This window comes from Chenopodium album, chromosome 11 (assembly GCF_948465745.1).
Source record: "Chenopodium album chromosome 11, dcCheAlbu1.1, whole genome shotgun sequence".
Lineage (NCBI taxonomy): Eukaryota > Viridiplantae > Streptophyta > Magnoliopsida > Caryophyllales > Amaranthaceae > Chenopodium > Chenopodium album.
In genome coordinates this window covers 24,915,731-24,987,819 of record NC_137844.1, presented here as the reverse complement: position 1 = coordinate 24,987,819, position 72,089 = coordinate 24,915,731, and the positions used below count along the sequence as shown (strand labels likewise).

Sequence of the window (72,089 nt, the reverse complement as noted above, 5' to 3'; positions counted from 1 at the left end):
TGTCGTAGCTCCAACCGACCACCATACTCTATCTTCTTCTTGCCGCAGCCACAACGGAACCCAACCGCATCCACAGCCAGCAGCGCAGCTTGGTGGACTGCCCAACCGCACAAACTAACTAAGAAGGAGAGAGTGTGTGGTGGTAGGTGGGGAATGTGGTAGTCCCAATTTCAAATCATTGCCCGCCAGCCACCACCTCTAAACTAACACTATCGCATGCCTGTAGCCAACCACATCCAAATTCACACCACCACAACCAACCACCTGCAAATCACACAAATTCAACCTATTGTTCAACAAATTGCAAACCAGAAATCGCAAATCCTCTGCCGTCATTGCCGCGTTCTCCTCCACTTTCAAACAGTGTTAATCATCCATTTTGATTAATTTATGATTGTTTTATGCAATATAATTGACGTGAATTCTGATTTTAATTTCAATTTTGATCTGAAAGAAGGAGGAGCAGAGGAAAGAGAAAGGAAGAGAAGAAGGAAAGAGAAAGAGAAAGGAGGAGAGCTGCTGAACAAACCGTTGGGTGCGGGTGGACGCACCCAATAGTTTGTTTTTTTAGATTGTTTAAAGTACTACGGAGTATTTGAATAGTACCTTCTATAGAGTGTTTAAAGTACTATATATATATATGAGAACACTCCTAATATATGAGAACAAATCTAAGCGTTAGGATCAAATGATATATATATATATATATATATATGTATCAATGGCTTTAATAAAACAAAAATTTTCATCCATATATTTGCTGCTAATAAAAAAACGGAGTGAACAAACTACGAGCTTCAATTTTAATGAGATTCAAGGATTTTAAACACAATTCCGTTCGATTTTTGTCAAATTTCAGCAACAACAAGAATCAACAAGCTTCATAGATTATACAGGTAAATAATAAACAATGTTCTGTTAGTTTTTTCCGAATAATTTTCTTAATTTTTGTCAATAATTTTAAAATTTTTGAATGTAGGATTTTCATTAAATTTTTAGCAATGAATGATCTTAATTTAGTATTTTTTATAAAATTTAGAAATTTAATGTTCAAATTTTCGATTTTAGTGTTCTACAAATTTTTGAATTTAAATGCTCTTTATTTGATTAAAAGGTTAGTTGACTTTTGATTCTTCAGTTTGTCAAGCATTTTATTTGCTACTTAGATTTGTATCCTGTTATCTGCTGCAATTCTTTTAGCTCTACAATCTTAGTTTTTGGTCCAACCAGACCTATTTTAGGCGTTTTTGTCCCTTGAGAGAGTTACGTCACCAAGACTGGTCCGGCGCGATCTATACTTGCAAAACACGAAGACTCCGGTTGGTAGGAGCTCTGCCTCCAACGATCAAGTTAGAACGTGTAGGGGAATGTAAAGAGTGCGGAAAATTAAAGTGAGATCCTCTCGGATTCCGAGATCAAGTGTTTTCTCTAATGAGAGAGAATGTAGGGTAATGTAATAAATGAACGTGTCCCCAAAATAGGGGAAATCTCCCTATTTATAGGGTCATGGGGATACGTGCTCATTAGGTCATTCGACCTAATAGGTTGCGCCGTTTTGCGGCTTTCTCGGGAATTAGACCTTGAGGGCCGCAATTCTAGCTGATATCTGAGGCTAACACGTGTCAGCTGGTGAGTGACCCATGTTAGACCTGCCCAGGCTTGACACGTGTCCCTCTTTGATTGGGCCACATGTCTAGGGTATTTTTACCCTCAACATTTGCCCCTCACAGGGGTGACGTGGTAGGCCACGTTGCACCTGTGACATCCTGTGAATGGTGAACAGTAAAAAACTATTCACCTTCTGAGGTATGATGGGGATGCCCCGTTTTACCTCTCTCTATAAATAGGTTTTACCCCCCTTCTCTCCCCATCTTCGACCTTTTTCAAGTCTAGAGAGAGAAAGAGAGAGCGTTTCTAGAGAGAGAGACTCTAATACTGCCTGCAGTGATTTCTCAACTGTCCGCCTGCTTTTCTTGCACACTCAACCGGTCACCGTCTAAGGCTGTTTTCAAAGATTCCAAAGCTAAGCAAAAAGGTAACCGCCTCTCCTCTCTTCTAGCTTTTTACATTTTTTCCGTTTGTATACATACATTTTCAAATAAAATGGACTCTCCATCGACACACACGACACTGCCTAGGTCATTCAGCCGGTCTCCTGGTACGGTTGAGTCTAGAGCCGGGGGTGCCTTTTCTGGACATTTGGAACTGCCTTGCTCATCTCCAAATCCCTCCGACACGATGGCTAGAGTAAAACAAACGGCTACCAAGCCAAAGAGACGGCGCGCTCTAGAAGTGCCCACCGATGAAGTTATTCCGGATAGGGAGGGGTCAACTGAGCAAGAAGGATCCTCTATAGGTGGCACCCCTACTACTTCCAGTGATGGGATCTGAGGGAGGCAGAAGGCGAAGAATCCGCTTTTATTCATAATACAAACGAGGAGTCAGGCGGCGAAGAGGCCGCTGAAAGATCTGGATCAAAGGCTTCCAGCTGTAGCCAAGAGGATGTTGCGGCTAACTATCAGCAGCCGGCCAGGGGGCCGTTTGCTTCCAACCCTACACAGGCGGGTATGTCCCTTAGGGACAATACTACCTTGGAGGGTAGTTTTCAATCTTTCACAAATAAACACCCAATAGAGGCCAGCTGCGACATAATAGTGTCGTCTGCGGAGGCAACGGTGGCCTAGGAGGATGACATTGCCAACGCCGATAACTATTTCGGCTGCTATGAGGCTGTGATTAGAGCCGGCCTCCGCTTCCCCCTATATAGGGGAATAAAAAGAATTTTGAAGGGGTGTGAGTTAGATGTCTGGCAACTCACTCCTAATTCGTGGATTAACATTTTATGCTACATAGCCGCCTGTTAGTTTCAAGACCTTGAGCGTAGATTTTAGGCCTTTGCTCACATGCACTACATGAGCCGGGCCCCAAGCGGATTTGGGGCATGGTACACTTAAACAACGCATCCGCAGTATATGGTGACGTTGGATAAACCTTCGAAATGGACCGGCTGGAAGGAGAAGTTTTACTTAATCTCCTCTCCCTCTTTAGGCCACAACCAATTTCTTCGCTGGTATAATAAGGACCCGACTTTGCTGGGTAAAAAGTGTGCCCTTCCTCGCATTCTTTCCAGGGCCTGGGAGCAAATAATAGAGCTGAGATTTTTTGAGACCACCGCCGAACCTTTGGATGATGGGACTCATTTAATTGTGCCCAAAAATTGGATACCCCATCCGGACTTCCTGAAAGATGAGGCGTTTCTCTCCGCCTGTGGTCTTAGCACGATGTTTGAGAGACGTATGTGATTTGTTCCGGCTGCCATTTTGCTTAATGTTTATTTTCTAACTAACTTGTTGTAAAGTAACTAAACAGCCGGTTTTCCTCTGTAGAGGAGGCTTTGAAAATGGTTGATGCTGACAAAACACCTGCCAAGTCGGCTGCTCAATTGAGGAAAGAGAAGTTTCAATGAAAGAAGGCGGCTTTGGGCGCTAAGAAAGACGAGGTGAGGCCCGCCTGCCATGCTTTCTTGTAATTTTTCATTTTATTCTAATATGCCATCTGTAACCCCTTTGCCTGGTTTTACAGAGTGGCAGCAAACTCATTCCCCGCTTCATCAGCAAAATGTTCAAGCGGCCTGGGACGAGTTAAAGAAGACCCCGGCTAACGTGGGGAGACAAAACCATCCCCGATCAACTACTTCTTCTCAGCCTAACCCTACATGCCCCACAACCGGTGGAAAGGACCCGGCTGAACTCAAGGACTTGAGCGAAAGCTCAGGGCTGTCTGCTAAACTACTAGACACCTCTATGGCGTCGAAGAGTGACGAGGCACTCGATGCTGCAACCGATAATGCAGCGGTTGGGGAAGGGGAATCTTCCCAACCTAAAGGCCAAGGTAAGAATAAATGCTTTGAACCCCCATGGCCGCTTGACTTCATGAGAGTCAAGACTCGAGTGAGCCCGTCTGGAGATTCACTTAGCAGCCGGCACAACTTAGGTTTCGTCTATGCTGCCTTCTCACCAAGTACTTCTTGTGGTGCAGATGCGTCCAACAGTATGCCAAACAGATGCTTAGGACCCTCACAAGGTCGGAGAAGGACAAAGTGCCTAGGTTGCAGGTGGTCAACTTTGAACAGATCTTGGCCTTGCTTGCTGAGGTAACTTAAAATTTATTTTAAGTTTTTTACTCTTCTTGCCTGGATTCTAACTTGCCATTTGTGTTATATGATATGTCTATTTTATATAGTATTTTACCCCCGTCCCTTGGTCATAATTAGTAGTGTTTTTGGCTTGTTAGAGCCACTTTTATTACTAATTGGTGTTTTCTAGTGTTTTCGTAGTTTTGGTTGAGTTTTGTAGGAAATTGCATCTTTGGAGCATTTTCCAGGGATTATTGCGGTACAACTACAACCATTTGAAGGCATGACCGATTGCATTTGGACACCGAGTATTCAAGACCCGAAGTGGAGATCCGAATTGGGCCAAGAATGAAGCCCAATCCAAGTCCAGCATAAAGCCGGGCCCGATCGGGCGGATGCCCAAAACAAGTGGGCGAAGAAAAAGGTGGGGCCCGATCGGGTGCGTGTTTCTGAGGAGAAGTTTAAGCGTCGTTTAAGTTGTTTTAACTTAGGATTTTCGAGCTTAGTTTATATACGCTTTTGTTAAGCGAGTTTAGTATTCTTTTCTCCCTTCCCTTACTCTCTCTCCCTTTCTCTCTCTAACTTTTCTCTCTCTCCTCTTAAACTCTAGTATTATTTTCTCTCTCTACAACTCTTTGTTTAATTCCATCTCTTGTTGCCTTCAACTTTGGTAACGATTTCTTCTCCTTTAATCTCAGTTATTTATTCTCTCTCTTTCATCATGATTTGTTTAATTGCGTTGTTTAGTTTATATTTAATTATGTGTGAGTAATTTTCTTTCTAGGGTTATGGGGATCCATAAATAATATGAAGGGGTAATTTATTATTGTTAATTGTCAATGCTTGATTAATTTCCTATTGATTGATTTAATGCTATGCGGTTAGATTTGGCCAGATGTAATTCGTATGAGTTTAGTAATATTGATTCGAGATTCGAGAGATGAGAATTGATGTTTAGGCTTAGATTCAATAGGAAGACTAATTTATAAATGGTTAGGTCGAGATTCGAGAGATAAGATTTAATACCGGTAAATTAACTCTGTTATTGTAATACGTAGCTGTAAACACCCAAATGTGTCTCCCCAAAACCAAACCCAGTGATGAATACCTTTCACATCATTTGATTATCGAACGAAGTGAAAGTGTGAAAAGTCTAGTGATGAGGATGTTTTTATTAAAATATCTCTTCTTTCTGTTTTTGAAAATATTTCTTTTCTCACCCTGTTTTTATGAAAATGTGCAGTCCAATTTAGTTTGGTCCATGATATGGGTCCAATAATAGTGTATTTGGATGGGGATTGAAAAAACCTTTCTAACGATATATTATAAGTCCAATTCCGATGAATAATGAGGAAGTTATGGCCAAAATACTAAACCGGGCCCAAACCGGATTTTACCTACGACCCAATGATCATGTGGAGGGTCCAAAGGTTTAATCCTATTCCTAAACTAATTAGGATTTAATTAAAAGCTCTTATGAGTTTCTAAAAGATCTTAATTATCCTTTGTGAAAAGATAAGATCATAGAATTTGAAATTGAATAAAAACTTTCCTTTTTTAAAACTTTCCTTTTTTAAGTCCTAATTCTATTCGAATTTAAAGATGTTCAAAGACAGTCAGATATTATTTTCGTGCCTCATAATATTTATCTAAATCTTATATGATTGGATAGATCTTGAAATTATCTTCCATTGATATATTATAATATTAATTCCGAGCTATAACGAAAAAGATATGAATAGAATACGAAACTCTATCCAAAACTGACACCCTTCCACTGTTTCGGCCATATCTTTTTATCTAAAAAAGATTTTAATCAGATTCTAATTGGGTTTGAAATTAGACTTCAAGAGCTTTCCAACAACATATTATATGTCTTATTTGGACTTCTGGATCAAAAGATATGATAAAAACAAAATCTGCAAAAACTGCTGACCGACGAGTTTTATTTCGATTCGAATTCGGATTCTTTTCATATTCTTCGACCCTCTTTTTTCCTATAAATAGAGGTTATATCTCCCCTTTTTTGAATCATCTACAATTAACAATCATCTCTCTCTTTTTTTCTCTCTCTAAAGCTAGAAGCTTTCTCTCTCTCTATTCTTTTTCTAAACCTTCCATCTCAAAAAATTCCTCACACATTAGCTCTAGACACACCTAGCCAAGTTTGAAGTTGCCTTCGCCCTAGACATAAAAGGTTTGATATTTCTGAGGGTTTGGTCCCAAATCTCTATTTCCATTATTTAATTTAATTGTTTGATTTTATTATTTTCCTTGAAGTTACTAACGTGTGTATTTTGTTATTAGAAAGAGATATTAGGCATCCAAGTAAGTAATTTAATTGTTTCATTGATCTTTTGATATAGAAATCATGCTTAGATTGTTATTCCTAGTATCATGTTAGGATGTTTTATTCGTCCTAGTATCATGTTTAGGGTAATGAACAAGTTTCTTATATCAATTATGATTTCTATGATGCTTCCTATTTTCTTCCTAATAGCATGTTAGTATCATGTTAGGGATAAAGCTTTGATTTTTATTGCTTAGTGACATGCTAGGGTTTGTTATTAATCTTGTTAGTATCATGCCTACGATCTTGCTATTATTATTATGCTTTGAGATTGAGAATATTATTATTATGATGATTGTTATCATGTTGCTTGATATTTATTATATTTATTGTTATTGCTTGATCACACCTTTTATGCATGTTTGAAGGGAATTTGTCTTGTAATAAAGCTTAATAAGATAATTAATAATCTTGTTTAGGGTTAATATGATTATAATTCAAGTGATCGCCAATAATAGTTTTATTTGTGCATTAATATTCAACCAACATAGATTAAACAGGTTTAGGGTTAACCTATTGATTGCATGTTAGTTAGAAAGCGCACATGAATACGAGAAGAATAAAGTAGAGGCCCATTTTTAGGGCAGGTTCAATCTCTTTTAGGTTGGATTTGTGCCTTCATCCCCGAACTTCCAGTCTTAGTTCCAAACCTATTGGAGTTGACGATCTCATGGATCGTTAAGGGGTGTAACCTTCACCCTGTGAACGGTTTACAAGTTCCTAAAACTTGTTGGCGACTCTTTTGCTCTAGCTTCCTTCCCTTTGGACGCCACCATGCTTAAGTGTATGATCACAATGGGGTTCAAGTGTGGGATGGCTTGAAATATTCCCTACAATAGCGAAAGCCCTTTATGATCTGATTAATTGATGCATTGATGATTGATTGTTATGTTTTACCCTGAAATATTATTTATTGGTGAACCTATGCCCTAGGTCTTTTATTATTTGATTTCTCCCTATTTTTATTTCTCCCTACTCATATTCTTTGTAGTATAGTTCTTTCAAATAACAACTTTTGGTTACTTAATAATTTAGATTATAATAATTAATTAGGAATAGAAAGACTCGTTTCCCTGTGGATTCGACCCTACTTCCCTATCTATTATTGGTTAGTGGTTTTAGGAATCACTTTTGATTAGGTGATACGACTTTAGCTTGTCAAAATTTGGCGATGTTGCCGGGGAGTAGGTAAATTTTTTATACCTGTTGACTTTGTTGTTCTTGATATGGCTGAGGATTTGCAAACTCCAATCATTTTGGGTAGACCATTGCTTAATACTGCGGGAGCAATTATAGATGTACAAGGTGGCAAATTGACACTATCAGTAGGGGATGAAAATATTGTTTTTAATTTAAATAATGCCCTTAAAATCCCCATGATTGAGGAGAAGTGTTTAAGCATTGATGTGGTTGAAAATAATTGTTCTAATGAGCCCCAAGCTCTTGTTAAAGATCCCTTGGTGGCGGTATCTTGTGTTGCATCTTTTACAGGTAAAACTAAGACATGGAAGGAAGAAGTGGATGCCATAGAACGAACTTTATATTGTGAAGGGCTTGGTTTTGATGATGAGGACGAGGAGCAAGGTGATCAGTTGAGCCCTTAATGAGAGTCCCACCTGATCGAGTAGTAGTGGCTCAGTCGAGTGGGGAACCAAGGCAATTGGAGCCTAAGGAGGTGCCCCTTGCAATTAATGATAAAGAACCCCCAGTACAAGCGCCCAATCGGGCGCGAGAAGAAGAAAGATTGTGGCCTTAATTTCGCCCGATCGGGCGAACCCCTGCCCGATTGGGCGGGAGAAGAGGTCCGTATACGGCAAATTTCGCCCGACCGAGCAAGATGGCGCCTGACCGGGCGCATGAAAGAACTTTATCGAGGACACAAAATCGCCCGATCGGGCGCGAGGTTAACGAGTTTATGTCCTTATTTTCGCTCGACCGGGCGAACTGTCGCCCGATCGGACGCGCCTCCCCCCCTTTCCCGCTTTATTTTTATTTTTCCTTTTCTTTCCTTTTTCTTTTTATCTTTTCCCTCTTTGCCTTGTCTTTTTCTTAAAACCAGATGACGTTTAGCCATCCTAAGCTAATTCCTGAGCCAATGAGGACATTGTCTGATTTTGGCTTGGGGGAGTTTTCGGATTGAGGTATGGTTTCTTTCTTTTATTGCTTTCTAGTATAGTTTTATTGCTTTCCTATATGAAAAATATAAAAAAAAATTGAAAAAAAATTGAAAAAATCCAAAAATACGTTCCAATGAATTGTAAATCATGCTTCCCTATGCCCCATACTTGAAAAAATTTATTTTGATTCTTGGTATATGACGATGAGTGTTGTGGATTTGTTGATCATGATTTGAATTTTGATTGCTTAGATATCTTAACATGCGTCAATTTTGCCCAACTACTTGTGAATATAGTGCTTGACTAGTTGATTTAGTTAGGAATGTGTGTTAGTTCCTGGTATGTCGATGAATTTGAGTATTGACTTGCAACTATGAGTAATGTTTATATGATTCACTATTATGCACAATGTGGAGGACAAAGGCGTTCATTCTTTTAGGTAGCCTTCAGACGATATTAGATACATTTGTTCCCTTCTTGCTACCCGTGTTGTTGCTTGTGCCCTTTTGTTGTTTATTAGCCACATTACAAGCCTTTTTAGCCCCATTGGTTACTAGTCCTAAGCTTGGCTTGGGGGAGCTTTTAGGTAGTGAGGTGAGGGAGTTGTAGTGTGCATATAATTAGCACAATGTGGGAATAAAAGAAGAGTGATTGTTCTTTTGATTTTGTGATTGGAAAAAAAAATAAGAATTTGTGTTTCAAAGTTAAATTCCAATGTGAGATAAAAAGAGAAAAAAAGAGCAAAAAAAAAAATGTTTCAATGATCAAGTGTTCTATGTGAGGGTTACTCAAAAGAAAAGAAAAAAAATCAAGTCAAAGAAAAAAAAAAGTATCAAGAATGAGTTCAAAGTTTGTTTATTCACTCTAGTTCTATATCTTCATATCTTTATGAGAGAAGTTTGTAAGTGTTGGAATTGTTTGATATGTTTGGAGTTATATTTGGTGAACTTTTGTTGGAGTTGAGTATGTTGGAGATGATTGGTCATTATTTATTTTTAACCTTGGTTTTATTAGGATTTGCTCCCTTAAGCATGGTTTTTCTCTCACATTTCCCAAATATTTTCTACCCTTTACCCTAGCCTTACATTACAAGCTTTAAAGACCTTCCGACCTTGTGCATAGAGTTGTGTAGATGTGAAAGTGTTGCCTATCAATGCAAGGAATGATTTGACATATTCCGAGTCGATTCCTAGGTTGAGTGCTTGTCTTTTTAAACACACGAGAGTGTGAGTTGGGAGGGTATTGTTCACATAAAGGGGTTGGGATGGAGAGCGATCAAGTACATCTTTTACTCGCCACATAAATGAAAGTTGAGTGTGTGAGCACTAGTCTTGAATTTTTTATTCTCATGTGGTTTGCTCTACTTGACAATTGTTGGGGAGGATGAGTGATTAGATGAATGAGATTGATTGACGTTGAAGCATATTTATTAGATTTGCCTTGAATTGTTGGTTCTTGATTTTGATTATTTGGGGTAAGGCATGCATTTATTTATTCATTGATGAGATCTTTGCATAGGGACAAGCAAAGGTTCGGCTTGGGGGAGTTTGATATATCTATTTTATATAGTATTTTACCCCCGTCCCTTAGTCATAATTAGTAGTGTTTTTGGCTTGTTAGAGCCACTGTTATTACTAATTAGTGTTTTCTAGTGTTTTCATAGTTTTTGTTGAGTTTTGTAGGAAATTTCATCTTTGGAGCTTTTTTCCGAGATTATTGCGGTACAACTACGAGCATTTGAAGGTATGACCGATTGCATTTGGACACCGAGTATTCAAGACCCGAAGTGGCGATCCGAATTGGGCCAAGAATGAAGCCCAATCCAAGTCCAGCATAAAGTCGGGCCCGATCGGGCGAGATTTAGCCCGATCGGGCGGATGCCCAGAACGAGTGGGCGAAGAAAAAGGCGGGCACGATCGGGCGGTGCCTTGCACGATCGGGCGCCTGTTTCTGAGGAGAAGTTTAAGCGTCGTTTAAGTTGTTTTAACTTAGGATTTTCGAGCTTAGTTTATATACGCTTTTGTTAAACGAGTTTAGTATTCTTTTCTCCCTTCCCTTACTCTCTCTCCCTTTCTCTCTCTAACTTTTCTCTATCTCCTCTTAAACTCTAGTATTATTTTCTCTCTCTACAACTCTTTGTTTAATTCCATCTCTTGTTCCCTTCAACTTTGGTAACAATTTCTTCTCCTTTAATCTCAGTTATTTATTCTCTCTCTTTCATCATGATTTGTTTAATTGCTTTGTTTAGTTTATATTTAATTATGTGTGAGTAATTTTCTTTCTAGGGTTATGGGAATCCATAAATAATATGAAGGGGTAATTTATTATTGTTAATTGTCAATGCTTGATTAATTTCCTATTGATTGATTTAATGCTATGCGGTTAGATTTGGCCAGATTTAATTCGTATGAGTTTAGCAATATTGATTTGAGATTCGAGAGATGAGAATTGATGTTTAGGCTTAGTTTCAATAGGCAGACTAATTTATAAATGGTTAGGTCAAGATTCGAGAGATGAGATTTAATACCGGTAAATTAACTCTGTGATTGTAATACGTAGCGAAAGCCCTTTATGATCTGATTAATTGATGCATTGATGATTGATTGTTATGTTTTACCCTAAAATATTATTTATTGGTGAACCTATGCCCTAGGTCTTTTATTATTTGATTTCTCCCTATTTTTATTTCTCCCTACTTATATTCTTCGTAGTATAGTTCCTTCAAATAACAACTTTTGGTTACTTAATAATTTAGATTATAATAATTAATTAGGAATAGAAAGACTCGTTTCCCTGTGGATTCGACCCTACTTCCCTATCTATTATTGGTTAGTGGTTTCAGGAATTACTTTTGATTAGGTGATACGACTTTAGCTTGTCATTATACAAACGATGTTGAGGGTGGACAGGCTCAAGGTCCCGTTCAGACAGAAGCAAGAAGAGGTAAATGATGCTAAACAAAGGGCCGAAGCAGCTCTCAACTCTACTTAATATCAAAATATAATGAGTGAAATAGAAATTAAAGCTCAAGAGTTGAAATAGGAGGAGCTGCCCAAGTCCCTTGCGGCTGCTGTTGAGGAGGCCAACGCCAAAGTCACCAACTTAGAGTTTGAGCTAAAAAATGCGGTGTATGATGCTGAGGTCTTGAAGGAGCAGGCACCACCTCCATTCAAAGCATTGGCCTTGGAGCAAGGTATTGAGGTTTCTGATGGGGAAGAGGAGAAGGTGGAGGACCAAACTGACCAGGTCCAAACTGATCAAGTTCCCCCTAAGCTAACTGAAGCAAACCTCACTGCCGGCCAAGACCAGCCGGACCAGACTCAGGAGCCTTAAGTTTTTCTGCGGCAATATGCCTGTGAGCCGTGTATGTTTGTATTTTACCGACTGAGGAGTCGGGTAACTCAATAATTTTTTGCCTTTTCTCCGGATGTCTATCCAGTTGACAATATCACCCGGCCTTTTGGTCGGTTTTGAATTAATGAAGTATGCCAATTGAGTCGTTTTGTTCAATTTGTTTCAATTTTTGCACTTAAATTTTTGCATACATATATACTTGAATTTTTGTAATTTTTGCCTAACTCTTTAATAGCATGCGACATTTGACAATCCGGTGGTACTTGCCCCTGGGCGGCTGTGTAATTGGTTTAAAAGCTTGTCGGATGATTGACTTAGGAACTTCTGATACTTTAAAGAGTATGAGATGTTCCTAAGTTAATCAATTACTAGTGATTTCCCCAAACTAAGTATGCAGCCGTCCAAGCATACAAGTGGGTAGCCGTCAGCCTAGGCGGGGAATTGGTTGTACTTAACTTCTTCTCCCCCATCTAGGGTACATTAAGGATCCAATTACGCTCAATGTCCTTTTAACCCATTGGGAGGACTTGCATAATTTCGAAAAATAATCTAAGCTAGAACTTCGACCGGCGACCGGCTGGTGTCTTTTGACATCCGGCTTTGGCGGACTTAGTCGTTCTTTAGATTATCCTGGTCATACCGCTATGAGTTGACCAATTAGGTCGTTCAATTTTTGTCGTCTGTATGTGTTGGTATAGCACTTTGACACCCGGATGGGAGATACTCTCTGCGACGATTCCATCCGGATGGGCGTCGCCGGACGCCATACTCATGTTGGAGCAGACGAATTTATAAAATAAGTATGATCCGACCATTGGCCTTTGTTATTGATTTAGCCACAAAGTTTTTAACTTAGTTTAATTTTGGTATTTTGATGGTTTGACCATCTGTGCATTGCACATGCGATGCTTTAAATATTGCACATGTACAAAAAATTAAATAACAGTATTGAAAACAAAAGGCAACTTTTTCATTGACAGGCTTTTCATTTACTAAAATTTACAAGTCTCAAAAGTAGTACTTTTTCAAGTTGTCTACATTCCAAGTTCTAGGCAGCCGTATGCCGTCTGGAGTTTCCAGGTGGTAGGTTCCGTCTCTTACTTCTTCATAGATCTGGTAGGGGCCTTCCCAATTAGGAGTTATCTTTACATGCTCATTGGCCCTACCGGTTGCCTCCATTTTCCGAAACACAAAGTCCCCAACTTTCAAGAGATGTTTATGTATTCTTTTGTTGTAGGCACAAGTCATTCTCAGACGGTAAATCTCATAATGCAAGGCAGCATTGCCTCTGCGTTCTGGGAGCAAGTCCAATGCTAGTCGCATGGCCTCCCAGTTTGCCTCTTCATCGTATAGCATGACTCATAGAGTTGGCTCATAATGCTCGATGTGCTAGACGGCTTCAGCACCGTATACCATGAGAAATGGGGTTTCACCGGTTGCCCCTTTTTCAGTTGTCCTGATGGCCCATAGGACGTGAATTAGTTCCTAAGCCCATAAACCACCGGCTCTTTCTATTTTCTTTTTGATTCCGTTTGAAATGAGTTTGTTGAAGGCTTCACTTGGCCGTTTGCTTGGGGTCGGCAGACTGATGCAAAACAATGCGAGATCCCTTGATCTCCTAACCAAGTCTTGAGTTGAGGCGTTTCGAACTGAGGGCCATTATCAAACACCATAGACATAGGTACCCTAAACCGGGTGATGATGTTCTTCCAAATGAAATAGATGACATCCTTTGTCTTGATGCTCTTGACCGCCTCTGCCTCCACCCACTTGGTAAAGTAATCCACAGCCACCAGAATGTAACGCTTTCCGTCTGGTGTAGGCGTATAAGGACCCAAAATGTCCATGCCCCATTTAGTAAACGGGACTTAGCTGTGGATTGCTGTCAGGTCAGTTGTCGATTGATGGATTAGCTTGCCAAATCTTTGGCACTTGTCACATTTTTTGACCATTGCGTCTGACTCAAGAGTAGGCCAGAAGTAACCTTGGTCCTGACAACTAGAGATCTGCCGCCTATGTGAGAGGCGCAGTATTCCGTATGTAGCTCTTCGAGAACTTCCTTCCCCTTTTCTGGGGTAAGACACTTCAATAAGGGTTTGAGGAAACCCTCCTTGAAGAGTTCTTCGTTTCTCATCTCGAAGTTTGTTGCTCGCTTCTTCAGGACGGCCGATTCCTATGGTGAATCTAGGTAGAGCTTCGGTCAAGTACTCCAATGGGCTCTTCTTCAATAATACTTCAATTTTCCATAACTTCCCAAAGGACTGACCGAGGCGTATCACAAGAGGTGGAGGATGCCAATTTTGACAGTGCATCCGCCTGATTGTTTTCAGATCTGAGCACTTGACTTAGATTAAACTTTTTAAGTGTCCCAGCTTCAGCTTTGACTGCCTGAAGGTATTTGATCATTGCCGGATGAGTGGCTTCATAGTCACAATGGTATTAGCTAACGACCAACTGAGAGTCAAAGCAGGCGTCAATTTTTGTTGCCCCTACCGCCTTGCACATGCGGATGCCGGCTAGCAGGGCTTCATATTCTACCTCATTATTTGAGGCCTAGAACTTGAACTGTAGTGCATACTTCTATTTATCCCCTTCAGGAGACTAACAGATTATACCTGTACTACAACCGTTCATAGTAGAGCTCCCATCTACATACACTTTCCAAACCTGATAAGGATGGTCTGGAGCAACCGGCCTTGTCATTTCGACAATGAAGTCGGCAAACGCCTGACCCTTCACTATCTTTCTTGGTTTGTAAGTGATTTCAAGACTTTGCATTTCAATAACCCATTTGAGCATCCTACTGGATGAATCCAAGGTTGTCATTGGCCTCTTGAGAGGTTGGTCTGTGTAGACCACAACCGGATGTGCCAAGAAGTAAGTTTTCAACTTCTTAACATCCATGTAAAGGGCGAGGCCAAATTTTTCAACCATAAGGTACCGCAGTTCAGCATTTTTTAGCACATGGCTAATGAAATAGACTGGGAGCTGAATGTCGACTCTCTCAGCAAGGAGTACATCACTGAGGGCATGATCTGAGACGACTAAGTACATGTAAAGCGTCTCTTTGGGAAGAGGGCTAACAAGCCTTGGCAAAGAGTGTAAGTGTTCTTTCAATTTTTAAAAGGCCGCCTCAGTATCATTTCCCCATTCAAACCTTGCCTTTTTCCTAATTGCTTGGAAGAAATGTAGACACTTGTCACCTGACCGGCTAAGAAATCTTCACAATGTCGCCAGACAACCGGTGAGCTTCTGAACTTCCTTGACAGTGCGGGGTGACTTCATGTCAATCATCGCCTATAACTTTTCGGGGTTAGCCTCTATCCCCCTTTGATCAATCAGGAATCCAAGAAACTTCCCAAACTCAACACCAAAAACACATTTCTTGGGATTTAACATGACCCTATGCCGCCTAAGTGTGGTGAAGGTTTCTCGGAGATCAGCAAGGTGATCCGTCTGTAGCTTGGATTTGACTATCATGTCATTAATGTACGCCTCTACATTCCTCCCAATCTGATTAATGAAGAGAGTATTAATCATCCGTTGGAAAGTAACCGGCGCATTCTTCAAGCCAAACGGAATCACCGTATAACAGAATAACCCCTGATCAGTGACGAAGGTTGTCTTCTCTTGATCTTTTTTCCACAGGGGTATCTGGGAGGCGCCCATAAAACTCATCAAGGCATGCTCGGCTGTAGAGTCGACTAGGCTGTCGATCTTTGGAAGTGGGTAACTATCCTTTGGACTTGCCTTGTTCAATTCAAGTTAGTGTAATCTACACACATGCGCCAAGTACCATTCGGCTTCTTTACAAGCACCACGTTCACAACCCAATCAGGGAAGTTACATGGACAAATAAACCCAACGTCTAATAGCTTTTTGACCTTGGCAGTTGCTGCCTGACTTCTCTCCTCGCCATGATTTCTTTCCTTTTGCCGGATAGTCTTCTTTTTTGGATCCACGGCGAGTTTGTGGACAACGAGATTTGGGCTGATGCCTGACATCTCTTCCACTTCAAAGGCAAAAATGTCTTTGAATTCTTTCAGTAGGAGGTGCAAGTCTGCACCCAACCTTTCAAAGGCATCTATCCCCACCTTAATAATTCGCTCTGGACGGCTGTCGTCCAGAGGAATATCAATATGATCACCAGCTGGCTTGGGACGGAGTTCATCGGACCGTTCCCCGATCAGTGATTGTTGTTTCTTCTCTTTCTTCACCTCTACCAACTGATCAGCTTTTCTTTTCTTTTCGGCTGTTGGTGGAGCTGGGTTAAAGTCTTTGACATCGTCAAGGTCTATTGGATCCTTCAGATGGTCAGCTGCAACAACCGTTGGTTTGACGTCTGAGAGGTAACACTCCCTTGTCGTCTTCTGATCCCCCGTTCAGGGAGCCAATAGAGCCATCATCCTTTTCATATTTTAGCAACATGAGAGCTGGGATGATGACGACCTTGCACTCGTTAAGAGTGGGTCGGCCTAGAATGATGTTATAGGCAGTTAGCTCTTCAACCACCAAAAACTGAACGATCGTATGTCGCCCTTTTCCCTTTTGCCACATCCGGATGGGTAAGTTAATTTGTCCGACTGGGTGCACGACCCCTCCTCCAAAGCCAACAAGGGGATGGGAGACGTCGCGCAGATTGTCCAGCTTGGAGTTCAGCTTGGACAGACACTTATACCTGATGAGGTTAGAGGAGCTACCTGTGTCTATAAGGATTCGACCAACCAGCTGGTTGGTAACCTTACATTCAATGACGACCAGGTCATCGTGCGATTGGCAGACTTTGCCTCGATTCTTCTCAATGATGAGGACGTTTGGGAAAGTACCACTGGCAGACGCCTGCCCATCATCAACAGAATGGATCATCTTTTTCAGATGATCCTTGGTGCCCAGGATGGTTGGGCCACCACTCGCGAATCCGCTGCTATGGTGTAGACCGGCTCTTTGTCAGTATCCGAACTACTAGCAGGGTGGACAGTCTTGGACAACTGTCCCGGATTCGTCTTGACAGTCACTTTGGACTTCAAGACATAGGATTTCAGCACCCCCTTGTCAGTCAGACGGTCAAACGTACGCTTGAGATTATAGCAGTCGTTGGTGTCATGGGTGACTTCCTCATGGAAGTGACAGTATTTATTTTTGTTCCGTGACTGGACGGAACTCTTCATCGGATTCGGCTTCTCAATGGTCAACCGGTCCTTTATCTCCATGAGGATGGAGTAGTAGTCTTTATTAAACTCGTACCTCAGGACGTACGGTTTGAATTCTTTCTTTTTCTTTTTGGACGGCTGATCAGGCTTATCAACCGCCCAAACCACTTTTCTCTTTTTGCTCTCTTCAGATTTCTAAGCCGGCTGAGCAGACCGACTCTCTTTTTGTTTGTCAGACTTCGTGGAGTATGACTAGTGGCTAGACAAGCAGAGGTCGATGGCTTGAATAAAGCTCTCCGCCTCTATCAACACCTCTTAAAGGGTGAAGACCCTCTGTCGGACGAGGTCAAACTTAAAGGTTGACCTATCCTTTAGACCCTTGAAGAAGTCTGTATAGGCTACCTCGTCTGACAGCCCTTGTATCTGGATTCTCACCAGATTGAACCGTCTGACGCAGGAGCGGAGTCCTTCTCTCTCTCCCTACTGTATGGTGCTCAAGTCGAGACTTGTTTTCTTGGCACGGATGTTCATCGAGAAGTTGGAGGCAAATAGGAAGGCAAGCCTCCCGAAGCTATCAATACATCCGGCTGGCAGGTTACCAAACCATTGTTGGGCGATGCCCTTCAAGGTAGCCGGGAAGAATCGGCACCACACAACATCCTCCAACCCCTGCATGTGCATGAGGTTGGTGTAGGCCATGAGGTGGTCCTCAGGGTTGGTGGTACCATCATAGGCACCAACCAACACATTCTTAACCTTGGCCGGTTGTGCCGCCTCGGTTATCTCCTTGGTGAACGCAGAATTTTGTACACCAAGTTTAAGCAAACGGAGCTGCCAGTCCAAGGGTTATACATTATATGGCGCCTATCCCCCGAAGAAGGTCGGCTGCATAAAAAGAGGGATGTACTGCCCGTATGGCATATGAGGCACATACAGGGCTAACCCAATCATCTGAGGGCCAGTATGGACGGACTTACCGCCTGTATGGCTCTCATGCAAGGATTGAGAATTCCTTGCAGATGTATTTTTGAAGCTGTCTGGAAAGCTCGATGTAGAGGCTGACTCAGACAGCTGCTGGCTCCGGTTGTGCTCGATGATGTGACAAGCATCAGAGAAGGTTTTCTTGTTGTCATCCGGCTGAACAGCTTGGATGACCTTCCTTTTGCCCGTCTGGGGCAGAAGGATCTTTGTCCAGTCAATGGCAGGCGTAGTCTTCTCCTTTGGATGTGGAGTAGACTGCCTGTCTCTGACTGACTTTCTCCTCTCAGCTTGAGGAGTCTTCTTGGCCGACTAACCCTTCTTAGAGCCAGTCGTCCGCTTGTTGATCAGGTCCTTGATTTCACCCTTGAAACTTGTTATGAATTTCATGAGTTCATCTCGGGTTATTGGAGCCCGACCTCTTGTAGCCAAGGTGTTACCAGGCGGTGGTCCAACAGTCTTGCTGGTACCAGCTTCATTGTTGACTCATTCCAGCTTGTCTTTGGAACGAATGTGTTTAGAGAGGAGTGACCCATCAAGGCCCACTCGGGTTTCGACTTCACAGTCGTTGTCTGTATCATGGTCTGAATAGACCTCACCATCGACTCTAGGCCGGTAGGGTTCAGGTGGCGGTACAGACTCTTGAACCATCTTAGAGGTACTCTCCCCACAGACGACACCAAATGTTTTGGGTGTTTTTGTCCCAAGGGAAAGTTACGCCACTAAGACTGGTCCGGCGCGGTCCTTACCTACAAATCATGGAGACTCCAGTTGGTAGGAATTTCGCCTCCGACGATCAAGTTAGAACGTGTAGGAGAATGTAAAGAGTGCGGAAAAGTAAAGTGAGAGCCTCTTGAATTCCGAGATCAGGTGTTTTCTCTGATGAGAGAGAATGTAGGGTAATGTAATAAATGAACGTGTCCCTAAAATGGGGGAAATCTCCCTATTTATAGGGTCATGGGGATACGTGCTCATTAGGTCATTCTGACCTAATGGGCTGCGTCGTTTTGTGGCTTTCTCGGGGATTGGGCCTTGAGGGCCGCAATTCTAGCTGATATATGAGGTTGACACGTGTCGGCTGGGGAGTGGCCCATGTTGGACCTGCCTAGGCTTGACACGTGTCCCTCTCTGATTGGGCCACGTGTTTAGGGTATTTTTAACCTAAACAAGACCCTTGCTCCTCCTTATTGATTTTTTTTTATTTTAAAAGGAATCCAACAAGGCAACTACAATTTTTGTGTTGTTTTTTTAGATAAGTTTTATTTCTCATTTCTAAAACTAAAGTGTATACGTTGTATGCCTTATTTCTTCGAGTTCTTATTATGTACAATATTACAATATGGAGTAATTTCATAGAATAAACAATCCCTGAATACTACCTAAGTCTTTGTTGCTGACCATATCCAGAGAAGGTATTGCATTAGTCCGAACTGATCAAACGTTTCCTCAGTCCAACGGGTTTTTGATATCTATTAGCTGGATGATATCCTCTATTGGCTAGATGATGTCCTCTACTAATGACATCCTCTACTGGCTGGATGATATCCTCTATTGGTTGGATGATATCCTCTATTGGTTTGATGATATCATGATCATATTGGTAATAGAGGATATCATCCAGCCATGATATCATATAGCCAATAGAGGATACCATCCAGCCACTAAAGAATATCATAGACACAATCATAAATGATATCATATAGCCAATAGAGGATATCATCCAGCCATGATATCATATAGCCAATAAAGGATATCATCCAACCAATAGAGGATATGTATAAATTATTGGAGGAAATAAATTATTTGGAGGATATATTGTTTGAAGATATGTATAATTTGTTTGATGTTATGTATAACAATAGCGGAACCACTATTGAAGAGCTCGTACTAAAGGTCAAGAGTATAACATAACTTGCTCATTTCTCAACCAAATTACATGCATCTGTTATCAAAATGCTCACAATTCAACATACAATCATATGGGACAATCAATTTCAACAATTATACATCACATAAGAATACCCCAATTCAATTTTTTTGGCATTTTTAGAAAATTCCGAGAACCACAAGAAATTATCAAAAAAATCAAGCATAAATCATGGACAAATATAATCAACAATCTTTATTTCTTTTACCCCTCTCCATCCTCCTCAATTCTCTTAACATTCTCTCTCTTCTGCCATGAATGACCTCGCTTCTCTCCTTCGCCGTAAGCACCACCATCTTGTCATCGGATGGAAATTTGTTCTTCATCGCAAGAAGATGATGATGATATTTTGATAATATATTTAGAATTTTTTAGATCGGGAGGAGATAGAATCTGTTGTAGTTATAGCTACCATTGATGGATGATGTTTGGCGGAGACAAAGAAAGATATGATGAAAAAATGGCAGGGAAAGGATTTTGTTTAAGAAGGATAAGGTATTGATTAACGAAACATTGGGTGCAGCTTGCCACACCTAATACTTTGTGTAATATTTTATGGGAATTTGAAGTTTTTTGGTTGACTTGTTTTCTCGTAGCTACCTCAAATTATGCCACGAATTTTGTATTCGAGTGGCATAACTCGTGGCATAAGAGTCAATTTGTTGTAGTGATCACCTCCAAATTCATCTTTTGAAATTCCACACACAACTAGTCTGGCACTACCATTACATTCATTGAATGTTCAGACTTCCTGCACAAAGCACTTGCCACCACATTAGCTTTTCCTTCATGATATTAAATATCCAACTTATAGTAACTTAGAAACTCCAACCATGTTCTCTGCCTTCCATTCAAATGCTTTTGGGTGAAAATGTACTTCAAACTCTTATGATCCGTGATAATCCTACAAGTCATCCCTTACAAATATTGCCTCTAAATCTTAAAAGCAAACACTATTGCAGCTAACTCCAAATCATGGGTTGGATAGTTCCCTTGATGAGGTTTCAACTGCCTTGAAGCGTACTTACCAACTTTGCTATACGTTTTCATTATGCTTTATATTCAATTATAATACACTAAATACTTTAATTTGTACAGGATATTAATTTGAGAACGTTTATTTAATTTCATCAGTTATTATTGTCAACTTATTTTTTTTTTTTTTTGTAATTATATAGTTTATGATTTTATAGTCCAAATAATATATATTGATATTCAAAATAAAATCCGGAGCATCGTCCAAGGCCACACACTAGTTTAAAGATTAAAAAGTATTAAGAAGGAAGAATAAATAAAGGTAGGATACACAGAGGGTAGAAAAATAGGAATACTAGTGTATAGGTATGAATACACTAGTTCACTCAGGATCAATTACTAGTCGCCTAGCTTCAATTATTGCTTGGGTCATTCAATTTCGAGAAATCATTTGGAGTAACACCACGAATCAAGTTTACTCCTATTCCAAAAGGTAACTGTTGACTCAGCAAAATCTGATCACACAAAACAAACAGTGGATTGTACATGGAGGATAAGTGGGTCCAAATCATATCATACTCTCATTAGCAGCCTTACAATTCCCCACAAACTATGTACTCACATTCTAATATCACCCCAAATATCCTCTCAAATTCCTTGAATTTCATAATCATCAATTAACCTTTCTCAAATAAAAAGAAAGCATAGGAAGAATAATATCAATGGCAGCAATAGGACCAACAACAACAGCAGTCAAATTGCGTACCTCAATCTTTAATCCTCATTCATCTAGTCTTTCTCCATCTCAACAATGCATAAATTTTACCAAGTCGCTTCATTCGTTTCCTACTGCGGGCAGTAAGAAACATGTAGCAGCCGGAGTTCGGTGTACAGCTGTAGGAACAGCCACCGAGGCTGCAGAACCAAAGCCTAGGGCTAAGAGTAAATTTGAGATTCAGACACTAACTGGTTGGTTGCTTAAGCAGGAACAAGCAGGGGTTATTGATGCAGAGCTTACTATTGTACTGTCTAGCATCTCCATGGCTTGTAAACAAATTGCTTCGTTGGTTCAACGCGCTGGTATTTCTAACCTTACTGGAATTCAAGGGGCTGTTAATGTCCAAGGAGAGGATCAGAAGAAACTTGATGTTGTCTCCAATGAGGTATGATCATTGATGTTATAGAAGTCAGTTTTAACATTGTTCTTCATCTTTTGCTTGAATGCCTTAATCTCATAAGTGAGGTCAACTACATGAACAAACATAAGGTCACTCATCGTAAAACTACTCTCAGTCATTGTGACTCATCTCAAGCGATGTGACAAATTTTTACATCAGAAGTTGGTTTTAACATTGTGACATGAAAATAGAAATGTAACATAATATAGAGTTGATTTACTGTTGGATTACATTCGAATTATGACGAATGACCCAGATCGATACTCATATTCAATAATACAGAGAAGATAAGAAGAGCATATCTATTACTAATGAAAATTTTAAAGCACAATCATGCTGTATCTGAAAATGTGAAGGCTGTAAATATTAATTTAGAATGATGAGCGTTTATGCAAAAGTCAACTACAAAGATAAATATTCGACAGGTGTTTTCAAACTGCTTGAGATCAAGTGGGAGGACAGGGATAATTGCATCAGAAGAAGAGGATGTACCAGTGGCAGTCGAAGAGAGCTATTCCGGAAACTATATTGTTGTGTTTGATCCACTTGATGGATCATCCAACATCGACGCAGCTGTCTCAACTGGTTCCATCTTCGGAATTTATAGCCCAAATGATGAGTGCATAGTCGACTCTGACAATGAAGATGAGGTAACTCTCATTGTTCTTCATCTCAGTCTCTTATTAGCCAAAATAAAACGAGAGTTCCTAATAACTATGATTTAAGTTGCTGTAGGAAACATTTCTGCAGTCTTATATGCTGATTCCTGAGTAAAAAAATATAACCATATATAAAGAGATGTCTTTGATAGAATTAACTAAAAAAAGTCTAAATTCATGTAAAACATAATTTTATCTCAGTTTTGTAGCATCATCACTTGTAAGCCACTCGAATTTCATCATTGCACTAAAAATTATTGTAGTTACATAGAATGTGATAATAGACCGAAAACATATAGAAGACAGAATTTTGTAGACGTTACGGGAGAACAAAAACTATGTCTAGTATTTGATGCTAAGGTAGAGGCACCAAAATTTTATTTTATGACTAAAACATATAATCTTTTTCTAAAAAAAAAATGGTTAAAACAGGGCAAAGCTAATAAAATGTCAGGTAAAAAATACATTAAAAAGACATTTCTTAAGTATGTTTAATTATAGTTTAAACAATATTTGCAGCTAAGCGCCGAAGAACAGAGGTGTGTGGTGAATGTTTGTCAGCCAGGGGACAACCTATTAGCAGCAGGGTATTGTATGTATTCCAGCTCTGTAATCTTTGTACTTACCATTGGAAAAGGGGTGTATGCATTCACATTAGATCCCATGTACGGCGAATTTGTCCTCACTCAAGAAGACATCAAGATACCAAAAGCAGGGAAAATCTATTCATTCAATGAAGGTAACTACAAAATGTGGGATGACAAATTGAAGAAGTACATGGATGACCTTAAAGACCCTGGACCGTCTGGAAAGCCATACTCGGCTCGTTACATCGGAAGTTTGGTCGGGGACTTTCATCGAACACTTCTATATGGTGGCATTTATGGGTACCCAAGAGATTCCAAGAGCAAAAATGGGAAGTTGAGGCTCTTGTATGAATGTGCACCCATGAGCTTTATAGTAGAACAGGCTGGTGGAAAAGGATCTGATGGCCATAATAGAATTCTCGACATTCAACCAACAGAGGTAAGCTCAATCATCATAATATACTCAATATGATCAAATTTTAGGATGTCCCATATGTTAACATTGTTGATAGAGGGGCAGTGGCAAATCTACCAAAAAAAACGATGGGGGGTACGAAATTAAGACATTAAAAAAAAAAAAAAAAAAAAAACAAAAAAAAATTATTATGAAACTTGAAAAAATAAAATTATACATATTTTTTTTTTTTTTTTTTTTTTGAACGAATAAAATTATACATATTACTAGTTTTGTGCCCGTGCGATTCCCAAGTTGTTTATTAAATTTTAAGATAAATTTTTAATCTATATATCAAATTTTAAAATATATCATTAATACAAAATGAGTTAGGAGTTGATGTAATTTTGTAACGATTTGCTATCTAGTAGGTATATAATGACTAATAATAATGTTAGTGAAAATGTTTGATTTAATACATTAAAAAAAATAAAAAAAAAATTAGAAAAAAAAAATTAAATAAAATAAATGTTCAAAGCCCGTTGGGTTGACCCAAATTCAAAACTTTGGGCAAGGGTTAAACATTTCTTGACTCATAACCTGAGATGACTCATCACTCGACCCTAATTGACATGCCTACATAGTAATAAAGTTCTATTAGATTGTAAAGTATTTTAACCAGTTAGTATATATTATAAATGAATGTTTTACGCTTTGAACTACTTATTTCACTCAAAAAAAAACATTATGATTTGAAAAATAAATTTATATGATAATTTTTTAGAACTATAATCTAAAACTTTTTTTGAATAAAATTATAATTCAATTTGTACATCTAAAATATTGGTGTTTTATCGAAAATAAAACTCTAAAATAACAATTTTATCCTAAAATTCTATTAAAATAGAATCCCAACTAAATTTTTTATCTTATGAATTCTATTTAAATCTATCCAACGTGGCACGACACTTGGCGAAAAGTTAGAATGCCGAGTGTCGCTGTCTCGTGACCCGTCTAAAAGTTTAGCTTTATATATTAGTTATATGATTTATTGATCTTAACCATCTATTAGCCATTTAAGGTCCCGTTCACTTCACTTAATTTTTTCTAAACTGAAATTATTTTTACTAAAGTTAAAATTATTTATGCAAAACATAAATTATTTACTTTTTATTGAACTGAAATTATTTTTGTTGAATGTAAATTATTTTTAATGATTCCTTATTATTTTTCTTCTTTACAACTATAGATTTTTATCGAACAGAAATTATTTTTAATGAATTGAACTGATTTTTACTAAATTAAAAATATTTTACTAAATATTATTTCTGTAAGGTGAAGTGAATAGGGCCTAAGTATCCTATTCTCGTATAATGTTGTTTGTAATTGAATACAACCTCAAATTTTTTGCCAAAGTTCCAATTTAATTTGACGGCTATATATATACATTTATAAAAAAAAAAATAAATAAATAAATAAAAAAAAAATTGTAATAATATAATTTAGTATACGTAAACACCTACTTTCATGGTTTCAAAAAAAATAAAAATAAAAATAACCTACTTTCATACATTGTCATATCTTATTCTAGTTTGGAACCCGTGTTATGCACGGTTTTAGAGTACAATAATACTTTCATTATTCGCTTATTTAAAAATGTGTAAAACAAAATTATTGTTTGTAAGAAAAAACATAAAAAATTTATAATAAACATTATATTGTGATATTTTATAGTACATGTGAAAAGGAAGCTAGGGAATACGGAGTAATAAGATTTTTAGTATTCATAATATTAAAGCTTAATCTTATTCTCAATTAAGTAACATTTTTTATATACTTTACTACTACACTTTTATATGTTTATTTAAATTATTATTACTACTACACTTTTATATTTTTATTAAAATTATTTTTGTGCATCATCCCTTCCCTAAATATAAGGTAAAACGTAACAAACTACTTTCAATAACCGAAAAATAAAAAATAAAAAAATAAATAAAAAAAATTAACAAACTTTTAAGCGGGAAATTTTTTTATTAAGTAATGCCAAGTGTACCTTAGGGATAATTATGGGGATTACTTTAGTATAGTGTATTTAAATTATTATGGTTGTACATCATCCCTTCCCTAAATATAAGGTAAAACGTAACAAAGTTCTTTCAATAACAGAAAAAAAATAAAAAAATAAAAATAAAAACTAACAAACTTTTAAGCGGGAAATTTTTTTATGAAGTAATGCCAAGTTTACCTTAGGGATAATTATGGGGATTATTTTAGCATAATATATATAGGAATGGTATGAAATGAGGCATACTAATTTTTTGAATCAATAGTATTGAAATATAAAAATAATTAAATATATACTCTCTCTGTTTTTTAAGTGTTTTATTTTGACAGGCACATAATTTTAGGCAATTTAACTAACTTAAATAAATAAGAGATAAGTGGAGTAATTGTAGTATTAAAAAATTATAAAAGAAAAATAGGGATTTTATTAGTTAATTGAAAAGCAACGAATGAAAGGAAAGAAATACTTCCTCCGTCTCACGTTATTGCAAGTGCAACAATTGATTTTCTTATATCTCACAAAAAATACCCAACTATTGAATATAATACGAAACACAAGTAGTAATAAAAGTAGTAGTAGGTCAGGAGATATATATAATATTAAACTGTACTCCCTCTGTTTCACTTTGTTAGTCTCCTTTGTATTCAATCACTTAAAATAAGAAAAGGATAAATCTTAATAATCTGGAATTTGATTGTATCTTTGTAATTAATGTTTTGTCTTTACCAGTATTTTTTTTTTTATTTATTTATTTATGGGAATTGGCTGCAATCAAATTGCCTTTAATTAATCTTGATTTAATTTGGAAGAAGTTTTCATATCAGCAATCCATCCACTAGCACATATATTAACCAATCGGAATTATATGACTCTTTAAACATCCAATTAGATTAATTATTCACTTATTATAAAAATTATCTTCCCTATAGATTGCTAGGAATATATTTCATATGGGTATATCATATTGAAACACCCAAAACAGTATATGATAGTAACAAAGTAAAACGGAGGGAGTAGCTTTTTGCTAAAAAGATAAGTGTGACCCTTAAAAAAAACTTGACCATATTTGTAAGTGTAATACTTAAAATAAACACGAAGGGAGTAGATGCACATACTAAGTTTAAAACCAATCATTCAAAAACTCTTATTTTAAATATATTAAGGTACTATAATATACATATAGTATAAATGAAGTAAAATAATTGATATTTGATAGTAGTGCTATATTATTAACTAGATATTTGATAGTCATGCTTTTTTTTTTTTAAATTATTGATACTTGAAGTATAGAAGTTTCTAGATAAATACGAGTATAACACAATAATCAATGATAATAATAGCATTCAAAACAATTATATTAATAAATAAAAAAATACTAAACTTTTTAGGTAAATTAATGACAAAAAAAAAAAAAAAATTAAAAAAATCCTATTTAGTATTTGTAATAGATAATTTATAATATATAATATAGTAGTCTAAGGTTAAAAGAAAGATAAAAATATGATGTCAGTAATTGATTTAGGTGGAAATTTTTTTATCATAGCTTGACTTTTGTAAAATTTAAAGAAGAAATAATGTTAGCGGTTGTTATTTTAGTAAAATTTATAAACTAGATAATATATGAACGACGTTGGACTTTGCACATATAAAAAAAAAAAAAAATTAATTGCATTATGATTTATTTTTTTAATGTAACAATACCAATCACATAAGAGTTATTTACCCATGACAATTTCATAGAATCTAAATGTCTAAAAACGCAAAAATAATTCTTAAAAGAAAAAAATATTGAAATAAAGAAATAAAATTTAGAATATTTGGTACTTAGTAATATGAAGAAAAAATATACAGTTATGAAAATTGTTAATTACTCTATACTAATTTTTTAAACTCATGGTCATTTATAGTAAAAAGAAGAAATTTAGGTTGAGAAACTACTTTAGGAGTTATCCATTCTTGAAATTTAGAATCTTATTTTCATTATGAAAAAACAAAGCAAAAATAGTATAATAAAAAAGAGGGTTAGGAGGAATGGGGTAATTTGGATTGGAAAATTTCCTAAAGCAGTTTCTGTTTTAGTATGTTTTATAAATACCCACAAGTATTAGTATAAATAATACCAAAGGTTTTTTGTTTGTTTGTTTTTTTTTTTTTTTTTTTTTTAAGAAAGTAATAAGTGTTTAGGCTAATATTCTTTTTTTTTTTAAAGGAAGAAAATTAAAGCAGAAAGCATATTTTGGGACAAGTGTAACGTCTTAATTATTTAATTAAAGAGAATGGTTATTGAGCTTTTAACATTTGCACTTACTCTAAAGAAGTGTTAATGCATGGTTGTGAGGTGAGACATTCCAACCCTGCCTAACGAATAATAAAATATTTGGGAGAGAGAGAAAGGAAGAGAGAAAAAAATGATGTGGGCCTCACAGCCGTTTTTTAAGATTTGAATTCACGTGCTAATATTGAGAGTATACTCCCCTTTTTTTTTTTTTTTTTTTTTAGATAGAGTTGGAATTTTCCACTATTTATATTGCATCTTGAATTAATATTGTTACCAATATATAATATATAAATATGATCATATAATATGTTGTTGGATTTGTTATAATGTCTACTTTTATAAATTAATTTTTCATAATTTTTACTAACCTTTAATTAACGATATTAATGGTCAAAGTTGTCTCGACAAATGTGTAAATCCAACTCTAGTTTTAAAAAAAAAGGGAAATTCTCTTTGGTGAACTCCAAGTTTTTAAAATTCTAAGTGGTAAACAAAGTTTTTTAAAATTATCTTTGGTACTCCTAAACTTTTTATAATTATTAATGGTGCCATTAATTATTATATTTTATAAAAAATTTAACTATAGTTAGGTTTTTTTATTTTTTTAACAATAACATTTAACTATAGTTAGGTTTTTAATTATTTTTTTTTAATAATTTAATAATTATACTAAAATTTAAAAAAAAAAAAAAAAATCAACCACCCCTTCCCCCCACCCACTGCCAGCTCCCCCTCCCCTGCACCCACCCACGCCGGCGGCCAACCTCCGACCGGCGACGCCCAGCCTCCCTCACCTCTCGCACCTCCTCTCTTTCTCCTTTCCCCCACCGTCGCCCACCCCGCACCTCTCTCACCCAACCCGAAACTCCACCACCCGAAACTCCCAAACACCCAACCCGAAACCTCAATAGACCCAAACCGACCACGTTAAAACCCAAATCCGACCCTTTCCCACCCTCGAAACCCTAGGCGACGAAGTTTCGAGGGTGGAGGAGGGTCTGATTCGGAGTTCAAAGTGGTTGGGGGAGGGTTTTTACGGGTTTCAGGTAGGGGAGTGCCGCCCTAATCGCACCCCAAACCACCACAAAAACCACCGCCCTTCCTCGACGAACCCCCTCCTCTATGAGCCGACCACGGAAACCCTAAAACCCAACCAAAACAACCAGAAAACCAAAACTCGTTTTCCGGGTTTGGTTTCGAAACCCTTAAACGGGTGGTGGGGTTCGTGGTTGGGAGAAAGTGAGGAGGTGGAGGTGGGGGATCGAAGGCCGGCGCACCGGCGAAGCTAGAGCTGGGCGCCGACGTTGGTAGGGGTGGGGGAGAGGTGGCCGGTGGCCGCCGGTAGGGGAGGGGCTGTTGGTGAGTGGGCTGGTGGTCGGGGCTGCTGGTTGGGTGGGTTTTTTTTTTTTTTTTTTTGAAAAATATTTCTATAATAATTTAATTATTAAAAAAAAAAACTAACTATAGTTTAGGATTTTTTATTAAAATAACACTTATCAATGGTAATCAAAATTTAGGTTTACCATTGATAATAAAATTTAAGAATGTTTACCACTTGGAAACTTAAAAACTTGGAGTTCACCAAAGAGAATTTCCCAAAAAAAAAACAGAGGGAGCATTTTGTAGCAGTGAAGTTCAAGCAGAAGTTTTTTTAATGTGCCACTAATAGTAGAAATTGTACCACTAAAACTCTAGTGGTTATTATTTGATCACACAATGATAATATTCTAAATTCATAGGGTGAATGTCATTTTCTATCCTTGTGTGACATATGATTTGCTGCTCACTATTAGTTGTTTAGAACGCCTCCACCAACTCTAAAGAAGATTCCATCGACGGTACGATTAGGCTATTAATCTTAATCTATGACAAGACTGAAAAAACCTATTATACATAATAACCAACCTTTTTGAACAAATTTTTTTATTGGGAGAATGGAGGTACAATTGTACCTCTATGTAGGTACCCCTAGATCCTGCCACTATGGGGTTATAATAAAAATTAGAATCTTGTCTAAATTATTTGTTGCTCTCCCTACACCAAAAAAATATAGATATATATAAGAAATAAAAAAAAAAATAATTATAATAAAATAAAGTTAACAACTAATAATCAATTTTTGATAATCTTGTCTTAAATTTCTTCTTTGCGACCCAACCTAATTAACGTTACATCATCTAAATGTAATAGTAAAAATTATAATAATGAGACAAAGGGAATACTGTACTATATAATATTTAACTAGGAGTGCGTTAACGATTAAAAAAAAAATATTGTTTTGTTTTGTTTTGTTTATTCTTATGTCTTTTGTTTTGTCTTTGTAACAGATACACCAACGTGTGCCGCTCTACATTGGAAGTGTGGACGAAGTAGAGAAATTAGAGAAGTATTTAGCATAAAAATTCCATTGATAAGCAAAAAGTTGGACTTTATTTGTCTATAAAATGTTATGCTCCTAATCACTTTTCTTAAGAATTTGCTACTTTTGGTTTATAGATTGTAAGGGCCAGAAACTAATTCCCTTATTGCAATTGTACTAATTATTGGCAACATTTTGGTTACCCATGGCATCCTCATGGCCCACATCCACACCCAAGTCATCATTCCATCAATTTTGTACATTCTAATATATTTTTTAAAAGACTTATTAAAAGTAACAACGATGAAATGAAGAAAATAAAATTAAGTTCCATTTTTTTAAAAAACAAATGCTTAGAAAAAATTGTTAGAAAATAATTATGGGGATGAAGAATTAGGGACGTGTTTACACTGTCCTTAAAGCAATTTTAACCCCCACTATGATTGCTATGGGTTAGCGGTTAATATCCTTTTAGGATTTCCTTAAATTCGAGATCAATTAAAGCAATGTAATTGAACTCCCTATGAACACTTTTAAGAACAATGAGAATAGATAAGGAAGAAGAAGATAAAGCAAAAGGTAAGTTATAATTTTGGAGCAATTAACTATATATAATGAATAGCCCTTTAAATCCAAGAGTCACTATTTCCTAAGTATAATTAATTAAGATAATCTAACTTTTGGTGAAAAGTCATTATTATGATAATTAAATTAACCGTAGGAAAGTAACTGTTGACACTCGCTCGATCGGGACAAGCCCGCCCGGTTGAGCAAATAAATGAACAAATCTTTTAACTAGGCTCGCGCCCGACCGGGCAATACCCGCCCGATCGGGCCATCTACACTTAGGAAAATAAATTTGCTCTCGCGCCTGATCTGGCTAACTTAGCCCTATCAGGCGAGCAAATATTATTTTCTTATGTTTATGCTCGCGCCCGATCGGGCAAAGCCTGCCCGTCCGGGCCCGCGGTCATAACCATAACTCGCGTTAAAATTTTTGTTTTGCTCCGAATATTAAACTTATAGACTAGCTCCAAGCTAAGCTTTTCTATTTAACCAATGTGGGAGTTTTCTTCCCAATATTAAGTTAAATAGAATAGAGTAACTTATATACTAGTTCCAAGCTATACTTTTCTATTTAACCAATGTGAGAGTTTCTTCCCAACTTCAAGTTAATTAGAATAGAGTAAGCTATCATCCTCTATTCAACCAATGTGGGACTTTCTTCCCAATAACATATTAAATAGAATTGAACAAGCCAACTTCTTCTATTCTACCAATGTGGGACTTCCATCCCAATATTAAATTATATAGACTAACCTATACAACCAACTTCTATTCCACCAATATGGGACTAATTTCCCATCATTCACAAAACACCTATTATGAACACTACTCTAACAATCCCCCACTTAGTCTTCAAAATTGGTGTATGTTCTTAACCAACAAAATTATGTATCAGTGAAGGTACCTTATCGATTTGAACCTCCACCTAGTGTAAACTTTCAAAGCAACAACAAAATTAATGGTAGCATGTAGCTTTGAACCATAATCTTAAATATCATCACCGGAAATTCTACACACACAATTTTGTTAAACCAAATGTTCTTAGAATTGGTAGCAGTATTATGGCCATGTGCTCATTCTGGTATTCATGAAAATCTCCAAAAGTAAAACACACCTTTGCTAGGAACGACACCATTCCTATATGTTCATATAGGTGAAGTAATAAAATAACCTTTGAAACTTCATTAAGAGTTTAAAACTCACCCTTACACATATATATTAATTATACTCAACAATAATCAATATATCATCAACAAAAAACTTATTTTTACCACATTGAACCTTTAATATAGGGGTAGTACTATAGGAAAGGTTGGGTTTCCGTTGTTATTGATTAAATAATTGGTTTCAAACCAATTTCCCTGGACATTGTTTGCACTATGTCCCTTGGTAACCCTTTTGTAAAAGGATCCGCCAAATTATTACAAGACTTTACATACACAACAATTATTATCTCATCTCATGTTAACTGACGTACATATGCATGTCTTAAACTAATATGTTTAGATTTTCCATTGTAAATCTTATTATACACTCTAAACAATGTAGCTTCACCATCACAGTTCAAAGAAACGGCTGACATCGGTTGTGGCCACAACTCTATATCTAATAACATGTTCCTTAGCCATTCTGCTTCTTTCCCTGCTGCCACCAAGGCTAAAAATTCAGCCTCCATGGTGAAATGAGTAATACAAGTCTGTTTCTTTGAAACCCAATAAACAACACCTCCACCAAACATAAAAACTCACCCACTAGCGGATTTATTATCACCAGGACTAGTAATCCAACTAGCACCTGAAAAACCCTCAAGAACAGATGGAAATCTATTATAATGCAAATCCAAATTTTTGGTTCTCTTTAAGAAACCAAAAAATCTACCAATAGCTTTCCAATGTTCAACACTAGGATTGCTAGTAAATCTAGAAATTTTACAAACTGCAAATGCAATATCGGGCCTAGTACAATGTGATGCATACATTAAACTACCTATTGCACTTGCATACTCAAGTTGAGCAACCGCTCTACCATTATTATTTTCAAGTTTACATGACGAATCATAAGGGGAATTGCTTTGATATTAAAATGCTTAAATTTATCAAGCATTTTATCAACATAATGAGACTGACTCAAAGCATAACCCCCACTGTGTTTTATAGCTTTGATTCCTAATATTGTATCCACTTCACCCAAATCATTCATTTGGAAACAAGAAGATAAATATTCCTTAGTCTCATTAATGCCTTTTATATTCGTCCCAAAGATTAACATATCATCAACATATAAACATACAATGACTCCATAATCTTTTATAAACATAGAATAAATGCATTTATCAGCAGAATTATGAGTAAAACCATGTGACAAAATTGCATGATCAAATTTTTCATGCCACTGTTTTGGTGCCTATTTAAATCCATACAAGGACTTAACCAACTTGCAAACTTTACTTTCACTGCCAAGAAGAACAAAGCCCTCAGGCCGCCTCATGTACACTTCCTCATCTAAATCACTGTTTAGAAAAGCTGTTTTTACATCCATTTGATGAACAAGCAAGTCATAAATAGAAGCTAAAGCCATAAGGACTCTAATGGATGTAATTCTAGCAACGGGTGCATAAGTATCAAAATAAGACACCCCTTCCTTCTGAGTAAAACCTTGTACTATCAACCTAGCTTTAAAAGATATATCTTCCCATTTGTGTCCTTTTTAATTCTAAACACCCACTTACATCCAACAACTTTGGAACCAGGTGGCAAATCCGTGAGATACCAAGTATTATTTGAAATCAAGGAATCCATCTCATCATTTATTGCCCCCTTCCAAAAAGCTGCGTTTCTAGAAGCCATTGATTCTTTAAACGTTTTTGGATCATCCTCTACGTCAACATCAACATTAAGTAGAATGGGTATCTTATTAGTAACCTCACACCTATTACCTTCTACAAGAAAGAGAATAGCTTGTGAATCAATAAAATCTGAACCTAAAATTTTCTCCTTCCTTGCCCTTACACTTCTTCTAGGTTCACTAGAGAAATTGGACAATTTTCTAACATTACTTGAGCTAGAAACATTATTTGGAGAAACTTGTGGTAGTGTCGAATCATCACAGTTTATGGTATCCCCACGAAGTTTATTTTAAAAAAATTCAGCATCTCGTGATTCCACTATAACATTAGAATCCAAATCCAAAAACCTATAGGCTTTGAATTTTCAGCATATCCCACAAAAACACTCTTTAAATCTCGAGGACCTAATTTAGTTTTCTTAGGTTCGGGAACCTTATAATATGCAACACAACCCCAAACTCCAAAATAACTAATATTAGGTTTCTTTCCTTTCCACAACTCATATGGTGATACTTTATTTTTCTTAGAAGGAATTCTATTGTATACATGACGTGCGGTTAGTAAAGCTTCCCCCCACAAATTAAGTGGCAAATTTGCATTAAAAAGAATGGCATTTACCATATCACCTAATACACCATTCTTTCTTTCAGCCATTCCATTTTGTTAGGGTCTATATGGGGAACTAACCTAATGTATAATGCCATTAGATTCACAAAAATCAGAAAAATTCTGTGGAAAAATATTCTCCACCTCTATCACTTCGTAATATCTTAATTTTCTTATCCTTTTGTGTTCCTACCATGGCTTTATACACTTTAAACTATCAAATGCCTGATCTTTTGTCTTTAGTAAATAAACATAGGTAAAACGAGAACTATCATCAATGAAAGTAATGAAATACCTATTACCACCTCTAGTCAAATTTCCATTGAACTCACAAATATCAGAATGAACAAGTTCTAATATTTCAGTATTTCTATCAACTTTAGGAAAAGGTTTTCTCTTCATTTTCGATTGCACACAAACTTCACATTTATCATGACTATCATTGCCATAAGAAATCATACCACTTTTTGACATAATTTTCATAGTCTAATAATTAGTATGTGCTAAACGATTATGCCATAAATTGAAAGAAACACATTCTACATTTTGCACAACAAAGTAAGCAGAATTTTCAACTTTATTGATAGATAATTTGAACATTCCATCACAAGCATAGCCCTTTCCAACAAAGGTTCCAGCCTTAGATAGAATTACATTGTCAGATTGTATTACAACTTTCAAACCCTTCAGACAACATAAAATTAGAAATTAAATTCTTCCTAATTTGAGGCACATGAATTACATTGGTGAGAATGACTTTCTTCCCAGAAGTAAATTGCACTTCAACCGTTCCAGAACCTTGGACCTTGGAAGAATGATGATCACCTATAAGAACTTCATGATCAGGGGAAGAATCGGTGTAGGTCTTGAAAAGAGCCTTGTTGTTGCACACATGTGCTGTAGCACCCGAATCATACCACCAATCATCACTTATAGTGATCGAAGCCATATGCATTTCTTGAATCATACCAATGTTTAATTCAGAAATCATGGAAACAATATCATTGGTGTTATTCTCTACAACATTTGCCTCACCACCTTCTTTCTATTTTTTAGTCTTCTTAGGGTTCTTGCAAAATTTCTTAATGTGCCCTTTTTCACCACACTTGTAACAAACAACATTAGACAAATTCTTTCTAAGCTTCTTGTTGGAATTATTCTGCTTACTATGATTATTAGCCTTTCTTTTCTTGCTTCCCCCCTTCTGATCATTACTTACATAATTTATATTGGAACTAGAACCACCATCAGATTTCGTATCATGTTTTCGAATTTCCTCTTCAATCCGTAAATGTTTCTTAATTTGTTCCTGTAGGGAATATTTCAAGCATCCCACACTTGAGCCCCACTGTGATCATACACTTAAGCATGGTGGCGTCCAAAGGGAAGGAAGCTAGAGCAAAAGAGTCGCCATCAAGTTTTAGGAACTTGTAAACCGTTCACAGGGTGAAGGTTACACCCCTTTCACAATCCATGAGATCGATAACTCCATAGGTCTGGAACCATGACTGGATATTCGGGGATGAAGGTACAAATCCAACCTAAAAGAGATTGAACGTGACCTAAATAGACCTCTACTTTATACTTCTCGTATCCATGTACGCTTTCTGATTAACATACAACCAATAAATTAACCCTAAACCTGTTTAGTCTATGTTGGTTGAATATTAATGCACAAACAAAATCTATTATTGGCGATCACTTGAATTATAATCATATTAACCTAAACAAGATTATTAATTATCTTATTAAGCATGATTACAAGTACAAATTCCCTTTTAACCTGCAAGAGAGGGCGTGATCAAGCAATAATAATAATAATATATATCAAGCAACAATAATAACAACAATCATCAATCATAATAGTATTCTCAATAAAGAAAAATAATATTAGCAAGATCCTAGGCATGATACTAACAAGATTAATAACAAATTCTAGCATGTCACTAAGCATTAAAGATCAAAGCTTTATTCCTAGCATGATACTAACATGATATAAAGAAAGAATAGGAAGCATCATACCTGATATTAGAAATTAAAAAAATATCCTACCATGGTACTAGGAATCAAAATAATCAAAGCATGATTTCTATATCAAAATAATAACAATTAAAGCAATTACTTACTTCGATGCCTCGTATCTCTTTCTAATAACAAAATACACGCGTTAGTAACTTCAAGGAAAATAATAAACAAACAATTAAATAATTGAAATAGAGATTAGGGACCAAACCCTCAGAAATTATCAACCTTTCACGTCTAGGGCGAAGGCAACATCGAACTTGGCTAGGTGTGTCTAGAACTTGTGTATGTAGAATTTTGTAAGAGGGAAGGTTTAGAAGAAGAGAGAGAGAAAGCTTCTAGCTTTTAGAGAGAGAATAGAGAGATTGATGGTTGATTGTTGATTCTTGATGATGGAAAACGGGAAGATACGACCCCTATTTATAGAAAAATAGTCCGGAAACAAATCAAGTCCAATTCGGAATAAAACTGCCATCTGACGCCAGGCGACAGACATCAGCGCCAGGCGACAGATGTTAGCGCCAGGCGACAGACATTGTCGTTTGGCGCTAATTAAAAGATAAAACGCGCTTTGTACGGAATCCTCTTCTTAATATGATTAAGCAGCAAATTCCGTGTTTATCAAATTAAAAACAAGTTTATCATAAAACACTTATTTTATTCCAAATAAAACTCTTTAAAATATAATTATCAATCCTAATACTATTAGAATTAAAAAAGAACCTTCTAAATTTTCTAGAAGATTAAAATCAATCCTAACACTTTAGGAATAATAATTAATAGGCCCTCCTCTAGATCATTGGGCCACATATAAAATTCATCTCTGGCCCAATTTAATTTTATCCATAACTTCCTCATTATTCATCGGAATTTGGCTTATAATATATCATTGGAAAGCTCTTTTCGAGCCCAATCCAACTACACTATTATTGGACCCTCATCATGGATCAAACTAAATTGGACTGGCTATTTTCATAAATAGAGTATGAAAAGAAATGTTTTCAAAAACAGAAAGAGAGATATTTTAATAAAAACATCCACATCACTAGACTTTTCACACTTTCACCTCGTTCGATAATCAAATGACGTGAAAGGTTTTCATCACTGGGTTTGGTTTTGGGGAGACATATTTGGGTGTCTACAACTCCAAAGTAAAATTCTCAGAAGTATGCAAAAGTTTCTTCCTATAATCATTCCAAGTAGTGGGTAATTTTGCAATTATCCCCCCCACAAGTAGTTTTTCCGGAATGGTTATAACAAGATCCTTAAATTTAGAGGCCAAGATAAGAAATTCATGCACTTGGTCTAATATAGATGAAGAATCATTCATTGTAAATTCAAAAACTTGCATAGTAATAAACTTATCTGCCCCTTGCTTTTCTGAATTGTACATAGTTTCCAAAGAGTCCCAAATTTCCTTTGGATTCTTCATCGGTATGTAGAGATCATACAGGCGGTCTGAAATATGATTCAGAATGCATCCTCTGCATAGTGCTTCGTCCTCAACACGTTTTTTGCGTTTAGCCTTGACAACATCAGTTTCATCTTCCTTCGGTTTAGGAATGGGCTTAAGATCAACATCAAGGATATAAAACAACTTCATTGTGATGAGAAAGAACTTTATGGTCTCCTTCTAACGAGTAAAATTAGAACCATCGAACCGATCAAGTTTCCTAGCATCACCAACACTTTTCATGACATTCTCCATGACAGAATATTAAAATTGCTTTAAGATTGTTAGAAAATAATTACGGGGATGAAGAATTAGGGACGTGTTTACACTGTCCTTAAAGCAATTTTAACCCCCACTAAGATAGCTATGGGTTACCGGTTAATATGCTTCCAGGATTTCCCTAAGTTCGAGATCAATTAAAGCAATGTAATTGAACTCCCTAAGAACACTAATAAGAACTATGAGAACAGATAAGGAAGAAGAAGATAAAGTAAAAAGGTAAGTTATAATTTTGGAACAATTAACTATATATAATGAATAGCCCTTTAAATCCAAGAGTCACTATTTCCTAAATATAATTAATTAATTAAGATAATCTAACTTTTGGTGAAAGTTCATTATTATCATAATCAAATTAACCGTAGGAAAGTAATTGTTGACACTCGCCCAATCGGGCAAATAAACAGACAAATCTTTTAACTAGGCTAGCGCCCAACTGGCTAATGCCCGCCCGATCGGGCCATCTACACTTAGGAAAATAAATTTGCTCTCACGCTCGATCGGGCTAACTTAGCCCTATCAGGTGAGCAAATATTATTTTCCTAAGTTTATACTCGCGCCTAATCGGGCAAAGCTCGCCCGACCGGGCCCGTGGTCATACAATGACTCACGTTAAAATTTTTGTTTTGCTCCAAATATTAAACTTATAGACTAGCTCCAAGCTAAACTTTTCTATTTAACCAATGTGGGAGTTTTCTTTCCAACAGTAAGTTAAATAGAATAGAGTAACTTATAGACTAGTTTCACAAGCTATGCTTTTCTATTTAACCAATGTGGGAGTTTCTCCCCAAGTTCAAGTTAAATAGAATAGAGTAAGCTATGATCCTCTATTCAACCAATGTGAGACTTTCTTCCCAATTACATATTAAATAGAATTGAACAAGCCAATTTCTTCTATTCTACCAATGTGGGACTTCCATCCCAATATTAAGTTATATAGACTAACCTATACAACCAACTTCTTTTCTACCAATGTGGGACTAATTTCCCATCATTCACAAAACACCTATTATGAAGACAACTCTAACAAAAATTAATGTTGTTGACAATCAAATCTCCACGATAATACTTTTTTTTAGGGAAAAAGGGGAAACTAGATTAGATTAAATGATAAATCGATCACAAAGGATGGACCAACTAAGCGCAGGAGCATGCTTACAGTAGTACCAATGCAAGCTTCCTACAATCATACACCAAACACTGAAATAAACTAACCGAAATAAGATCCAAATTATGCAAACAAAGCATTACGAAGAGAACATCAGCTACAAAACCAAACAGAGAAAACAAGCAGCCCTCCTCATCAAGCAGCCCTCATCAACAAGCAGCCCTCCTCATCAAGCAGCAATCAAATCTCCATGATAACACATGATGATAGAATATGTACAACTGGTCTAAGGAAAAAAGGATAAGTTGGAGGAGAGCTGGGCTCAACTGATCATGGAAACCGATGAGGCCGTAGAAGATTGATCCAAATATCCATGAGGCCCGACAGCTGACCTACTCGGAAGACACAAATGAGGAGGAGTATAATTAGATTTTAGTGTTGTCTGGGGTGAGTCACTATGAATTACTCGATGATTGAAGCCAGCCACTCATATGACCTACTTTGTCTTACTTAGGCTTCTGAAGAGCCGAAAGAGGAAGAAGATCAAGATAAAGAAGACGATTTTTTTTTTTTTTTTTTTTATTTTTAGGTCTGATCAACACATGACAATTAGGTGTGTAACTTTGCTTATTCTTAATAAGGATTTTTTTTACACTTACCACTTACAATTGTTGCTGTTTTAGCAATTACCACCTATAGTTTTTTTTTTTTTTTTTTTTTTTTTTTTGAATTTTACCACCAACTATTTTTCAAAACATCAAAACTTCCCACCTACTTGGCTTTCAACTCACATGTGATGTCATGTGAGGCTCATGAACTACCTTCTAACGTTATTTTCCTCCTTTTCTTTCTTTCACTATCAATTTCTCATTCCCCTATATTGTACTTCTCTCAAAAGCGGGGAAAAATTTCAAATTAAAGTACATATTCATGTTAATTATTTTACGAATTGAAATTTTTCCCCAATTTTGAGAGGTATACAATACATGTGAATGAGAAATAGAGTGAGAAAGAAAGAAAGGGAGAGAAAAGGTAGTTAGTGGGCCCCATATGACCTCACATTTGAGTTGAAAGCTAAGTAGGTGAGAAGTTTTGATGTTTTAAAAAATAGTTGGTGATAAAATTCAAAAAAAAAAAAAAATTATAGATGGTAATTGCTCAAAGAACAACAATTATAGGTGGTAATTGTCAAATTTTCCTCATATTAATGAAATTTTTTTAATTTTTTCGCACTTTCTTTGTCTCATTTCTTATTAGTTACTATTTTCGCAACTTTCTTCTTTATGCAGCCAAGGGATAATGCCTTTGGCTCGACATTTGACTTGTTCAAAATAGATAATTGATTAATTGAGAAAGTTATCTTTACCTTGACTGTTATGACACTTTCTAAGTTAACTAATCATAATGAAGATTGACATTGGACTAGGCAAATGTTGAGTAACATTATTTCACCTTTGATTCAAATTGCCTTTACAAATGTTTAAAGATGCTTGTTAGATCCATACAATAATATTCCATGCAAGGTTATTGAACCTTCTTAAAACGCTACCTACATTTTCTGCTAAGCGACCTTGTTTATAGCATCGTATTATGCATATCAATAAAAAGCATTGTCACTTGTTATTCACTTGGGTTTATTTGGGATTGACTTATTTTACATGGATACAGCCGTTTTTGTTGCATAATGCCCTTGCTTTACTCACTCGAGACAACTGCTATTTACAATCTAGTCTATTGCTGAAATGGTTATGTTGTAATTTGCTTGACATTTATGACGTTTGGGGTCACAAAAACAATCCGCATTAGGTGTTCCTAATAATCTAATAACGACTCAGTCATTCGACATTTACGCCATAAAACAAGCTAGTGATTTATAATTATCTTAGAAGGTGTTTGACTTTTTGTCGTACTGCCTCTTAGAGGGGCGAGCACCTTTGGGAATGTAATCCGGCATTTTTTTCTGTACAACACCCTTGTGTAGAAACCTAAAAATATCTCCCTAACAAAAACCCAATGACGAATAAACCATTTACCACTATTTGGTCTGAGTTGCGTATTGATTAAAACAAAAAACTAGTCTTGCTTAGAAATCCAAGCCATATCCATTTCCTAAACCATTTTACCCTTTTCAATATCTCAAACCCTTTTTCAAGACCAAACTCCACAAACATTATCTGAATTTCTCCTATTCAAAACCACTGCCTGTAGACACCTAATTGTGTCTCCCCTAAAACCAAGTCTAGTGATAAATACCTTTCACATCATTTGATTATCGAACAAGATGAAATGTGAAAAGTCTTGTGATGCGGTTGTTTTTAATAAAAATACTTCTTTCTGTTTTCGAAATTATTTTTTTTCTTACGCTATTTATGAAAAATGTCCATTCTAGTTTAGTTTGGTTCATTTTATGTGTCCAAAAATAATGTAGTTGGTTTGGGCTCGAAATGAGCTTTCCAACAATATATTATATGCTTGATTCCGATGAATAATGAGGAAGTTATGGCCAAAATACTAAATTGGGCCTGAAATGAGTTTTATATACGGCCTAATGATCAAGTGGAGGGCTCATTAATTATTATTCCTAAAGTCATTAGGATTGATTTCTATTTTCTAGAATAATCTAGAAGGTTCTTTTAAATTCTAGTGGGATTAGGAGTAATAATTATTTTTTTTTGGAAAATAAAGAATTTTATTTGGAATAAAACAAGTGTTTTATTAGATTAAATCTGATTTTAAAAGATAAGTACGAACGTTAATTAGTTGAATTTAATTAGATTAAGGACTCCGTACGTTGTTAAGTTAACCCATTCACCATCGTCAAACAACAGCTCCATCGCGCCGCGATGGACACTGTCGCGCCGCGATGGATGTAATTTTACTCCGAATCAAATTCAATCTTTTTAATCGTTTCAGGACTATTTTCCTTATAAATAGAGGTCATATTACCCCTTTTTCAATCATCAAAAATCATCATTTCTTCTCTCTCTAAAAGCTAAAGCTTATTCTTTCCTTCTCTCTCTTGATTTCTAAGCCTAGCTTTCTCAAAATACAATATTCCTCATTCACGAGACTTAGACACACCTAGCCAAGCTCGAAGTTGCCTTCTCCCTAGACGTGAAAGGTTAAAAATTTCTGCAGGTTTGGTCCCAAATCTCTATTTCAATTATTTAAATTAATTATTTGATTTAATATTTTCCTTGAAGTTACTAACGTGTGTATTGTTTTGATAGAAAGAGATACGAGGCAACAAAGTAAGTTATTTTATTGCTATATTTTTATAGTAAGCATGCTTAAATTATTTTAATTCCTAGTATCATGTTAGGATGTTAGGTTGCTTCCTATTTTCTTCTATCATCTTAGTATCATGTTAGGGTCAAAACTTTGATCTTTAATGTTTAGTGACATGATAGGATTTGTTATTAATCATGTTAGTATCATGCCTAGGATCTTGCTAATATTATTATTATGCTTTGATGAGATTATGATGATGATGATTTGTTGTGTCAATATTATTATGTTGCTTGATATTATCGCTATTGCTTGATCACACCCTCTCTTGCAGGTTTAAAGGGAATTTGTATTTGTAATCACGCTTAATAAGATAATTACTAATTTTATTTAGGCTAATATGATTTTAAATCAAGTGATCGCCAATAATAGTTTTGTTTGTGCATTAATATTCAACCAACATAGATTAAACAAGTTTAGGATTAATATATTGATTGTATGTTAGTCAGAAAGCGCACATGAATATGAGAAGAATAAAGTAGAGGCCTATTTTTAGGGCAGGTTCAATCTCTTTTAGGTTGGATTTGTACCTTCATCCCCGAATATCCAGTTGTGGTTCCAGACCACTATGGAGTTAGCGATCTTTAGGATCGTGAAGGGGTGTAACCTTCACCCTGTGAACGGTTTACAAGTTCCTAAAACTTGTTGGCGACTCTTTTGCTCTAGCTTCCTTCCCTTTGGAGACCACCATACTTGAGTGTATGATCACGGTGGGGCTCAAGTGTAGGATGCTTGAAATATTCCCTACAGTTTTTTGGCGACTCCACTGGGGAGGATTTCTATTTTAATTCCTAAATTTTATTTTGGCAATAATTTAGAATGAGTGGATGAGACTCGAAAAGTTCTAAGTATTCATGTGCGTAATTTTGATTGACATTATTGGCATAAGCATAAAAAAGTCAACATTGGATAGACCATCCGTAATGCGTCAAAAACATAGGATTTTTTACACCTAGGAAATTTGGAAAATATCTTTCACAACTAGAATCGAAAAAACGCTGCGAAAACTGGAAAATTCTAAGAACACAGAAAGTTGCTGAGGCATGTAGGAACTGGCGCTGAGAAAACAGTGCCCATCTCAGTGCGATGGCTCTATCGTGGCGCGATAGCAATATCGCGGCGCGACAAGGCTATTGTCTCGTGATGGTCCCTGTTTTCTCGCGCCAAGTTCTTCCAATACCGAGCCAGAAATCTGCCTTCTTGCTTTGACCGAATCTAGTACTGTTTTCTTGGTTCTACTTCCTGATTGAGTTTTTCTCGCTTTTCTAAACCCATATGTGTTCTACATATGGCCATAACCCCCTGGGAATTCACGCTCCATCTACCCAATGAAACGCTCATTGCAACGAAGGGCACATCCGAGTTTGGGAATTCACCAAACCATGGAAGCAAGTTTAACTTGCGGGGTCCCATCCATACGCGCCAACCCTTCCAAAGGTAAGGCTTCCGCGCGATGCATCAGGGCTCATAACCATTGACCCTCTTTGACTAACCCTTATCCTTGAACTTTAGAGAACTAGAGCCATGGTTAGGTTGCAAACTCATTGCATCATATTGTGCTTATTTGACTATTTATGCATTCTTGCTTGTGTAAACTCTATATGTGTTACATTAACCATTTGTTTGACTTGTATAAGAGTTTAAATAAACCAATTAAAAACTATATAGGACTTTTTTTACTCAATTAATTAATTAATACGATTAATTAAAACCTAATAAATTGACTAAATCCGACTTGGTACGACTTTAGGTTTGTCCTTTTAAAGTAGAACACTGGAAACAGGCCTAGATCGACGCATTAGTAATGACGCGGAGGTTAGACTTGTGGCGTGACACGAAAGTGTTCCATCGCGACGCGATAACATTGTCACGCCGTGATGGCCACTACCGTTTCGCGACAGTTCCTTTGCTTCGGCAACGGTCCAGGTTTTCTGCTTGAGTCCTCACGCTGAGTCTAATTAACCAATTTATTAACGGTAGAAGCCGTATTTATCCCTTGTTTGAGTCTAGGCACATAGTCCCATGGTCTTACACAAGTGTTAAAATATGCCACTTTCACTCACTTTTTTAAGCACACACTTTGTGAATATGTACGCTTGACCGTGTCTAGAGAGTCTTGTGTGCGCGTGTTTTCCATCATTTTTTTTAGGGGGGTAGGTCGGACATTAATCCTCCAATATAACCATGTTGTTTGAACCCTATATACTTGATTCCCAAATATATACATCCTATTTTTGCTTAAAACCAATAAAGTCAAAGTCAACTTGAGTCAAGTCATAAAGTCAAATATGGTTTAATTTATAGCTCTTGGGCAAGAAAGGAAGGGCGACTAATCAAGGACAATGCTTTCGTCCAAGTTTTACTCTTTGATAAACCGATTCGACAAAAGAGAAAAGCTAAGAAGAAAATGGCAACTCAGGAAGAAGTCAATGAGCTTAGGCAAAACCTTGCTAGTTTAACTGAGATGATAAAGACTATTGCTCTTCAAGTCAATGACCCTGCGAAAACAACAACAGATGGAGCGAATGGAAGAAAGCTTGAGCAAGCTCTCCAATGACTATAAGTTCCAGGGGATTAGCTCATAAGGGGTCTCGGTGGACAAGGAATTTCTTCCACATAAATTCAATGCCAATGACATCCCAAGATTTAAGCCAACTGACAATCCCTACTTCCACTTAAGGGCTTTAGAAACAATAATGAACATTAAGGGGATTTATAGAAAGGATTTCCATTCATTGTTTTCACTATCTTTAGAAACGTTTGTCAACAATGGTTCTTTTCCCTTGATAAAGAGAAGATATCTTCTTAGGATTCAATAACAAACGCTTTCATAAATATATACAAATGCAACATTCAAGTTAAAACCGACCATAGGGAACTTGAGATGTTGAAACAAAAAGAGAACGAAGGATTCACTTCCTTCTTTAATAAGTGGAGGGAAACTTCTGCCAAAATGGTTAAGGTTCCTACTGAAAAGGAATCTGTAAGGATGTTCATCAAGAACCTCCAAGAAAAGTACTCTAACCATCTCAAATACCAAAGCAATTTGAGTACTTTTAAGGTCGTCTATGACATGGGAATCAACATTGAAGACGACCTTGCAAAACAAAAAGCTGCTAACACTTCCAACAGTGGCTGGAAAGGAAAGAAGAACGACAATCCTTCTTCTTCCAAAACTACCCACTCAAACAACGTTAGCACCTTTAATTTGAATGAGGTCTTAGCTATGAATAATCAAGGACAGAAGAAGCCATTTAGGAGAAACTTCACACCTATTGGCATGAGTTATGACACAGCGTTTGATCGTCTTCATGCAAAAGGTTTGGTAACTCCTACTGGACCATTTGGAGATCCACCAGTCGAAAGGAGGACGGCTAGTTGGGATCCCAACGCACATTGCAAATACCATCAAGGCAGGGGTCATCCTACTGAAAACTGATGGAAGTTAAAGGAAGCAATTCAGGATCTAATTAATAGCAATAAACTTCCATTACCGCTTGCAAGAAATAAGCCAAGTATCAATAATGCTCCACTTTTGGATTCCTTGGCTATTTCTGATGAGGAAGGTCACACTGACCCATCACTTCTCATCAAACTAATTAAAGAAACTCATGCCAGTGAAGAAGAGGAGGACATTTTCTTCGATGCCATGAGTGATTTTCCTCCAAATCAAGAACCAGCCTCCAAAGAAGATACATGGGTGCTCATAAACATAATGAGGGCAGCGATGACCCAACTTCACTATGCTCTCCAAGAAACAAAGGAGATGGAGAAAAGACGCATGGCTGAAAAGATGACACCCATTAAGACTACCGAAAGAAAACCCTTTTCTCTCAAAGTAGTCGAAACACCCAAAAGGAGTAACAAGACATATACACATATTGGGACCTCTTATGCAAACATGTTTCAAATGCTCTTTGAGAATGGGAAGATCAAACCTCTCAAGCCAAGACCATTTGAATTGTTGAAAAGAACATATAGGTTCTATTGTCCCTATCATCAATCAGGAGGACATACCATAGAGCACTGTTTTAAATTCAAGGATTTAGTCCAAGGATTAATTGAAAGTAAGAAATTGGTTCAAATTCGACCAGACAAAGAGGTATTTTCAGAATTGGTTAATGGAGTGTGGGACAGTGATGATGAGGATGTTTACCTCAATGATATAGAAGACACTCCACTTTCCTCAATTTATCCGGTCGATGATATTTGGGATGAAGAGGATTCTCCTATCGATGTCCTCACTAAATCAGGGAGAATGCAACCTCCCATAACAACACAACCCATTCCTACTACTCAACAAGTTCCCATACCAATCATAGAAGAAAATGACGTGGTCAAACAACTTAAGAAGACTAAGGTCGAGATGAACGTATGGAAACTACTAGCCACATCCCGTGAGAATAGAGTCGCGGTAATGGATGCCTTGGATAAAGTAGGAATAGATTCAGAAACCACTCCTGAGGGGTTAGCTAACTTCCTCACGAGTGATCTCCCTAGCCCCATTAATCTAATCACCTTTTTTGACAAGGATTTACCTCCAGAAGGTGATAAGCATAATAAAGCCTTGAACCTCACAGTGGTGTGCAAACGGATGAATGTTCCAATGACCCTTGTAGATAATGGGTCGGAAATTAATGTTTGTCCACTTAGAATTGCGAGGATGCTAGGAATAAGGGATGAAGACTTGTCTCTATCTACGCAAGGCATAAGAGCTTATGACAATACTCGTTGCCAAGCTCTTGGAACCATAACAATGAATGTTACAATAGGGGTTATTGAGCATGCTACTACTTTTCAAGTGGTAGATATCAAAGCCTCAACATGGGTTATTGAGCATGCTACTACTTTTCAAGTGGTAGATATCAAAGCCTCCTTCAACTTATTATTTGGACGCCCTTGGCTTCATGACCTTAAGGTCGTCCCTTCATCAACAAGTTAAGGCCATAGTCAGAGGAATTCCTGTCACGATTGACGCTTCTCCTATGAGGATCAAGGCAATTGATAAACCCCTCATAAATGTGGAGCATGACGAGAATGATGAAGATTTATGGGTCTTTAATGCTGAAGAGGTCTCTTTCATCGAGGAAGATGAGAAGATCCCTCTTCACTACGACCTCCATTCAAACATGATAGTCAATGGTATTCTCCGAAAGCAAAGACACTTTCCTGGAATGACTCTAGGAAAGAAGAAGGGAATATCAACACAAATGGGGTCTCCTGGCCTTCCTAAATTAGATACTTTTGGACTTGGTTTCGAACCGACTCCGAAAGACTATAAGCAAGCCCGGGAAAAGATTAATGCACGGAGGAATGCTCGTACCCAAAAGAAAGCAATCCCAATGGACCAATATCCTCTCACTCTAAATGGTCAATTCATAAAAGATGGTGAGGATTATCCATGTCATGAATTTCCTGAGCCCTTTATCAAAGATGGGGTAAGACAACCAGGATTCGAGATTTATTTTTGGATTGCAATTCCTAGACGAGATTCCAACCCCTATTCACAAAGAGAAAGCACCCCCATGCTTTGACTTTAATGTCATGGGACTACACTTTGGCCATGAGAAAAATGAGCCTAAGCGCATCGACGATAATACTGCGCTTATCCAAACGGCCTTGCAAAGCAAAGACTTTGATCCCACAAAGCTCATTACTCCGGCAGAGGGATTAGTTTGAGGATGGCAAAAGACTATGAAGGTGACTATGCCAAGTGGAAGAAAGATCTCTATAACAACAAGACAAGGACCAATGTTCGATGAGTCTGAAACATCTAGTCTGAGTTCGAGTCCGAGACTGAATTCAAGTCTTCTATAGTCGAGTCCTCTAAACCCTCTATAGTAGCATCTTCTTCTCTCCTTTCTACTTCAAAATCTACTCCTAGGATAGTTAGTAGTCAATTCCCAATGGACATCTCTTTATTTGATGTAATGGTTTCTGAATTCAATAACATGTCTTCATTTTCTTACTCCTTGTCTCATTCCCTTACTCAAGATGACGAGCATTGCTTAACTAACAATGAAAGTGACAAAGAAATAATTAAGGCAATGGAAACACTTGAAAACAAAACACCAGTAATTGAAGACAACGAAACGGTTGATATCTCAAAAGATCAAACCATTAAAAGAGAAGTTAAAATTGGTCTAACCCTTAGTAAATAAGAAAGGACCGATTTAATTAATCTAATAAAAAAATTTATTGACGTGTTTGCTTGGTAATAGAAATATATGCCAGGAATAAATAGGGAAATAACTTAACACACAATACCACTAATTCCAGGAATGAAACCTGTAAAGCAAAAGTTGCATCAAATGAAACCCGACGTAGCTCTTAAAATAAAAGAAGAAGTTCAAAAACAAATAACTGCAGGTTTTATCAGGGGTATCCAAGTACCCCGAATGGGTCGCAAATGTGGTGCCAGTATCAAAGAGAGATGGAAGGGTAAGAATGTGTGTCGACTACAGAGATTTAAATAAGGCAAGTCCAAAGGACAACTTCCCTTTACCACACATAGACATTTTAGTAGATAACACAGCAAATCACGCACTTCTCTCGTTTATGGATGGGTACGCAGGGTACAGCCAAATTCTCATGGCTGAAGAAGACATGGAAAAAACATCATTCATAACACCTTGGGGTACTTATTGTTACACGGTAATGCCATTCAGGTTGAAAAAAGCAGGTGCCACTTACCAAAGAGCAGCGACTGCCTTACTCCATGATATGATGCATAAAGAAGTTGAACTCTATATGGATGATATGATTGTGAAATTAAAAGACCGTCCAGGACACTAAGTAGCCTTAAGAAAATTCTTCGAAAGGCTAAGGAAATACAATAAGAGGCTAAACCCAGCCAAGTGTGCTTTTGGAGTCACCTCAGGAAAACTCTTAGGCTATGTCATTAGCTCTAGAGGAATAGAAATAGACCCAACAAGATCAAAGCGATCACGTCAATGTCGCCTCCCAAGATCAAGAAACAGATTTGAGGATTTATTGGCTGGTTGCAATACATAAGTAGGTTCATATCCAAGTTAACTACAATATGTGAACCAATATTCAAGAAACTTAAAAAGAATGTGCCAGTAATATGGGATGATGAGTGTCAAAAAGCCTTTGAAAATATCAAAGCCTATCTCGCTAATCCTCTTGTATTAGCACCAGCGCTTCCAGGAACCCCTCTTCGATTGTACCTAACAGTCATTAAAGAGACAATGGGAGCCATGCTTGCACAAGAAGTAGAAAGCAAAGATAATGTCATCTACTACTTAAGCAAAAAGATGCTCAAGTATGAAATACGCTACATGCCACTTGAGAAATTTTGCCTCACACTAGTGTGGGCCACAACCAAGCTAAGACATTACATGCTCGTTCATACAGTCTATGTAGTATCTCGAATGGACCCACTTAAGTATCTCTTCGAGAAATCTAAACTTAACTGGCGAATATCAAGATGGATAGTGTAGGGAATATTTCAAGCATCCCACACTTGATCCCCACTGTGATCATACACTTAAGTATGGTGGCGTCCAAAGGGAAGGAAGCTAGAGCAAAAGAGTTGCCAACAAGTTTTAGGAACTTGTAAACCGTTCACAGGATGAAGGTTACACCCCTTTATGATCCATGAGATCGCTAACTCCATAGTGGTCTGGAACCATGACTGGATAATCGAAGATGAAGGTACAAATCCAACCTAAAAGAGATTGAACTTACCCTAAATAGGCCTGTACTTTATTCTTCTCATATTCATGTGCGCTTTCTAACTAACATACAATCAATATAATAATCCTAAACCTGTATAATCTATGTTGGTTGAATATTAATGCATAAACAAAACTATTATTGGCGATCACTTGAATTAAAATCACATTAGCCTAAATAAAATTATTAATTATCTTATTAAGCGTGATTATAGGTACAAATTCCCTTTAAACCTACAAGAGAGGGCGTGGTCAAGCAATAACAATAATATATCAAGCAACATATAATATATTGACAACAAATCATCATCATCATAATATCCTCAATCTCAAAGCATAATAATATTATTAGCAAGATCCTAGGCATGATACTAACATGATTAATAACAAATCCTATCATGTCACTAAACAATAAAGATCAAAGCTTTAGCCCTAGCATGATACTAACATGATAAAAGAAATAGGAAGCAACCTAAGCATAATACTAGAAAGCAATAAAGAACATCCTAACATGATACTAGGAATTAAAATAATCTAAACATGATTTCTAAAGAAATATAGCAATAAAACAACTTACTTTGTTGCCTCGTATCTCTATCTATCAAAACAATACACACGTTAGTAACTTCAAGGAAAATATTAAATCAAACAATTAATTCAAATAATTAAAATAGGGATTTGGGACCAAACCCTAAGAAATTATCAACCTTTCACATCTAGGGTGAAGGCAACTTCGATCTTGGCTAGGTGTGTCTAAAACTCGTGAATGCGGTATTGTGTTTGTAAAAGGGCTAGGCTTAGAAAGAGGGAGAAAGAACAAGCTTCTAGCTTGAAGAGAGAAGAGAATAGAATTAGATTGTTGATGATTGTTGGTGATTGAAAAAGGGGTGATATGACCTCTATTTATAAGGAAAAAAGAGGGACGAAGGAATAGAAAAGAATCCGAATTCGAATGGAAATAAAACTCGATGGTCAGCAGTTTTTGCGGATTTTGTTTTAATCATAACTTTTGATCCAGAAGTCAAAATAAGGCATATAATATGTCGTTGGAAATCTCTTGAAGTCTACTTTTTATCCAATTGGATTCAGATTAAAATCTTTTGTAGAATAAAATATGGCCGAAATAGTGGGACGGTGTCAGTTTTGGGTAGAGTTTCGTATTTCTTTCATATCTTTTTTGTTATAGCTCGGAATTAAGATTATAATATATCATTGGAAAGATAATTTCAAGATCTATCCAACCATATTAGATTTGGATAAAAATCACGTGGCACGAAAATAATTTATGACTGTCTTTGAACGTCTTTCACTTTAAATAGAATTAGGACTTAAAAAAGAAAAGTTTTATTCAATTTCAATTTCAAACTCTTTAATCTTATCATTTTAAAAAGGATAATTAAGACCTTTTAGAAACTTATATAAGCTTCTAATAAATTCTAATTAGTTTAGGAATGGGATTAAACCTTTTGACCCTCCACATGATCATTGGGCCGTAGGTAAAATCCGATTTGAGCCCAATTTAGTATTTTGGCCATAACTTCCTCATTATTCATCGGAATTGGGCTTATAATATATTGTTGGAAAGGTCTTTTAAAGCCCCATCCAACTACACCATTATTGGACTCTTATAATGGACCAAACTAAACTGGATAAATAGGGTACAAAATAAATGATTTTTGAAAACAGAAAGAAGTATTTTTTATTAAAAACAGAGGATTCATGAGACTCTTTTACATTTCACCTTGCTTGATAATCAAATGACGTGAAAGATATTCATCATTGGGTTCGGTTTTGGAGAGACACAATCAGGTGTCTACAGATAGTCAACTTAGCCCAATTTGATGTAAGGTTTATGCCTCAAAAAGCTATTAAAGGATCAGTGGTCTAGGACTTCTTAGCAGATTTCCGAATAGAAGATTCGACACCGATACATGAGAATGATTTTCCAGACGAAGATTTGATGGTTACGAAAGATGATACTTGGACATTATACTTCGACGGGGCCTCAAACCAAAAAGGATGTGGCGTCGGAGTATTATTAGTATCACCTAAAGAAGAACATGTCTCAATCTCCATAAATTTAGATTTTAACGTTACCAACAATGTGGCGGAATATGAGGCATGTGTGGTAAGCCTCGAAATAGGTTTGGCATTAGGAGTAAAGAAACTTCGAATATTCGGAGATTCTTCCTTAATCATCAATCATATTTCCAAAAGATGAAAAGTAAAGAGTGAAAGCTTAGGTCCTTATCAAACATACCTGGAAACTCTTACTGATCAATTAGAAAAGGTAGAATATACATACCTACCAAGAGAGGAAAATCAATTTGCTGATGCCTTGGAAAGGCTAGCCTCAAGGGTTAGGATTCCTAAGGAAATTGAGCAAATGCCTCTAATAATAGAGAAAAGGAATAAACTAGCTTACATTCAAGCCATAGAAGATGATGAAGTGGTTCAAGAAGAAGAAGATGAGGAAGAACCTTGGTACACCAACATCCTCAACTATGTCACAAAAAGGGAATACCCACTTCACGCTGACAAAAGAGCGAAACGAGCATTAAGACTCTTGGCTTCCCAATATGTACTCATAAATGACGAGCTATATAAAAGGGTACCTAAAGGTAGAGCTCTGCTATGTGTAGGCAAAAAGGAAGCTCAAAGTGCAATGTGAATAATCCACGAAGGAGTATGTGGAACTCACATGAATGACAAAATGCTAGCCCAAAAAGTAATGCGCCAAGTTTATTATTGGACTACCATGAATAGGGATTGCCATCAATACGTAAAAAGATACCCTAAATGTCAGATATATGCTAACTTACAACATGTTCCTCCCTCTCTCCTTTACACCTATACATCACCATGGCCATTCTCAACATGGGGTATAGACATTATTGGAAAAATCACTCCTCCTGGGACAAGAGGCCATGAATACATCCTAGTAGCAATTGACTACTTCACAAAATGGGTTGAAGCAGCATCATATGCAAAATTCACCGCAAAACATGTAGCACTCTTTATTAAAAGAACATCATATGTCGATACGGAGTCCCACATGAAATGATAAGTGACAATGGAACTCACTTCCGAGCGAAATGTGAAGAATTGCTCCAAGAGTATGGTATTCAACATCATCACTCTTCCCCATACAGGCCTCAAGAAAATGGTGTGGTAGAGGCGGCCAATAAGAATTTAAAGATTATCATCGAAAAAATGATAGAAAACTACAAAGATTGGCCTGACAAACTCCATTTCGCTCTTTGGGGTTATTACACGTCAATTCGTTCATCCACCGGAAATACGTCATTTTCCTTAGTCTATGGAATGGATGTCGTACAACCTGTAGAATTGGAAATACCTTCCCTACGCATCGCGTTGGAAAGTAAACTCGATGAGGTCAAATGGACTAGAGAAAGATATGAAAAGCTAATTCTACTCGATGAAAAGTGACTAGAAGCTCTACATCATACTCAATGCTACCAAACTCGCATGGCTAGACACTTTAATAAGAAGGTCAAGACAAGAAACATCACAGTTGGAGACTTGGTGTTAAAAGCATTAAGGAAAAATGTTCTAGACCCAAGAGGCAAATTTCGGCCTAATTGGTCCGGGCCATAAATCGTCAAAACTATCTTATCAGGAGGTGCCGCAAAACTAACTGATATGGATGGTAATGAATTCTCAAACATGACGAATCTTGACCAACTTAAGAAATTCTACCCATGATAACTTGAGTAGTATACTCAAAAGAGCTACGTTTGGCCTGATTCCTAAGGAAGGGATACGTAGGCAACCCTTTACAGGGTGCGGCCACATTAATTTTTACAAATTTCGCACTTCTGCATCAGTACGCCAACACAAAACGAATGTCGTGCAAAATTCAAGTCCAGTGCGCTGCGACAGGATCTGTCACATAATTACAGGGACATCGCGCCACTACACGATTGTCGCACCTTGTTGAATTCAAATTTCCAGCATCAGTTCGTTTTCGTCAATCTAGGCAAATTTCGGTGTATTTCGGGAAATTTTCGACTTTCGTACTCGAATAATTTGCGAAATTAATTCAAGTCGTTTTCATTGCTTTAATAAAATATTCAATGTAAAAAGTTGATTTAATTTTAAAAGCTGAAAATTGCATTAATAAAAGTGAAATTACATTATTGATGGAATTAAAATAAAGCTTAAAAATAAAAATTGACTTGAAAATTAAAATTGACTAATAAATTAAAAGTAAAGGCAATGCTCTAATTTGTCTTCTCTTTTCTAGCCCTTTTTCAATTCTTGTTTGCTTCTTCTTCATCATCCATCTCTTTCACCGATAGGAATCCCTTAGAAGATCTGCACACAATCTTAGTATTAATGGTTTCTCCTTTAGCCATCACACCATGTTTCTTTTCAACCCATACTTTCTTTTTTGTGGAGTCAGCTTTTCTTTTCTCTTTGCCCTTAGTAGTACTTTTCTTCTTAGTCATAAGAGGAGTCTGGAATTCAACTCTTGCACCTAGACGATCTTTGGGAGGAATTTTCTTATCTCCTAGGCGATCTTTAACATTGGTCTTGCACATGTTTTGGACTTTATTCTTGTCCTTTTGAGATCTACCAAGTAACCATTGCTTCACATCTCTATACAAAGAAGGAGGAACTTTTTGGGTAACAACTTCACACAAAGGTCTAGCACACCAATAGTCATCAAATCGTTCTACATCTTGTGAAACGGGAAATTCATAAGGGCGACGCAGATCCCCGGAAGGAATGGTTTGAACAAGGCCATATTGTCTCAACTCTAGAAGGGTAGTAAAAGGTGAACTTGGACAAACTTAGAAGACGACAAAAAGGTTGTTTATTGACACCAACCATCTTCTCAATCTTCTACCAAGGAACAACCCATTTGATGGCAAAGTCGCAAGTCTCAAAGATTCTACTCCACTCCCGGCGGCCCATCTTTATGGAGAAACACTTCTTCCTTCTCACAAGGCAATTTGGTGTATAATTTTCAACATTGTCAGGAGGGCTAATTAGTTTAAGCCTTTCCGTTAGCCAAATCTGCAAAAAATTCAATGCAAATAATTAGTATTACTATACAAGATTAAATATTTTTTATTTTTGTAATTAAAAGTATTGATTTTCTACCTTTAATAAAATTGGAGAACCTCTAAGAGGTGCTTTTGGATCTCTTTTTAGTTCATCTAAACTAAGCATAGTTTTTCTAATAATTAATGGCATTGGATTTCTACATGATTCAATTTGCTCCATGACAGATGCAAAAATTGTTGACCCTCATGAATGTTTCCATTAGTGAGAAGATATTGGCTAAACATGCAAAAAAGGAAAGCCCTCCTCCTATAAACATGAAAAGACTCAGAGCGTGGTCTATCAAAATAAAAACGTGCAAATTCTTTCAAATTTACTACATTCCCATGCACTATGTCGTTTAAGTCCCTATCCCTAAGGTTAAGAAAACGCTCAAAATCCTTATAATAATATTCGCTCACCTTAGGAATTACCACAAGATCTAAAGAGGGGTTGCCAAGAATGGCACCAAATTCTTCCGGTAAAGGGCAAATTTCATCATAACCTAGTTTAAAGCAATGGGAATTTGAATCCCAATATTCTGAGGCGGTATGAATAAAATCTATGTCAAGATCTACCCCCTTAATACCATATAAACCCCCCCAAGTGGAAACAGTCAAGCTCTTTCCTCTCTTTGGCAGTCAAAGACCGGCACCACTCATGAGTAAAGTCTTAGACATGGCTATTTGAGTAATGATTATTAAACTAAATATTTTTTTTTGCTCGAATTATGCTGTAATCGACTGATTTGGGGGCTATTAATAACTAGAAATCGACGCAAGTTGAATCCTGGTAGAATCCCGAAAAAACAAAACCATCGCGCCGCGACAGGAGCATCGCGTCGTGATGGCTCGGTTTTTATCGCGTCAGAATAACGCGCTAAGCCGACCGCATTTTATCCAACTTCGACTCGAATTTGTACTCTGACTTTATGGTTTTTATTCTTTTCAAAGCCTTATCTAACCTTATTTTTCGAAATTTTCTTTCAAACACTTATCCCCTATTAATTATTTTAGTTAAACTCAATTTTTATTTTTTCTTTTTTGGGGGAGAAAGTCGGATACTCTCCATTAGTAATAAAAATGACGGAAATTTTTGCGCCAAAAATTAGTCACAAATTTTTCACACACTCACATGCACATAAAATAAAATATAAAATATAATTAAAAAAATAGACATAGTAATCATAGGATGTATATACAACATGTCTAACATAAGGGTCAAATAATATAAAGCAAAGTCCTATAAAGTCAAATGAAAAAAAGCACAGGTACAACTACTGCGCCGGAGGACGCAAATGCGGAGGAACCCCAAATATATCCAAGAATTGCATAGCCCGTGGAGTCAATCCCTCACCGGCCTCAAGATCACTAGTAGATGGGAGCGAAAGAGTAGGGCCAGCCAGTCCTGGTTCACCCTGCTGAGGTCCCGGTTGCTGAGGCTGATGTGGCTGCTGAGATGATGAGCCAACCTCGTACATCCCACCACCCGCAGGAGGAGTCGATGTTACGTCCCCCTGGCCAGTTGGCCTCCTCGACGCACCCTCGGAAGAAGACCCGGAAACCTCCAGTGTCGCAGTCTGATCCGACTCCGCTCGACCACCCTGGTTCCTGGCCGAAGTACAACGACGCCTCGAGCCAGATCCAAATCTCTCCCTCCTATCCTCGGGTCTCGTACGAGTACATGACGGAGGAACAGGCTGAAATAGAAAAACAAGCCGAGTCAAATACAGGAAAAATAAGTAAAGCAAATAAAATAAAGGTCAAAGAGAAATACCTCCATGCCATCACTCCCACGACGTCAGCTAGCTCGGTGACTCAACCTCACGAGCTAATAACGGAAGGTGTCCATGCCTCTCGCCATCCTCATCATCACCTCGCGGAAAAACTGCCAAACATAAAGAGTAAGATACAATAAAAAAGCATGCATGCAAACAAAATAATGATAGATGGCTCACCCAGGTCTGGTGACGAGGTATCGACCTCTCCACAAAGCGCCACTCCTTAGGGGCCAGAGGAAGCATCTTCTCAATCGGGCCGAAAGACCCCTGGTAGGTACTGGACACTGGTGGAGGTACAAACTCCGCAGCCGCCGCTGCAGCCTATAAGAATAAAACCAAAGCGATTAGAATTTGCTACGGGCTACCAAAAGAATTAATCAAATGATGTGAAAAATACCTTCGCCTTCTCTGACAGGAAAGGTGGTGGAGCCAACCGTGGCAAAAGTCTCTCACCATAACTCCGGTTCAGATGGCTATGACGCTGCCACTCCATACCAGCTGGCGACCTACCCATATAAACTTTCAGGTCTGCCTGGTCCATCATATGCTGCGGAGGACGGGTAGGAACGACAAAAGACTCCGAAGAGTGCTGAATCGCAACTCTCTCGCCCAGGTACACCCTAGCTTCATATGTCCCCTGGAAGTAGTGCCGCTGAGCTATGTACTGGACAGCTCGCGCGGGAACGTCAAGATTAGCCCACGGACGGAAGTTGACCTAAGGTCCCTGCAAGACGAACACGCATGAGTCGGAATCCTACTTAAAAGAGTGGACAAAGATGACGAGCAATGCATATCGAGAGAAGCAACTCTCAAACAAGGGCAGTAGCAGTCTGGTCGGTATAACAACCACGCCAACTAGTAGCAATGGGGAGCCCTCGAGGAGAAGGCCTGCCTGGCGCCGAAGATGGCATATACTCGTAGAACCACACCTGAAACAACGGGGAAAGGTCGGCAAAAGCTAACATCAAAAGTAAACTTTTGTCAAAAGGAACAGAATATACTTCTACAATCCTCCTGAAATTAGAAAGTGTGACCTCCTCGTCAAAGTTGCGATGACGACAGGCGAGTCGCAATCCCAACAGGAAGTCAGCATAGGGCCCGGTTCTTTAGAGCTGCTCTGCTCTGCTGAGCCCTGCTCTCCTCCACTTTGCTCAGATCAAATCTGCTCTGCTCAAAAGAAATCTACCTGCTCTTCTCTACTCTGCCCTGATTTGCTCTGCCTTGCTCTGCTCTGCTCTATTTTCAAATAATAATTAATAATAACAATAATAATTAATATTCAATAATAATAATTAATTATTTTAAATAATTACTATAATTATTAATATTAAAAATAATTATAATAATTATTAATATTAATAATAATTAATATTTATTAATCATAATAATACTTATCAATAATAATATTTATAATTCAAACTATTAAGAATTAATATTTAATAATATTATTAATTGATGATTTCTAATAATTATAACAATTCTTTCAAAAAAATAAATAATAATAATAACAATTAATAACAATTTCTTTTTATAAACATTTGATATTAGAATCACAATGTATAGAAACATTTTATATGGGTATTGATTGTTAGTTCATTGAGTTGAATTAGTTTTCAAATCTTTCCATACAATTTAAGAATAAAAAAAAAAAAGGTTGTTTTCAAGTAGTACTTTGTATATCATTATTATTTTGAGGGTTAAAAATATATGATTAAGACATATTTATAAGTTAAATCATTATTACTCATTAAATCATTTTATTTTAAAATTTTTGTGAATGAATATAAGTAAACTGTTGTCTTTTATCTTTATACTATTAACATATGTTAAATACGGTACACATTTATTTATGTTTTCACTCACCTAAGTCAATGGTATATGCACTTAGTAGTAGTAGTGGTAGTAGTGGTAGTGGTGGTGGTAGTGGTAGTGGTGGTGGTGGTGGTGGTGGTGGTGGTGGTGGTGGTAGTAGTAGTAGTAGCAGTAGTAGTAGTAGCAGTAGTAGTAGTAGTAGCAGTAGCAGTAGCAGCAGTAGCAGTAGCAGTAGCAGTAGCAGCAGTAGCAGTAGTAGTAGCAATAGCAGTAGCAGTAGCAGTAGCAGCAGTAGTAGTAGTAGTAGTAGTAGTAGTAGTAGCAGTAGCAGTAGTAATAATTTTGAAATCTGCTCTGCTCTGCTCGGCTCGGCTCTGCTCTACTCTGCTGAAATTTAATCTGCTCTGCTCTGCTTTGCCTAGAAGCTCAAAAGGCTCAAAAGAACAGGACCTAGGCCAGGCTGGCCCAGTCAAAAGTCCCGATCACTCGAAGGTCACGAAGATGAGGCAAATAGTAGAGCAGTACTCGGCTACCCTTGTTAGGTTAGAAGGACCCTTACAAAAGAATCAAAACGAAGATGTACACCCGCTTCTCATAGGTGGTCGCATCATCTCGAAAAGCCTCCACTAGCATAGTCCGACGAATGGATCGGCTGCTCATCTGTAGTGGTCGAGACTCGCCGCGGGCCCGAATAACGATAGAGCCTAGTAGCTCCTCTACCTCAGGAGAGAAAAGGGTAATATCGCTACCAAAAGGAACTGCAGCTGACCGGAACTCCAATCCGGTAATAATAGAGAAATCGAGGGGAGTGACAGTCATCTCACCCCAAGGAAAGTGGAACGTGTAGGTAGTGTCCCAAAAGAACTCCACCAAAGTACGAACCAAGAAACAGCTCGACTTCAAAGAATAGAGAGCCGGAGTAGTCTACAGCAAAGAAGTCAAACCACAAGACTCCCACAGTGCAAGCAACTCCTCGTTGTAGCGAAAGTAAGAATCATACAACTGTCCAATAGTGTCGTTGCCTGAACCGTGGCAACGAAATCGCTCGTCAGTCATCTTGAGCCGAACACGCTCTAAAATATGGAACTGGGGCGCGAAGTACAAGGTACGCCCATCCCACTCAGGGAACTCCCCTAGGCTAGTGGAAGTTCCCTCGCCGGCATCGACAGGCTCGTCCTCTCGGTGAGCCCCACGAGAGCATGAGCCAAAACCGCGTCGTCGAGACATACTAATTATGCAAGCAAACATTAAATGGAAGGGTTCTATAGTTACTAAGGTTCGCCTACCCGTAGGATACTATGTTTGTAAAAAACAGAGTACATAGTACTAAAACAGAGCATGTTTTTGATTCAAGCAAAAATAGCATTTCCAAGCAATCAAACAATTTCTTGCAAGACTATGACAAATATTGTGACAAATTGAGCATGAATAGCTAGCAAAAGCATGTAGAACAAGTAACATTGTTCTCACGAACTCAAAGTGCTCAACAATGGCAAAACGTTCGTTTCTTCACTAAATTGAGTCAAACAAGTCTGAAAACACTCCTAAGGTGAAATATAGGCATAAACAAGCAATTTCATAGCAAGAAATTTGATAAATAAAGCAAAATGAGCAAGAACATTTTCGGATTTTTCGAAAATCCGCAAATAAACATGCACGAAATTCTTCCAAATTGGGAGGAGTTTAAGCAAAACTTACATAAATCGACAAACTAAAGATCGAGAGCTTCGATTTGCAACAAATTTGAGCGAATTTGGTTAAAAAACGAGCAAGAACGAACGATTTGAAGTTTCGGTCCAAAACCGAACAAAAATGAGCAGCAGCCGAAATGAGGAAAAAGAAGGGGTTTTATTTCGGAAAACGCGACTCCATCGCGCCGCGACAATCCTAGCGCGCCGCGATGACACGTGGCAGCGTGCGCTGGCTTTTCTTCCTTCAGCGATGCAGTTCTTGGGCCCCATAATGGCTTATGTGGACCTTATTCAGCAAATTGGGTTCCTTGGTACGCCAGTTAGCCCCTATAAGCAAATTGACTTGATTAGTAGTCGGCTCGATTACAATAGCAATAAGTGATCGGCTTGACGATGATCATCTCGCTTAGCTTAAGCGCCTAAGTATTGGCTCATTACAAACACCGAGGTATTGGTTCTCAAAGCAAGCACAAGCGCCAAAGTACCGGCTCATTACAGAATGCGCCGAGGTATTGGCACAATAAGCAATCATAGCAAAAACATCAGCAAGTATTCAAAAGAAGCACTAGCAAACTAAGGATCAACAAGCGATAGTCTTCGATAATCTTCCCTAGGAAGATTGTCACAACAAAACTGAAGATGGCTACAAGAAACGGTCTTCGACAATGTCTCGAAGTATGGAGGAGGTTGCCTATAGCGGCGAGGTACTGCCGTGGCGAGGCACTGCCACAACACTAGAGATGATGAGGTACAAGTCACCTTCGACGATGTTCCCGAGCCATTGTGGAGGATTTTCATAAACAAAAGAAGATAGCGAGGCAATGTTACCTTCAGATGGCGTTCACGAGGCACTATGGAGGTCGTCACCAGCATGCAACAACAAAATTCGGTTACTCCAGAGACGTGTACTGGATGGTGCAAGATACGCGTTTCTAACACTTTTATCTGTTTAAATTAACGCTAGTTTACCGGTATCGGCGTTACAAGAATGATTTAGGATCGCAGAACGTTCTGAATCATTCTCCGTCCATATCGCTACTTTGACTTTTGTTTTCGAAACTTATGTTTCTCCAAACTCAGTCAAAGTGGGGGCTTCTGTAGAAACCTGATTGTGTCTTCCCTAACCAAGCCCAATGATGAATACCTTTCACGTCATTTGATTATCGAACAAGGTGAAATATGAAAAGTCTTGTGATGCAATTGTTTTTATAAAAAATACTTGTTTTTGTTTTCGAAAATATATTTCTTTTCTTGCTCTATTTATGGAAAATGTCCAGTCCAGTTTAGTTTGGTCCATAATATGGGTCCAAAAATAATGTATTGGATTGGGCTCAAAAAGAGCTTTCCAACGATATATTATAAGCCCGATTTCGATGAGTAATGAGGAAGTTATGGCCAAAATACTAAATTGGGCCTGAAATGAGTTTTATATACGACTCAATGATCAAGTGGAGGGCCCATTAATTATTATTCCTAAAGTCATTATGATTGATTTTAATTTTCTAGAACAATCTAGAAGGTTCTCTTAAATTCTAGTGGGATTAGGATTAATAATTATATTTTTTTGAAAAATAAAGAATTTTATTTGGAATAAAACAAGTGTTTTATTAGATTAAATCTGATTTTAAAAGATAAGTATGGAAGTTAATTAGTCTAATTTAATTAGATTAAGGACTCTGTACGGTTTTAAGTTAATGCGTTCACCATCGCCAAACAACAGCTCCATCACGTCGTGATGGACACTGTCGCGCCGCGATGGAAGTAATTTTACTCTGAATCAAATTCGATCTTTTTCTGATCGTTTCGAAACTATTTTCCTTATAAATAAAGGTCATATTACCCCTTTTTCAATCATCATCTCTTCTCTCTCTAAAAGCTAAAGCTTGTTCTTTCCTTCTCTCTCTTGATTTCTAAGCCTAGCCTTCTCAAAATACAATATTCCTCATTCACGAGACATAGACACACTTAGCCAAGCTCGAAGTTGCCTTCGCCCTAGACGTGAAAGGTTGATAATTTCTTCTGGTTTGGTGTCAAATCTCTATTTCAATTATTTAAATTAATTGTTTAATTTAATATTTTCCTTGAAGTTACTAAGGTGTGTATTGTTTTGATAGAAAAAGATACGAGGCAACAAAGTAAGTTGGTTTATTGCTATATTTTTATAGAAAGCATGCTTAAATTATTTTAATTCCTAGTATCATGTTAGGATGTTATGTATTGTTTTCTAGTATCATGTTTAGTTTGCTTCCTATTTTCTTCTATCATGTTAGTATCATGTTAGGGTTAAAGCTTTGATCTTTAATGTTTAGTGACATGTTAGGAATTGTTATTAATCATGTTAGTATCATGCTTAGGATCTTGCTAATATTATTATTATGCTTTGATAAGATTATGATGATGATGATTTGTTGTGTCAATATTATTAAGTTGCTTGATATTATCGCTATTGCTTGATCACGCCCTCTCTTACAAGTTTAAAGGGAATTTGTATTTGTAATCACGCTTAATAAGATAACTAATAATTTTATTTAGGCTAATATGATTTTAATTCAAGTGATCGCCAATGATAGTTTTGTTTGTGCATTAATATTCAACCAACATAGATTAAACAGGTTTAGGATTAATATATTGATTGTATGTTAGTCAGAAAACGCACATGAATATGAGAAAAATAAAGTAAAGGCCTATTTTTAGGGCAAGTTCAATCTCTTTTAGGTTGGATTTGTACCTTCATCCCCAAATATACAATCATGGTTCCATACCACTATAGAGTTAGCGATCTCTAGGATCGTGAAGGGGTGTAACCTTCACCCTTTGAACGGTTTACAAGTTCCTAAAACTTGTTGGCGACTCTTTTGCTCTAGCTTCCTTCCCTTTGGATGTAACACCCTAGAAATTCCTTTCTTTTAAAATACCTTTTTTTCACTGTTTAAAACTTTAAATAGGAATATCTAAGACATTACCGCCCGTGAAAACGGCTAAGGCAACTATCAAAGACACACAGTGGAAGACTAATTTCAAAACCATTCAAAACAAGTCAACTTGAAAAGTCAATCAACGAAAATAATGTCAAACCAAAGTCAAACGAAGTAAAATAAAATCGACCTACAACTTGGAACCATCATAGGCCCTAATTAAAAAAAAACCAACTTTAAAACTTTTACGTTAGTCATGCATAATAATAATATCATAAATAATTAAAACATTAAACACATCATATACTTATAGAAACTAGCATGATTCGCTGTTCACTCATGCCCATTCATGAATATGCTTCATCACCTGAAAAGCTTCTCTCTACTTGTTTCCACTACTCTCCAGTAAAAATGGGTCATCATAGGGCCAAGATAAAGACAAGGCCAACAAACACACAAAACACACAATCAGCAAAGCTGAGTACATAAGCGTAATTAACACACTAACATGCAATTACCTATCATCATACAACTTACCTTGTTGCACCTGTTTTAAAAGCATACAACATTCAACAAAATTTCTCACTAGACAACTACATAATTTATTTAGCGTTGACTACGCATCGAACGAGTTTCCCCACTAACCTCCCCCAAATAAATTAAGGTTACTGACACGGGAGCTAACCGTGCCAGCATCAGTAACCACTCATAAATGGCGGAATTCCTGTGCATAATAATAATAAAAGGAATGTACAGCGTCCTATACTCCACTAGAAGTTATGATCAAATAGAAAGTCACATAACTCCCCCCATATGTTCATACTCAAGGTATATATGTTCCAAGAGTTTTGGTGCGTAATCTCTTTCACTTTACGTTATTTACAGATTATTAAACTTGGAGATGACTCTCAAACCATAATCATTCAATCAACAATAATTATTCAAACAATCAAATATACCATTTTAATTCTTGAATAATTAGTGACCACATAATATTTAATGTTGAACCCTTTTCAATTCTACCTCGGTGCCAATGACACCTTAAACGCATAAAGCGCTATAAATCCTATCCCTCAGTGTTAAAAACACCTTAAGTGCACTAAGGGACCCACATATAATTTATTCCTCGTGTACTTAGACATTTACATAGCTTCTTTCCCATGCTTAAAGCATCAATAAAAATTATATGAACCATAATAAAATTCCCTTTTAATATTCCAAACCAAATTAAACCTTTAGTTTAATTAAACATGCGCTCTAACATGCCACAAATAAAAGTGTGGTTCATAAACAATATTCCAAACTATAATTTTCCATCCATTAATCCATCACAAATAAATCATGCTTCATAATTCAATCACCAACAACAACCAAATCATAATTTCCATTCCAAATCTAGCATGATACTACTTGTAATCAATTAAACATATTAAGCATGCTACTACATCAATAAAATTATGCTAAGTACGCGAATGTACCTTGTATACGATCTTAAAATCACCACGACTAATAGAAATCACCCACTTAAAAGTCTCCTACAATTTAAAATCATAGAAGAGTATTAAAATCCTCTCTACACAAATTTTCAGCAATATATACTATTATAAAACCCCTCATAATTTAATTAAAATAAGCTGAAATTATATTTAAAACATCATACTTTAATCCCAATTAATGGGTAATTGAAATTCCTTAAAGAAACTTGATTTTTAATGCACTACCAAAAACTCTAGCATTACATTTTAATGAAAACTTGCTGTAATTAGGCCTTAAACCACTTTAACCAAAGATTTAAACCATTGTATATCATAATCCTTCAATAATTAATAATTCAAGAACCTAGGGTTTCAAAAATTGGGGCTTTTCAATTAAAATAAAATCTGAAAATTAATTTACATGATACTCGTAATCAAACATCAAAATCAAATCACAAAACTCATAATTAATAATTAAATCTAGGGTGAAACTAGTTTTTAAAACAAAGATTTAATTTTTTTTTTTGTTCGAAAGAGGTGGCAGCCGACAGCTGCTGCTGGCGGCCGGCGGCCCACCGGTGGTGGTGGTGGTGGTGGTGGCCGGCGGTGAGGGGGAAGCCGAAAAGGGGAAGGGAAAAAAGCAAAAGAAAAATAAAGAGAAAGGGAGAGAAGTTTCCTTTGGGTTTTTTTCACTCTAGGCAAAGTTTGATTTGCCTCAATTGTTGAATATTTATACCCCTTCTCTAGAAATCCTTCTCCCTAAACTTTCCTTTTTTTTTAATCTTTCCTAATCCCTTCCCTAATAAAATTTTACTAAAATAAAACTTTCTTAATTTAAACCCCAACTTAAATAAAATAATTAATTAAATAAACTTTCCTTTTATAAAATATTTCTAAACTTATTAAAATGAATAATTAAAATACTTTAAATAAAATATTTTAATTTAATTAAATACTTCTCAAAATACTTATTTTAATTAAAATACGTATAAAAATACGAGGTATTACAGTCTACCCTCCTTAAAAGAAGTTTCGTCCCGAAACTTGGAAAACAAAATTCAAAGTTTTTCCTCACTTAGTATAATATTGTTGTACTTTTTGTGTCTCATTGAGAACACAATAACTCAAAATACTTGTTAAAATTGTGCAAAAAGCACGAAAATAACTGAAAATATAGGGAAAAAGTGCGAAATTCTATCGCATTCTACCCCCTAAAAGAAAACGAGTTAAGTCCCCGTAACTCAACATACCTGAAACAACTCTAGGTATTTCTTTTTCATTTCCTCTTCTGCCTCCCAAGTGGCTTCCTCATATTCTTGGTTAGACCATATCACTTTTACAATCTTAACATTCTTATTGCGTGTACTACGCACTTTATTGTCAAGAATTTTGATAGGTCTCTCTTCATAGGTTAAACTTTGGTCTAGCTCAATGGTTTTAGGTTGTAGCACATGGGATTTATCAGGTATATACCTTCTTAATTGAGACATATGAAATACATCATGCACTTTGCTTAGCTCCATAGGTAAGGATAACCTATAAGCTACTTTGCCTATCCTTTGCAGTATCTCATATGGGCCAATATACTTTGGACTAGGCTTTCCCTTCTTTCCAAACCTCATCACCCCTTTCATTGGTGACACCTTTAATAAAATCTTGTCACCAACTTCAAACTCTTCTTCTCTACGCTTTAAATCTGCGTAGCTCTTTTGGCGATCTTGAGTTGCTTGAATCTTAGCTTGAATTTCCCTTACTTGCTTCACTGTATCCTCGCTCATTTGAGGCCCTAAAATCATTGTTTCACTTATGTCGTTCCAACAAATTGGACTACGACACTTCCTCCCATATAATGCCTCAAATGGATCCATTCCTATTCTCACATGATAACTATTATTGTAGGAAAATTCAACCAAATCCAAGTTATCCTCCATCCTCCTTGGAAGTCTATAACACAAGCTCTCAACATGTCCTCCAAGGTTTGAATGGTTCTCTCAGTTTGCCCATCTATGGCAGGGTGAAACGTTGTACTCATCTTAAGTGTCGTACCAAATTTTTCCTGCATGCTTTTCCAGAATTTTGAAAGAAACCTAGAATCTCTGTCAGACACAATATCCTTTAGAACTCCATGTAACCTCACAACATTCTTGATGTAAGCTTTTGCAAGTTGCTCCATCTTCTAAGTCTCCTTCATTGGTATGAACACCGCAGATTTTGTAAGTCTGTCCACCACTACCCAAATGGTGTTATTTCCACTCTTCGATTTTGGAAGGCAAGTCACAAAATCCATTGAAATGCAATCCCACTTCCATCCAGGAATTTCCAATGACTACACAGTCCCTTGGGGTCTTTTGTGCTCTATTTTCACCTTTTGGCAAGTCAAACACTTTGCTACAAATTCCGCAACTTCATTCTTCATTCTAGGCCACCAATACACCTTTTTCAAGTCCTTGTATAGCTTATCCCCTCCTGGGTGCACTGAGTAGGGTGTATTATGTCCCTCTTCCATTAGCTTTCTTTTCACTTCCTCACACTTTTGGGGTACACACCATCGACCTTTATATCTCAAACTTCCATCTTCATGAATCTTGAAATCTGTAGCTTTGCCTTGCTTTATTTTCTCACGAATCCTATCCAATTTCACATCTCCTACTTGGTTTTCCCTTATTTCATCGAATATGGTTGGTTAGATAGTCAAATTCGCAAGAATGCCAGCTGGTACTCCCCATTCTACAACTTCTAAGTTTATTTTCCTCATTTCTCTACATAACTCATCAGCCACTATCAAGGTATTCAATCGATGACTGGTCTTACGACTTAGAGCATCTGCAACTGCATTTTCTTTCCCTTCATGATACTGTGTGTCCAAGTCATAATCCGTCGTGTACTCTAACCATCTCCTTTGGCGAGAGTTCAAATCCTTTTGAGTGAAAATGTACTTCAAGCTCTTATGGTCTGTGTTAATTCTACATTTCACTCCGTACAAGTAATGACGCTAGATCTTTAGTGCAAAGATAATTGCAGCAAGTTCTAAATCATGGGTTAGGTAATTCACTTCATGGGTCTTTAACTGCCTTGATGTGTATACAATCACTTTCCCATTTTGCATAAGCACACATCCCAAACCATTCTTTGATGCATCACTATACACATCATAGATACCACTATCGTCTGGCAGTGTAAGCACTGGTGTTGTAACCAGCTTCTGTTTCAAGAGTTGGAATGCTTCTTCACACTTATCATCCCACCAAAATTCTTGTCCTTCTTCATCAGAGTAGTCATAGGTTTAGCAATCTTTGAGAAATCTTTCACAAAACACCTATAATATCCTGCTTGACCTAAGAAACTCCGAACATCAGACATTGTTTTGGGTGTAGGCCAACCCTTCACAGCTTTGATCTTGGCTAGATCTACTTCCACGCCATCCTTAGATACAAAATGACCTAAGAATGCTACCTTTTCCAACCAAAATTCACACTTAGAGAACTTTGCATAAAGATTGTTTTCTCGCAGTGTTTGCAGAATTGCCCTCAGGTGTTCTACGTGCTCTTCTTTGCTCTTTGAATACACTAATATATCATCTATGAACACTACCACAAACTTATCCATAAATTGATGAAACACCCTATTCATCAAATCCATAAAGATTGCCGGAGCATTTGTCAATCCAAATGGCATCACCGTAAACTCATTGTGTCCATATCTCGTCCTAAAAGCAGTTTTAGGAATGTCTTCATCTACAATCCTCAACTAATGATATCCGGACCTCAAGTCAATCTTAGAAAAAACGGTTGCGCCTTTCAACTGATCAAACAAATCATCAATCCTTGGAAGTGGATACTTGTTCTTTATTGTCACCTTATTTAATTCTCTGTAATCAATACACAACCTCATGCATCCATCTTTCTTCTTAACAAATAGAACTGGTGCTCCCCAAGGAGATGCACTCGGTCTGATGTATCCCTTCTCTTACAAATCCTGCAGTTGCTCCTTCAACTCACTCATTTCTGCAGGTGCCATTCGATATGGTGCTTTGGATATTGGTGTTGTTCCTGGGACTAAAGTCTATAGTGAAATCAATTGCTATCTTAGGTGGCATTCCAGGGATCTCATCCGGAAATACATCTAGAAATTCATTCACCACTTCAATATCTTCTAGCTTAGTTGCCTCATCATGATCCATGTTTCTCACACTGTAAAAGTACACTAGATGTCCCTTTTTCATGTACTTTTCCAACTTTAACACAAATATCAACCTAGGGAATTTGGCTTCGCCATCCATCCAATAAGTCACTGAATCATTCTCACTTGTGTTCATTTTCACTTTCTGCGATCGACAACTTATTTCTGCGTTGTATTTGCTCAACCAATCCATTCCTAGGATGGCATCAAAATCATTTAACCCAAACTCGATGAGGACAGACTGAAACACTTTCCCCTCGATCTCTAAAGGTACATTCCTAAAGGTTTTGGTACAATTCACTACCCCACCTGTCGGAATGGTTATTGGTAAATCTACTACTTCTACTGTTTTCAAACAATCTTTAAGTTTTGAAACAATTCTTTTCGAAATGAAATAAAAAGTTGCACCAAAATCAAATAAAACTATAACAGGATTAGAGTGAACAGAAAAAGTACCAGTGATGACATCTTTCGTGGAATCAGCCTCGTGCCTACTCAACACATTCAGTTTTCCAGCAGCTCCACTTTTCTGCTGATTATTCCCATTGCTGCTATTATTGTTGTTCTTTGCTCCATTCTACTACGCTCCCTTATTCCCAGTGAAGTTATTGTTGTTTCCCTGAAAGTTCCTTTAGGTTCCTCCTGAATTATTGTTTTGCTTATTCCCATTAGAACCTTTAGAGAAACACTCATATTCCCTATGCCCTAAGTTGTTACAAGCACGACAAGCAACCAGATTTCCATCACAGTCCCTTCCAGGATGGTTATTCTTGCATCTCTTGCAAAAATAACGCCTCATTTCTGCTATTCCCTTGGTTATTGTTTTTAGCCCTTCCATTGAAATTACATCCTCCTTGACGATTGTTACCTTGGGTATTGTTGTTGTTGTTGTGGAAGTTATTGTTGTTATGGTTGTATTTTTTGCTTCTTGAAGTTATTATGGTTACCCTGTTGGTTCCCAGAGTTCTGTCCTACCTCTTTCCTCTCCTCTTTCACTTCCACATCAGCCAGTTCCTTTTTTTTTTCTTCAACTCCAACGCATACAAGTGTGCAGCTCTACCATACACCTCATCCAAGGTTTCAAACACTTTTCCACATAACTTCAGCTGTAAATCAGTAGTCAAACCACTCTCAAACTTCCTAGCCTTTTCCTTCTCCGTAGAGACGGACTCTTTAGCAAAACGAGACAGCTCAATAAACTTTGTATAATATTTAGTCACTGACATCTCCTCCATCTTGAGGTTTGAGAACTCCTCAGCCTTTTGCTTCTGTAAGAATCTAGGGTAAAACTTATTTCTCACTTTCTCTTGGAACTTAGTCCAATTGAATCCAGTTAGCGCTCTAGTGGTTGTCTCATTTTGCTGCCACCAAAGATCAATTTTACCTCTCAAGTAATAAGTAGCACAACCCACCTTAGAATTTTCTGGGCATCCAACTGCCCCAAACAGTTTCTCAAAATCCCTTAACCAATTTTCTAGTAGGTAGGGTCAGGCTCTCCTTAATAGGTTGGTGGTTTTCTTTGGGCCACCTTCTTGAAAAGTTCACCCTGAGCATCCCCATTGTTGGTTGAATTCATAGCCAACTATTGGGCTACAACTGCTAATTGTCTCACTACTTCATTCAAATCATTTCCATCATTACCAGAATTACTTCTCCCTGCCATTTTGCTTCTCCAAAGTTAAGAACAAGGGTTTATATTAGAGACAGCTTTGGTTAGCTCTCAAGGCAAACACTCATCTATTACTTAACACCCTCGAAACATTCACAGTAATATTTGAAGCTAACAAAGTGGGATAGCACAAGCTAAAAGTTCCCTAAATTTGTAGCTTTGTCAATCAATTATTGATTGCTAACCAACCATACATTTAATAAAGCATCACATAGATAAATAAAAGTAATTCCTATAGATTCTCGTAGCTTAGAAATAATTTATTGGAATTAATTTGCTAAGAATTTGGCTATTGGAATAGGGATGTGAAATGGAAGATTTTGGAAAATAAAATGAATTTATTTATTAATAATATAAATAATTTAACAAATAAATAAATAGAATTTTTTATTTATTAAAATAAAGTAGCATTACTGAAATAAAATTGAGGTCTATAAACTTATGTACTACATAAGCTCACTTACTCACTATGGTCATGCCACTTATTATTTTAAACCTGAAAGAATAGTAAACTGTAATTAAAACTGAAAATCCATAATGAATAAATCTTTAAAAATCTAATCCTTTCGAACGTTATCTCTCTTGTCTGCCGACTGCTTGTAGCTACCAAGGTCGAACTCAGGATCATCTGCCTCCTCCATGGGTTCAGGTGACTTGGGTTCAGGTTCTACCTGCACGAACTCTCCTTCTTCCTCCTCATCAGAAGAAATTCCTATAATTATTGGAGTTGGAGGTGGATTTGGATTAGAAATTTCCCACTACAAGAAAATAACCTTTTCGTAGCGATTATTTTAACCTTTAGTATCGATTGTAATTGCAACAAAAAGCTTTCCCAACGAATGGTCATTCGATACAATATCCCCCGTTGCCTTAGCCTTTAGTAGTGGTTTTCAATATCGCTGGGGTTGGCCTCAATAATCGATACGAAAAACTACATCTAATCGTGGTGATTATTGTAGCGATTACAATCGCTATAAATGTTCAACTCATTTTCTTCAAAAAAATAAAAACATGCGTATGATCTTTACAAGATTCGAACATGCAACCTTAAACTCTTATATTAAATGTTTCACCAATAAGTTATGACATATTTTATGTATTCTTTGTCAAACAATATTTATATA

At 37.0% G+C, this 72,089-nt stretch overlaps 1 protein-coding gene across 1 annotated transcript; it reads left to right on the top strand.

The window, feature by feature from the left end:
* Positions 1-21,604: 21,604 nt before the first annotated feature.
* LOC145567501 (fructose-1,6-bisphosphatase, chloroplastic-like) lies at positions 21,605-30,711 on the top strand. Its single transcript, XM_081626794.1, has 4 exons — positions 21,605-22,149; positions 22,590-22,814; positions 23,343-23,849; positions 30,478-30,711. Exons 1-4 carry the CDS (start codon positions 21,709-21,711, stop codon positions 30,547-30,549), a joined length of 1,245 nt encoding a protein of 414 aa, XP_081482920.1. The 5' UTR covers positions 21,605-21,708; the 3' UTR covers positions 30,550-30,711.
* The last annotated feature ends 41,378 nt before the right edge of the window (positions 30,712-72,089 follow it).

Coding starts and splice junctions, on each gene's coding strand:
- LOC145567501 (XM_081626794.1), top strand. CDS start 21,709: ATGGCAGCAATAGGACCAACAACAACAGCAGTCAAATTGCGTACCTCA. Junction 22,150..22,589: donor TTGATGTTGTCTCCAATGAG/GTATGATCATTG, acceptor AATATTCGACAG/GTGTTTTCAAACTGCTTGAG. Junction 22,815..23,342: donor ACTCTGACAATGAAGATGAG/GTAACTCTCATT, acceptor CAATATTTGCAG/CTAAGCGCCGAAGAACAGAG.